This window comes from Marmota monax, unplaced genomic scaffold (genome assembly GCF_021218885.2).
Source record: "Marmota monax isolate L192 unplaced genomic scaffold, Marmota_monax_Labrador192_F-V1.1 WCK01_AAM20220418_F8-fsc00068, whole genome shotgun sequence".
NCBI lineage: Eukaryota > Metazoa > Chordata > Mammalia > Rodentia > Sciuridae > Marmota > Marmota monax.
The window spans coordinates 1,926,639-1,998,727 of record NW_026692352.1 but is presented as its reverse complement, the minus strand read 5'-3'; the positions used below and the strand labels follow the sequence as shown (position 1 = coordinate 1,998,727).

General features: G+C 38.4%; 2 protein-coding genes and 4 pseudogenes across 2 annotated transcripts; all 6 read left to right on the top strand.

The window, feature by feature from the left end:
• The first annotated feature begins 13,925 nt into the window (after window positions 1-13,925).
• Window positions 13,926-18,685, top strand: LOC124091163 (TBC1 domain family member 20-like; annotated as a pseudogene).
• A 15,045-nt stretch (window positions 18,686-33,730) lies between these two features.
• LOC124091161 (olfactory receptor 52I2-like) lies at window positions 33,731-34,662 on the top strand (annotated as a pseudogene).
• Window positions 34,663-45,597: 10,935 nt separating this feature from the next.
• On the top strand, window positions 45,598-46,644 carry LOC124091160 (keratin, type I cytoskeletal 18-like; annotated as a pseudogene).
• Window positions 46,645-50,492: 3,848 nt separating this feature from the next.
• Window positions 50,493-51,494, top strand: LOC124091159 (olfactory receptor 52I1-like). Its single transcript, XM_046442129.1, has one exon. The coding sequence runs from the start codon at window positions 50,493-50,495 to the stop codon at window positions 51,492-51,494; it is 1,002 nt and encodes a 333-aa protein (XP_046298085.1).
• A 13,584-nt stretch (window positions 51,495-65,078) lies between these two features.
• Window positions 65,079-66,074, top strand: LOC124091158 (olfactory receptor 52I2-like). The gene has a single exon (XM_046442128.1). It carries the CDS (start codon window positions 65,100-65,102, stop codon window positions 66,072-66,074), a length of 975 nt encoding a protein of 324 aa, XP_046298084.1. The 5' UTR covers window positions 65,079-65,099.
• A 2,446-nt stretch (window positions 66,075-68,520) lies between these two features.
• On the top strand, window positions 68,521-69,662 carry LOC124091157 (keratin, type I cytoskeletal 18-like; annotated as a pseudogene).
• The last annotated feature ends 2,427 nt before the right edge of the window (window positions 69,663-72,089 follow it).

The window sequence follows — 72,089 nt, the reverse complement described above, 5'->3', positions numbered from 1 at the left end:
TAAAGTACACATCATATCTGCAGACAGTGAGTTTGACTTTCATATTTGTATCCCTTTTATTTCCTTCTCTTGCCCAGTTATTCTGGCCAAGCTGTCAAGTACTATATTGACTAGGAATGGTGACAGTGAACATTCTTGGCTTATTCCCAGATTAGAGGAAAGGCTTTGCTTTTCCCCCTTTAAGGGGGATGTTGGATTTGGGTTTGTCACATGCTGTGTTTGAAAAAAAAGTTAAAAATTCCTTTCTCCATTAGTTTCTGCAGTTTTTAGTAAAAAGTTTTATTAAAGCCTTTTCTGTGCCTATTGAGATCACAATTTGTTCTTAATTCTATTTGTTTTGTTTAAATTTAAAAACATGCTTCACAATTATGTTTATTGTATTAACATTCATAGTTTTACATTGTTCTGGTAGAAATTTTGCTCAAGTATTCAATGCAATGCAAATAGAGAATGAAAATTATAGTCTAGTTACTTTACAATCCTAAGAAACTAGATAAGCACTGATAAAATACAAGTTCAAGTAGTTGTCCAAAAGACAACTATTTAGTACTTTATTCAATTCTAAAAAGTACCTTACGCATGAGTCAGTTTCCATTGGAACAGTCAGTGATCAGTCACGTTTCTCAAGTAGGAAACATGGGGCTGTAATAAGCAACATAGGAAACCAATGAGTTAGGTTTTTACATTTTGGAAAAACTGTTAGTACTATAAAGGTTGAAAGTTATTCAGAAAAATATTAACAATTGTTTACATGTATTTTAGTCAGCTTTTTCACCCCTGTGACCAAAAAGACTTGTCAAGAACAATTAGAGGAAAAAAGGTTTATTTGGGGCTCACAATTTCAAAAGTCTCAAGCCATAGATGGGTGGCTCCACTCTTTGGAGTTTGAGGCAAGACTGATCATGGTGGAGGAAATGTGGAAGTGGCTTAAGACATCACACCAGGAAACAGACTAAGCTTGGCTCACAATATAAAATATCCCAAAAGCAGGCCCACAACGACCCACATCCTAGGGTCAGTTAATCTAATCGGTTGCACATGATTGGATTAGGGCTCTCAAACATCATTTCACCTCTAAATCTGTGCATGTCTCACACATGAGCTTTTGGGGGAATGCCACATATCTAACCATAACAATGATCCTAGCAAATTGATTGCAATAAGTAACATGCCCAAGTAGAAAGCTTGTTAAGGACCTAGTTGTGATACAAATGGAAACTGATATGTCTTTTAACACTGAAGCATAAGAGCTTTTCATATCAAAGTAACATTGTTATTTGAAAATCTTAGTGGCAAAGATTAAGGGATTGTTAATATCCAGTTCTTATATTGTATCAGCCATAACCATGAGTATGATGGTAGTACTGCAAGTCCTAGAGACTTGCAAGTCTGCAAGTGGTCTTGGACTTCTGAACATCCAGCTGCTATCAGTATAGCATAGTATGGACATACTAGTTGTCAGTATGATAGTCTTGTGGAATGCTCTAATCACAATTTGTTTGTCACATGTTTTCCCTAGTAGAAAAGTTGCCTATTTAATAGCTGGATTAGCACATTTGTTTAGCCCAAATTTTTGCCAGATTCTTTGTTTCCTTGGGGAGTCTTTGGATAATTTTTGTAATGTGATAAGCACCTCTGAATGGAGAATCTAAAATCATTTACTAAGGCAATGTTTAGTCTTTGTTGTATCTTCAAGTTTATAATGCATGTTTTTATTGTGTGTCTGAGGTAGTTCAAAGCATTTTATAGGAAAACTAAGTTTGACTCAATGGAAAGCAAGGACACTAAGTGAACTTAAAAATCAAAAACATTTTCCCTTTAATTGGCTTTAAGCATACAAGTATAAAGGTCCAAGTTTTACTAAGAAAGTACCAAGTAGAGGCAAAAAATTGGCTCTAATTTTTTTCAGTTCTTTATTACACATGACAGTGATCTTGACATATACCCCATTTGATTCAAGTGCATAATTCTCATTTTTCTGTGTACAGGTTGCAGAATCACATTGCTCATACAGTCATGTATATACATAGAGCAATAGTAGTGTCTATCAAGTGCTTGATACTTCACTGGAAGTAGAGCCAGTGAGAAGGGGGAAACACTTAACATGGAGACTTAGGGTTCAGATAAAGATTTGTTAGAGTTTTGTAATTTACCTCAGTGTTTCCAAAGCCCTGTCATTTGACTATTAATGCTCAGGGTCCAACTCTTTATAGTTAAAGACCCTAAGGTCTGCAGGAAGCCATCCGTAAAATGAAAGAGGAACTTTTTTCATCATTGGAGCCAGTGAGGGGGTAGGTCTAGTACTGGAACTTCCCGCGGCAGTCCCACTGGGTAAGATCACCCAAATACAAGTGAACTCCCCCTCAGCTCTGCTAATGGTCTCATGCAGCACTGGATATCTGCTAGGAACCCAGAAGCTTACCTGCCCCCACCTCTATCCTGGTGAAGAACTTTCCATAGAATTTCTTTGATGCATTCTGGTATAAATAAGGCAAGCATGGGCTACCTTTTGTTTCAGAGCTGGGGGATGGGGCATCATCTATGTGTTCTGTCTTTATTTCATGGTATCTGTTACCCCATCCCCATCCCTCTGTGGGGGGGGGACCCATTCCCCTCACCTTGGTTAAGATTAGTCAGTTACCTGCTACAGATTTAAGCCTAGAAAAATCTAGGACTAGTGGGTAATATACCTCATCTTATAAAGAGAAGGCTCATGGAATGATAGCCTCAAAGATCTAGATTCCTGCTATAATACTTGAATTTGTGAAAAATTTTACTTCAGAATCACGTTGGAATTTCCTTGTACCTAGGATTACCATAGTTCAAGAACTGACAAATTGCTTTTGAGGCCCAAGCTGTTTTCAGTTAAGGCTGTCATTTTAAACACTTTCACATATAGTTTTACTGACAATCTTTACTGATAATCATGGTTGATTAAATGATTATAGGGAAGTATAATATGAAGAGCAGGAGTCAAGAATTGTGATTAAGGACTAGACAGTATGTGGCTTCATTTTTTCCACAGGTATACATGCAGAAGGTGAAGTTGTTAGCTGTGGGAGAGATCTTTAAAACAAACCCCATTGATTTAAGAGTCCACACTATTAGTGTTGTTTTGGAGAATGTTATCAGATACTTAATCTTGAAGAGGAACATGAATTATGTTTATCTCAATGGAAAAAGGACAGTCCGTTCTGAAAGCCTACTTCATGATAGTATCTACAGAAGACTTGAATGAAGATCAGTAATGGGATTGTTCCATGATGAATATGCAGTGTGAAATACCCAGAGGTCCAAGATGCATACTATAAAAGACATTTCTATGTCTGCAGAAGTTTACATATTTCTTCAGGGACAATTCTCTTAGGAGATAGGACTCCAGGAGGGCAGTCCTCAAGGTAGATGCTTATCTTGAAGGGTGGCTATAAGCGAGCGTGTTGATGTGTGAAGGAGGGATAACTATGGAGATTCATTTGACAGGATGCTTCCATAGCTTTCCCTGTGACCACATCTCCAGTTCCTGAAGGATTCTTTCCTAAACATGACACTGCCACTTGAATATACATTAGTCAGTATTAAATATCAAATAGCTTCAAATACACCTGGATTCTGCAATTGGATAATAGCTTTCCTAGCTCAACTCAATATTAGTCCATTTTAGACTAGTTGACATCCTTGTGACAGATTTAAATTTGGCTGCATTTCAGGAGGGAAACATTTTGTGTTTCTAATATCTGGCTGAGAAATTTTCGACCCAGAAGATGCGAGATGGCCGATTCTCCGGCATGTTAAAATAAGGACTCAACCTGAGGATTTACATATTGTCACGTTAGCTCACGAGGCAGATGTTTGCTTGCCAACATTTCCATTAAAGAAATCAAGTCAACAGGTTCAGGGTGCCTAGATAATAGGTAAGTCACAAGTATCAGCCGAGTCTTCAGGTAAATTAAGTAATCATGAGTAAAAATGTTAAAGAATCTTTAAGGAAAGCTAGCAGTAGGTCCAGGAAAGACTAAGACAGGTACCGAGTTTATTTTTCCAGAAGCTTCAGGTATGGTTAATGCTATCAATGGACACAAGATGATGCCTGTCAGACTGGCTAAGAAGAGCCTTGAGGTGATGGGGAGGTTTTTTTTGGATTTTGAAAAAGCTCGTCTTATCCCCATTCCTCTCACCTAACCCATGGTCCATATTGATAGTATTGGGACAACCTGTCACATAGCCATTTCTTTGATCTGAGAAGATTGAGAGGAAGGGTAGGGAAGGAGGAACTATTTATGGAGAATGAAATAAGGGGCTAACCACAGGCCAAGGAGATTCTTTTTGTGGTATTGGGGAATTGAACCCAGGGGCACTGTCACTGAGATGCTACCTCGTCCCCTTCTCCCTTTGAAGAATTGAGAGTCTCATCAAGTTGCCCAGTATGGCCTCAAACTAGCAATCCTGCCTCAGCCTTTTGGATACCAGGAATTAGGTCTTATCTGCAGTAGGACAAGCATGCGAGTTTGCTGCAGTTCATATTAGGTTTTTTTTTTTGAAAGACTTTGAACAGCCCCATACTAAGACCAGGAGCCAACCCACTGGCTTGAACATTTACTTTTTACTTATAGGATCTTATGGAATCCTTTCCAACCAGGTATGGATTGCTTAATCAGTGAGTTACAGTTAGAATTCTGAAAGTGAGGTTTTTAAGTTGAAACTGGACAGGGGTCCAAGAAGGTCAATCCAAATAGAAGATAAACATGAAGAGCCAGCCTGGGCCGAGTTGAGGTTACCTTGAAGAGAAATTTCAGGATGTGTCAGAAGGCACTGCACTAGAGAAAAGTTTAGCCTAAAGACAAGTGAGTGCACAAAAGGCAGAGTGTGGATACCCAAAGCAAGTGGGATGCATGTTAACTGAAAGTACAAGCATAGACTTATAAGTTTAGTAAGAAAAAGAATGTGGGGCCCATCGTGGCCTAGTTGTACCAGAACTTTGTCTGGACAAAGACAATATTTCAGATTTTCCTTTCTATATGCACCAGTAGTTAAGTTACTTCTCTACAGGCACCTAGTAGTTGTCTTTAAAGGTTCATGTGTTTTAGGTTTAAAGTTCTGTGGTAAATAAGTGAATGGAAGACTTCATAGGTTATCAATTTTATAAATTTACATTTAAAACTTGGAATTGGCTAGACTCTAGAAACCCAGAAAGTGAAGTTCAAAATTAGTGATTTTCACTTGTTTCTTTACCAGGTGTAGTGATACTATTGTGTCAATTTGGACTTTGATGGACTTTTGCCCTAACTTAGGTCAGGCTTCAGTTATTAGCTTCTTCAGTGATCATCTCAAGTTAAGGTCACATTCTAGAGAAGTCCATGGGTAATGGCTGATCAACATGGGATTAGAAAAACATGATTAATGTGAGCCAAGTCGGGGTAGTAGCTATTCAAAAACCAGAGCTCCTGGTACATTTGGCCAAGGCCATCACTGCTTGACTTTGCCTACTTTTGCTTCTTTCTACAGGACGTTCCTTAATGATCATAATGCACAAGGGACTTAACATCCTGCACAACAGTTACTGTGAGAGCTTGGAGAGCACACATTAAGTTCTAACACCTTCTGACCATTTGATAAGAACCTCATCCCTGGTGGTAGAGAACCCCTAGTAGCAGTTCCATATAAGCTTAGACGTCACTTTTTTGTATTGGGATACGGTATTGAAGGAAGTGATTGTGTTAGTATAATAGCCATTTGTAGAATACAAAATGATACAAACGATGTAAAGATAAGGTTAATGGAATTGCCAAGTGGTTTTTCCATTAAATATTCATAATCCTAGGTCCAGGTGTTCACACTTGGGACACATGAATGTGTTTTGAGGAAGTACCTGGCAAAGCCTAGTGATGAAAGCCTATTAATGATTCATCCAGTCTTTCCCAAGGATACCTATGGCCATTTGTTTTCTGGCATATAATTACCTGAACATTTGAGGAGTGTTTGTTCTGAGTCTCAGATAGCATTGACATCCAGAAATCTAAAGATTCATTATGGCTTCCAGTGGGGGAAGAGAACCAGGTAGTTAGTGAATTTTAAGCTCATAGGGGGATATAGTGTATAGTCAGTTCATGATTGATCCTTTGGTGCCGAGATGCATCATGTCCACATTCTGCTTCCCTGAATCTATGATCAGTAGATATACGACTACAGGAAGCCATCCAGATGCATGGGACCTTCTCTTGGCATGGAAGCCAGGGAAGAATAGGCCTGGCATTGGGAACTTTCTGTGGTCTCCCATGGCAATAAATTGCCCAGTGCATGCGACTTTTCTCACTGCTCTGCTAGGAAGGTTCCTCATAGTAACAGAGGAGCATAACCCATTAGGAACTGAACAGCCCACCTTTAACTTTTAGAAAGAGATGTTCTATACAATCTTTGATATAGAGCAGGAATGGGCTCCATTGTCAGAAGCTTAGTCTGGTCAGCTTTATCATGCCCCCGCATTTAGAAAAACTATTCTGTTTTCTCCTGCCGCTCTGGTTTTCTCAGCTTTTATTTCCCAGCCCATTCCACTGGGGGGAACCCCATTCCCACTGCCCATGTGGGATGTAGGTGGTAGGGTGGGGAGGGAAGGCCAAGAGGAAGGCTGAAGTTTAACCAACCTGTCCTGGAAAGGGAAAGTTTTGAAGGGGATGAAGTTGGTGATACTTAAAATGACTTTGAGGATGCAGAGATGTTGTTCCCATCATGAACAATTCCTATGTGGAACCTGGAAAAGCTAGATGGATCTTGAGTTAAGGTTGAAACTACCAAGTTTGGCCAGTTAGCAGCCCCAATTAAGCCGTTTGCTCTGATGTCGATTAGAGCAAACAGCATCATGTGGTATACATCTGTTTAGCAAGTGCTTTGTCTTCTATAGACTCAGAAGGGTGTCTACAAACCTTTTCCCTTCAGATGAGGTAAAGAGTTTTGCCCCAGGGAAAACACTTTGCAACAAGGTAGTATGAGTAGTACAGAGCAGAACACATCAGGAGATGAAGATGGCTAACAAGTGCCCACTAGACAACTGAGCATCGAAATGTAACGAGTTGATGTCATTGAGGCTCATACTCTAGAGCATGGGAATATACACTAGTGCCCAAGTTTGGTTGGAAGATGGATCTACTTGGGGTACAAGCAAGCACGAAGTGATATTAACTGCAGAACAACCCTGTTTAAGGATAAGCTTGAAAGACATTTGGGTATTGATTCGGGTAGAGAATGTGGTTGTTAGTTGTGTGATGAAAACTCATTTGTTAGTATATATACTAACAGGCAGTGGAAAGTGGCTTGGCTGGTCAGTGGCCTGAAGTGGAAAAATTGATGACCTGTGACAAGTTGATGTGAAGTAGATGCACGTGGATGGCTGTGTGGAAGTAAACTACCATGGTACATGGTAACACTTATCTCCCAGGAAAGATGCACTAAACCAAGTAGATGCTATGTTAATATCCTGGCAGTGTTCAGCTGTTTGAAATAGCCCTCCCATTTCCCATCTTTAAATAGTCAAAAGAACAGTGTGGCCAGAATGATTAAGATGACTACCAGTTACTAAATGTGGATTTAAGTCTATCGATGGCCATGGTATTGCCATTGTGCTCATAAAGGTTGAGGTAGCGAGAAGTCTGTTGAAGACTCAGCTAGGAGCCATAGGTGCCAGGTATTCCCTATACATATGAAAAAGAGCCTAATATGTAGTAGCTATGTCTGAACACAAGACATTGGCCAGAGAACATGGTAGAATTTTTTAAAATTTTTTATTGTTGGTTGTTCAAAACATTACATAGTTCTTGATATATCATATTTCACACTTTGATTCAAGTGTGTTATGAGCTCCCATTTTTACCCCATATACAGATTGCAGAATCACATCAGTTACACATCCATTGATTTACATATTGCCGTACTAGTGTCTGTTGTGTTCTGCTGCCTTTCCTATCCTCTACTATCCCCCCTCCCCTCCCCTCCCCTCTTCTCTCTCTACCCCCTCTTCTGTCATTCATTTCTCCCCCTTGTATTATTTTTCCCTTTCCCCTCACTTCCTCTTGTATGTAATTTTGTATAACCCTGAGGGTCTCCTTCCATTTCCATGCAACTTCCCTTCTCTCCCTTTCCCTCCCACCTCTCATCCCTGTTTAATGTTAATCTTCTCATGCTCTTCGTCCCTACTCTGTTCTTAGTTACTCTCCCATGGTAGAAATTTGATAAGTCAAGTAGAAGCTGGGATTGCGCTGCTCTCCAGATGAGCTCAGATTCAGGATGTAAATAGATTCCACTAGACATGTGCTAAGGATAGCAAGGACTTGGGGTACTAGAGCAGTGCTTAAACGAAGCTTTACAGCTTCAGGAAGTGGGACATGAAAAAAATGGCATAAAAAACAAATCCAACTCGCCATAACTCAGCTTCTTATCTTTGTATATTTGTTGAGCCTCTCAGGGACACCTAACCCTGTCGTGAGACTCATTGGTACCTGAGGTACGAGATGCCTGCTAGAACCTATCCCCTCATGTTCAGAAAGTCATTTTTACATGTTAAATCCTGTTGCACGTAGGATACCATTTCACAACTATTGGGTAAAGACAACTAGTGGTGTCTGACATCTCCAGATTTATCTAGGAGCACCAATTTAGTATTCTGCTCTCTACCTGGGTCTAAAGAGTTGAGTGGAGCTCCATCTGGGAGTTATATACTGAAGCTGCCAAAGAGTATTGTCCTGAAGCTTTAGGTCAGTACTTCAAGATAACATGATATTCTCCAGTTCATCCATTACCAGCAAATGCCATCATATCACTCTATGATGCTAAGTAAAATAAACCAGACCCCCCCTTCCCCCCCAAAAAAAAAGGTGAGATTCTTTCATATGGTAAAGGGAGAAGAAAGTTTGCAGAGGGAGAAGAGATTGTTCTTTGGTTTTAAACCTTCTGGCTTTTGGATTAGAGAGTGTACCTGGCTCCCCATCCTTCATACTTGGGCGGGGACTACAACATGAGCTGTCCTGGCTCTTCAGCTCGATATCTGCAGTTCTGAGGTCTTAGCCTCCATAGTTATGGGAGCCATTTCCTTGTAATAGGTCTTTATATAGGCATCCCATTGTTTATCTGAAAAAACTGATAAAGAAACAGCATGTAACTCCTTTCACTGCATGTCCACAGAGTCCTGTTTTTCAAATCCCTTTCCTAGATTTCTTAATCAAGGTTCTATAACCCAGAATTCCCTACCAATTTGTGGTCTTAGCAACTTGATTTCCTTTTCTTTCTTCAAAGAGACCACATGTTTGGTGGCAAGGGAAGGGAGAGACTTTTTTCTAAGTAACTGAGTAACGTAACAGGCATGAGGTTTATGGCATCTACATGCTATGGTCAGAACATCTGTATGTCAGGATATCCGTCAGCATTAAGTTCAGTAGTTTGAGCAGCTTGTTCTAGGTGGTGACACATTTGAGGTGATTGGCAGAGCCCTCATGACTGGTAGTAGTCACCTTGTAGAAGGTGCCCCAGAGAATCTTTCTCTAAGGAAGTATCCTATGAACAAAAAGATGCCATCTAAGCCAGAAATTGGGCTCTCACAATCTCATCTGCCTTGATATTAGGTTTCCCATCCTCCAGAAGAAATAAGTTTGCCATTTATAAGCTATCCTGTTTGATTCCAGCAGTCTAAATGAAGTGACACATACCTGCTCTGGAAATATCATTCCCATGTAGTGTTTCCTCTCAAGTTTTCATTTCTCCCTTTGAGCCTGTGACTAGACTTAACCCCCCACGTTGAGTTCAAGTACCATAGTCCGAGTTTCCTGCCAAGGTGCTTTGACATGGACTTCTTACAATTGGGACATTACTCATCAAGTAGTTCAACACAAGCCTGACAAGACATAGGGTCTCCAAAGTAGGTATCTGTAGTGTTGAGAAGTTCTTTAGGCCTGTTAAATGTAGAGCTTATTGAGGCAGAGAGCCCAGAGTTTTTCGGATCAGGAAGCTCAACGATACTATGTTCTGAAGTCTCCAGCTAACAATAAGATCAGTATTTATAGACTAGAATAGAAAACCTAGTTTGCTATAACTTAGTACACTGGTTATAAAGCTAGGTTACAGCTGAAGTCAGTTAACTGGCTACAGACTTTTCTGCTGTAATAGCAGAGTCACCGATTAAGTTGTGGTTAAACTGTTGATTTGGTTTATTTGGCTTGGTGCAGTTCATGGCCTCCCAGGTTTAATAAGAGTGTTCCCACAATATCTTTAGACAAGTGAATGGATAAAATTGCAGCCGAATGGTAAAACACATGAGCAACACTATCTAGATGACTCTTAAATGCCTTTGCTCATAGCTGGGCTTTCTGAAGGGATTTAGAGATTGGTACACATCCTAAGGATACACGTGTGTGACCATGTAATTCCAAATTGGAAGATATCCCTGGTCTATAATTTGGGCTGATATCCTGGGGTCATCCCCCAAAGCTAGACATAGAATGTGATCAAGTATAGCATTATGATCATGACAAATTTTGAAGGGCTGTAATTAAGGTATAACCAAGGGACCAGTTACTCTCCAACCTTTCAGGAGAAAGGATAATCTGGGAGAAGTCTGGCATCAGAAACCCTTCTAGGTCTTAGACTTGGTGGGAAGCCACATTTCCCCAGGGCTTTGAGGCCCACGTGGAAAACAGTTTAGGAACTTCAGAGGCTTAAGAATTGACAGATGGCAGTAATTTTTTTGCCAACAGATCTTAGGTTGCCTTGGACTGGTTTAAGAGTATGTAGTAGAGACCTAAAGCCACTATCTGCCTATTTTCAATCCAAGGCGATACTGGACTAAGCAGATGTTAGCTAGCTTCATGGAAGAACATCAGCCGCTTCCCCTCTGTAGGCTATGATCCTTTGGCCCCAGAATTAAAGATCCCTTTGTAGAAAAATATTGGCTTTTACCCTTTAATACAGAGGAATCAATATGCATCCCTTTAAGGGCAGTAAGATGAAGGACTGAAGCGTTTCTTCCCATACTGCTCTCTACAGGGGAGTAGACATGTCTATTCACAATAACAGGGAAATCATGAAGCATTCATCAAGCAGTAGAAGCGAGCAGGAATAGAGCTCGCCTACTGTTTCTGGATTCAGAACTGGAGGGCAATAATCATGATTTCGGGTTCAAAAAAGGGTTTTAAAAGGAACCCAATTCAATCCTAAAAATTTTTTGGACCAAGATGAGGTAGCATTCTGAAACATTAGGCAGCCAATGACGGGGTGGGTGACTTTACAAGAGGTCCTTTGTTAGTGACATGTTTAAAGTTGTCAAGTCAGGTAGTGATTTAAAACGAACAGTTGGTCATCATTATAGACAAGATCATAAGATTTTCTGAGAAAATAGTCTAAACCACACAGCATCTGGAAGACTAGTGGACAGCTTTCACAAGCCATCCACTGTTCCCCCACCCTGCCCCACTAACAGACCTATTGGATTTTACCATCTCCATAAAGAGCTTGGGATAAGGCAGCTAGTAGTAAGTCTGCTTAGAACAAGTACAAAGGGTAATATTCCTGTTTTAGTTCAGTGTAGCCTGAAACCAAGCATATTGGAAAGCAGGCTAGAAATGAATTCATTAGAGCTCGCACTGTAGTCGTTAGTCCGGACTATGGGAGTTATGTATCACCATGGATAAGCCTTCAATATAGTATATATGTGCAGCAAGTCCAGACTTCCCCTATTCCTAGAAGGGACTGCTTCCACTCAGGAGGAGTGATTCTTGATTCTCAAGTCTCCAGGAATTAGTATGTTTTAGGATCTTCAGTGATAGAAGAGAAGAGTGAGATCTAGAGTTAAATTGCCATGCTCTTAGGAGCCAGAGCCCCAACCTGGGCAACTTCTGCAAACCCAAATAGCACAAGTAGAGGTCTGCTTCCAAACATGCAGAACTCACCTTAGCTGAAAGGTGAGCCATTGTAGAAGAACTTTGAAAGGGACCTTCACCCAATCTGAGTAATTAGCTGGAAAGAATCATTAAGGAATGCAGATCTGGCGAGTTACCAGTTCCTCTGGGATAAACTATCCTAAAATAAGACCAAAGTAATATTAATAAAAGAAGCTAGAAGCCTTCCACTGGAATTTAGTGTCGTACATCAGCTGCTTGAAGTACTTTGAGACAGCTGTTCCCGTTTCTTAGCTAGATCCCTGAGGGACATCCTTGTAGCTACAGACACCTGTGGCACTCCAGTGTAAGTTTTACTGAGCCTGGAAGGCCTTTCTTCGTTTTCCCTGCTGTAAGTCTTTCCTCAGCTTATGATCCAGGTTTTGACTACCTTTCCACAAAGGGTATGGTTGCTACTGCTTGTCACCACATGACCCAGTGCTACCAGTGAGTGGTTCATCAGGTAAAACCTTCTCATCTAAGTTAAAGCCTGCGTTAAAAACCCGATAAGGGCATCTTCGATTGTTTCCTCACAAGATAACCTAAAAAGTCATCTTCACACTGGATCAAAATAAACTTGTCAGAAGTAGGCACAGGTGGAGCAGTTTCATTAGTGATGAGAAGCATCTGTGATCTTCTGAATTAACATAGCTCATCCCTTCATCAGGCAGAGGGAAGAAAAATTTGAAATCCTTAGATAGGAAAATTGTATGGGAAATGTACTTAGAGCTCACTCACCAAGTGTCTCAATACATTTTATAGCTTCTACTACCTGCATCATTCCATAGCAGGAGTAGCACAGAGAATTTCTAAAGTTGGCGTCAGCCTATTGGCTCAATTCCATCCCCTAGTCTATATACACTTCAGGGATCTTGTTGCTTAGACGTTAGGAAGTTAACCAAGGACCTCTTAGCTGTAGGCTGAGGAATATTAGTAGAAAACCTTGTTACAAGATGGGTAATGAAGTATATTGAAGGCAATGTCTGCAGGTTGCACATAAATATGAAAAGGAACTTATGGGTCTAGGGTTCCACACGGAAACCGTTACTTGGTTTCAAAGCTAGGTTATAATGGTTGTATAGAATTTCAGAGACAGTAAATGTACCCCCAAACAAGCAACTGAGTCAGAAGAGTCTCAGGACTGGAAAGGTTAGGGGCTGAGAAAGTATAGGCTAAAGGGGTCATATAGGCATATTCTGAGAGAAAAACAACTGTTTGAAATGCAAAGGAGGGACAGCAACGGTGGATATGAGGAATACAAGGGCATTAGGGATAATATACTTCCATTCCCCAGTAACTTCTTTGGGGCCTGCCTCAGATGTTTGACTTAGGAACTTGAGAACAAAAAGAGATAGCAGCCCACCATCCTCCCTTGTAAAAGGCATTCAGGATAGCTTTTAAAAGGGTAAGCCAGCTACACAAGCTTCTTTTGGATCATTCCATTAGAATGAAGGACAAGAATTAGAAACACCCTTCCTAATGAGAGGAGAGTTAACCCGCCATCCCAGCCCTTTGGTGAGGCCACCTTTAAGTACTGAGGTTTCAAGTCTGGGTTTTCTAGCAGCCCCAGGAAAGAGTGGGGACAGAAGGAACGAGCTTCGCTTAAGTTATACCTTCCACGATTTCATTAGCCCAAAGTTTGTTTCCCCCAGCGCCCTGGTTCCGCACCAAGTTTCATCTTTGTTAGCCAAAGAATGTTGAGCCTGTTGCCCAAGTCTCCGAATTCTTAAGCACATCCTGTGATTGAGGGGGAGGAAAGAATACAAGACTAATCCTAGGTGGTTATTTTCTTGCCTTTCTTCCAGCTAAACAGCAGGAAATTTGTTCTTTGAATGAATAGAAACAGAAAAGTGGAGAGGGTGCGGGGAAGAGCCCACAGAAAACAGAAACTTTGAGAAACCCCAACTGCCCGGCTCCAGGCCCCACCCAAAGTCCTCAGCTCCAATCCTCCCTCAGCCACCAGTTTAAAGACTGGATGGGGGCCTGAGGCTGACTTAAGTAGAAGGCGGGAGAATGCGATTGGTCAGAGTTGAAGTCCCAATTGGGTGGAGCCACTGCACCTCCTGAATCCAATCAAATCTGGAAAAGTCACAGCTGAGGGATGGTGCTGAAAGTTAAATTGAGAGACCCTGAGTGTGTCCACCTGTAACTTGTAGCGAGATATATTAATTCACTCTCCAACATTTAAAATCAGGATTCACCAGGAAAAAAAAAGTTGCAACTATCAGAAATGGGTTAGAATCTTAAATGACAGTAAAGAAAATGAACTCTATAAGTTGTGAAATGTATATCACTCCATGTGAAAAATAAGCTTTTCCTCTATATTTTTAAAAGAAGGAAATGCTAAGTCATATCACTTTCCATGTGAACAGAAACCATTGACGGCTCCCTCTTTTTCAGGCTCTCTTTTACCAATCCCAATCCTCTCCTTCCAGAATCATGTCAGGGCAAAACAAGATAGTGGAACTAGAACTATTTAGTTACTTCGTGTTCTCAAATGTTCCACTGGTTGGCCACACTTGATATCGATACCTGTTTGTCATGTCTTAGAATTTTTCTCAATCTATCCTTACTCTTGGCTTTGAGCTTAGAAAGAAAAGATGAAATCTCTAATTGATACAATCATTGTTTTTCCCTTGGTGAAACAACCTTAGGAAAAGAATGCATATGCTGCCAGGAGAATATTCATGTTTATGAATCATCTTTCCAGCCTCTGTGCTGGCAGCATCATCTTAAATATGTTAGAAATGCAAATAATTATTAGGCTCCACTAAAGAACTTTTGAACCACAAACTCTTACGACAGGGTTCAGATTTAGCAATTTACCCATGATTTAGCAAGCCTTCAGGTGATTGTATTGCATGCTAAAGTTGGCACACTGTATTCCAATTAACTCAGAATATTTGGGGCTGTACTGTTTTTGTAGACATCAGATGTTGCTTTTGTAAAAGTCTCAATTCACAGCCAAGGTTGGGAACAACTCCCTTATTTAGTCACAGGTTCAGTTGTCATCTCTGCAAACTGAAGGTGATTCTCAAATCTTTACTACAGGCCTCTCTCATCACTCTCAGGCCACTACAGCCTACTGACTTTGGGAAACCTCACAGTCAATATTTTTAGAGAACTAATTACAGCGATGGCAAAGGATCAACAATTTGACATCCTTGTGTGATCCCTCTTTGAAGTAGCTGTTTTTATAACCCTTCTACAGGCAAAGAACTGAGGATTTGCTCAAAATTAGGCACTAATAAGTGGCAAAGCCCAGATTCAGATCAATTTAGAAACTTCTAAAAACAACAGAAAGATAGGTTTCACACAAGGCACAGAAAATCTTGAAAGGAGGGTATCACAGAGCAGGGGAGAAATTCTATATTTCAGGGAACAAGGTAGAGATGCTTCTCTGATGTATCAAGAAAAGTCCTCTTCTGTGAACCTCCATTTTCCCAGTATATGATAAGGCTTTTAAACTCTATCAAACTTAAGTTTACTGCTACAAGCATTCTTTTCTTTCTTTCAAGATTCTAGTGACAAAAGGAGCAGGCAAGCAATTTCAGCATTACTAGTTCAATGAATTATTTATTCAATAAATGATAAGTGGGCACTCAAGTATCTCATGTGTATCAAAAATAGGTACAGACAAAAAGTTTATTGAGAATGAAGTCCTTGCTATAGAAAAATCCAGATGCTAGTGAAAAACAAGTATGGCTCCTGATGAGTAATTAATTACCCATCTGTAACCCCTCCACGCATACTTACCTTGTAGATCTGTGTTCTTGGTATCATTGCTATTCTGTCTACTCACCTGAGCCCTTTTTTTACCAAGTGTCTTCTCCCCAGCTGTGATGAGTCAGGGGTTAAAAAGGGAATGAGCTTTGGAAACCCTTTTCTCATTACTTTCTATAAGTGGTGCCTCCAGATGAGACTCCTGGGTTTTTCAGAATTCTGTTTCTGCAGTACAGATTTCCTCTTTGCATCGGTGCTGCTGTCTTCTTTGCCCTCTTTTTTTGGTTACATTTTAAAATTTGTTCTTTTTAGTTATACATGACAGTCGAATGTATTTTGACATATTATACATAAACAGCTTCACCCTCTTCTCTGACACCCTCTCATGGGGTCTGAAGGTCGTGAAGCTGAGCCTAGTAGAAGTTCTTGCTTTAGTCTCTCAGACTGAGTTTTGGACCTAGAGAAAACCACAGAGGTGCAGGACTGGTGGACTGGTTGTCACAACTGCCCCCTCAGGGGTCTGTGAGTCTTTCCCCATGATAGCTGCTGTTATTTGAATGTCTATGTTCCTATCCAAATTCACATGGAAACGTGATTCCCAGTGTGACAGTATTAAGAGGTAGGGTTGTAAGGAGGCTATGAGTTCGTGAAGACTCTGCCTCTGTGAATGGATTAAGCCAGTGTCAAAGGGCTGGAGGGCACTCTCGAGGCCCTATTTGCCCTTTTCTCCCTCTACCCTTTGAGGACACAGCATTCAAGGTGTGATCTTAGAAGCAGAGGCCAGGCCCTTGCCAGATACTGAACCTACTGGTCCTTTTATCTTGGACTTCTCAGACTTCCAAACTATAACAAATAAATTTCTGTCCTTAAAAATTGGGTGCAGTGGCACATACCCATAATCCTGGCAATTCAGGAGGCTGAGGCAAGAGGTTCACAAGTTCAAGGTCAGCTTCAGCAACTTAGTAAGATATTGTCTCAAAATTAAATAAAAAAGGACTAGGGATATAACTCAGTGGAAAGGCACCCCTGGGTTTAATCCCCATTACAAAAAAAAAAAATTCTGTCATGTATAATTTTATCCTACTTTCAGGTATTTTATTATGGCAGCACAGGTGGACTAAGATAACATCTTAAAAGCTTCTTACTGCCTGAGCCACATTTGCACCCTATCTTTTTATCCTTAACCTATTGTTCTCGTCTTACCTTTCCCTGGGATTATTTTTACTAGTTTACACTCTGAGATTCTCCTCTCTACTATGAGGAAATTGAGTTTTCCTCTCAAGAAAGATATGTTATCAAACTGACAAGTTAGTAATACCTACATCATAGTAAGACAGGTATAAGTATTCCATATAGCAATTGAACTCCTGGGTATTTGTATGAGAGAAATGAAAACATATCCATTCAATGATTTCATAAAAAATGATCATGATTTTACCATAATTGCCAAAAACTGAAGTAACCCACTGTGGCCTTAATGGCTGAGTGGATAAGAAAATTGTGATGATAATCTTACTGACATTATATTGAGGAAAAGAAATCAGATACAAAAATTACTTATGATTTTGTTTAGATGAATTTTAAAAACAAGTAAAATTATTTATGGGGATGGTTGCCTTTTCAGGGATCTGAGTATAAAATGGGACAAATAAATTTTCTTTGATAGAAATATTCTGCATTTTCATTGGGATGGTAGTAATTGGCTATAAACCCTATTAAACCTCCTTAACCTGAACAGCTAATATCTGCACATTTCAATATATGTCAAATGTCTATTTTAAGAAAAAATTTACAATATTTAATGCTAACAAACACTGTGGGTGCAGCATCCTGTAGCCAGTCTGTCTCTGTAGGCTCCACCACCAGCCCAAGCTCAGGCTGGGGGCCCTGCCCCCAGGGCATGACCCTTGGCTGGGCAGGGGTACAGCCCCAACTCCAGTCGCTGGATCTGTGGCACCCAGAAGGCAGATTTTAATGACAAAAGGAAAAAGTGCCAGAGATATATCAGGCTCTGAATGGTGATCGCACTGATGTGGCTGCCCTCAGACACATGGTTATTAGCGAAGGAGGTCTCCAAACTGATGAGATCAGTGTGGCCCAAGCTCCTCAATGTCAATATGAATGACACCTCTTATATCAGGGAAGAACCTAGGGCAGATAAGTAAGAACTACCAACAAGTGCTGTTGGCCATCAGGCAGTCTTTATGGCAGTCCCCTCCTGGCATGCCAGATGAACAGAGAGAGAGGCTCCAGGAAGAACTCATTGACATCCTCCTCCTCACTGGAGTACAACCCTCAGCTGCACAACTACCAGGGCTACCATGACATTGTGATCGTGTTTCTGCTGGTGGTAGGCTGGCAAAATCCCTGGTAGAAAAATTGTCTACCCATCACCTCAGGGATTTCATGGATCCCATAATGGACAACACCAGGCCCATTGTAAACTACCTGATGCCCATCCTAGACCAGGTGAACCCAGAGCTCCATGACTTCATGCAGAGTGCTGTGGTGGGGACCGTCTTTGTCCTTTGCAGGCTCATCACCTGCTTTGGGCACGTTCTGTCTGACTTCAGGCATGTCCTGTGGTTATTTCTTCCTGGTCTGCCATCTGCTGATGCCCATTTACTTTTCAGCTGTGATTGTGTTGTATCGTGAGCAGGAAGTTCTGGAATGTGACTGTGACACGGCCTCACGGACCTCAGATCCCTCAGGACCTGTCCTATGGGACTCTAATCAGTAGAACAGAGGACCTCTTTGTTCACTTTCCCCCTTCTGAACTTGCCCAGCAGCAGGTCTAGAGAAGGAAGCATCTACCTTCAAAGACTTTCAGCTGGTATCAGCCCAACAGAGGACGATATGGTGCTGCCACAGTGGTTTTGGGGACTTCTGGACCTGAGACTTGAACAAAGATGTCTGACCAAACCAAGGACCAACCGCTCTGTGAAACTGGTAGTGATGGGGCTGATGGTGGCCCTAGGAGCAGCACACTAGTGGTGGTGAAAAGTGCCCTGGAGTGGTCCCCAAAGTTTCAGCTGCAGTTGTTCCCCTGAAGCCCCAGAGCCACTTTCTCTCACGGTGCACATGGTCTTGCCCTTTTCCCAGAAGGATTGGGATGGTGGAGTTTCCTTGCCTTAAAAGGGTTTCTGTTAAAAAAAAAAATGTTAACAAGCATAAAAATAGTAGTAAGGAAAGGGTGATAAGATATAAACAAAAGTGTAAATGAAAAAAAAATGATCATCAGTTTCTAATTTTTGAAGCTGAAGTTGGGCAACGAGTAGATGACGGTCCTTACACACTACTGTTTTTATGTGTCAACATATGACATGTTAGTATGTCCTATATTTTATCTGCTGAAAAGTTTCATAATTAAAAGGAAGATAAGTAATATAAACAGTTTCACAGTTTCAAAAAAAGGTAATGAAGTGAAAAGGTGAGGAAAATGAATTTGGATTAAAAAACTGAAAGTGACATAATTAAGTGGAATAGGTGAAACTTGAATAACTCTTAGTTCAAAAAAGTAAAGCAAATATTAAATAAGTCCCTAGGACAACTAGAAAAACTTAAATATGAAGTGAGTACTGTGGTTATGTAGAAAAGTGTACTTATACGGTAGATTCATGTTGGAATATTTAGAGGTAAAGCCTCATCATGTATGTATTGTGTATATGTAGTGAATACACACGGTCATATGTACATGTCCATTTGTATATTGAAAACAAACTGCCAAATGTTAGTAATGTATTTAGGTAGTGGGTATGTAGGTATTCAATATACTATTTTGACTTCTCTGCATATTTAGATTTTTCAAAGGATTGAAAAATTCTCTTGCCACTTAGATTTGTTTTCATGTTTGTTTTTCTGAAATGAATGACACTCTAGAGACAGAAATGATTGAAGTCAACTTTTAAGGAAATCCAGTAACATGACACTATTATCCCATCCCTGAAGTCATATTTACATATGGTTACAAACATGCAATTTTTCACCCAGTCTGGAAGGTTGATACTCTTAAACTTGATATGGCAAAGCCCATGTTTGCAAGCCAGGACATAATATATGATAGGAAGCAGCTACCTTCTGTATTAGTTCACTGCCATATAACAAATCACTCCATTTAAATTTAATGCAGCCCCTTTTGTCTAGGCAATTCTTGCAAAGACAAGATCCCAGCTGCTGAGCAAAAGAGTGCTTGTGTTCTGAAGGGGGAAGTGTTGGGCTGCATAGCCTGCTACTGAGGAAAGTGCATGCCTACTTAGTCATCTGTGGTGACTTGGGGGTGAAGGAGTTAACCCTCAAAGTTTTCCTGACTCTACCAGATCTTAAACTATACTACAGAGCAATCAACTGTAACAAAAACAGCATGGTATTGGCACCAAAACAGACTGGTAGACCAATGGTACAGAATAGAGGACACAGAGACTAACCCACAAAATTACAATTATCTTATATTAGATAAAGGCATCAAAAACATGCATTGGAGAAAAGATAGCCTCCTCAACCAACGGTGCTAGGAAAACTGGAAATCCATATGCAATGCAATGAAATTAAACCTCTCTCTCTCACCATGCCAAAACTCAACTCAAAATGGATCAAGAAATTAGGAATACAACCAGAGACCTTGTGTCTAACAGAAGAAAAAGTAGGCCCTAGTCTCCATCATGTGGGATTAGGCTCTAACTTCCTTAATAAGACTCCTGTGGCACAAGAATTAAAATCAAGAATCAATAAATGGGATGGACTCAAACTAAAAAGTTTCTTCTCAGCAAAAGAAACAATCTGTGAGGTGAATAGAGACCCTACATCTTGGGAGAAATCTTTACCCCCACACATCAGATAGAGCACTAAACTCTAGGGTGTATAAAGAACTCCAAAAGCTAAACACCAAAAAAAAAAAAAAGCCCAATCAATAAATGGGCCAAGGACCTGAACAGACACTTCTCAGAAGATGATGTACAATCAACAAATACATGAAAAAATGTTCATTATCACTAGCAATTAGAGAAATGCAAATTAAAACCATGCTAACATTTCATCTCAATACAGTCAGAATGGCAGCTAACTGGTGCAGCCAATATGGAAAGCAGTATAGAGATTTCTTGGAAAATTGGAAATGGAAACACCATTTGATCCAGCTCTCTCCTCGGTCTATACTCAAAGGACTTAAAAACAGTATATTACAGGGACACAACCACATCAATGTTTATAGCAGCACAATTCAAAATAGTTAAACTGTGGAACCAACCTAGATGCCCCTCAGTAGATGAAAGGATTAAAAAATGTGGCATATATATACACAATGGAATATTACTCAGCAATAAAAGAGAATAAAATCGTGGCATTTGCAGGTAAATGGATGGAGTTAGAGAAGATAATGCTAAGTGAAGTTAGCCAATCCCAAAAAACCAAATGCCAAATGGTTTCTTTGATATAAGGAGACTGATTCATAGTGGGATAGGGAGTGGGAGCATGGGAGAAATAGATGAATTCTAGATAGGCAGAGGGGTTGGAGGGTAAGGGAAGGGGCATGGGGTTAGAAATGATGGTGGAACATTGATGATCATTATTTTCCAAAGTACATGTATGAAAACTCGAATTGGTGTGAATATACTTTGTATACAACCAGAGATATGAAAAATTGTGCTCTATATGTGTAGTAAGAATTGTAATACATTCCACTGTCATAAACAAACAAACAAACAAACAAAAAAGTTTTTCTGGCTCTAGAATGGATAATCCCACTGTCATTCCATACTTGTTATCAAAGTTTCTCTTTGTTGAGGTCATAAAACAGATACAATGAAATTGAATTTAATTATAAACTACAATCAAGATAATTTTTTTTTAAAAAACAATGAGATACAAAGTAAGCAGACATAGCAAAAATACATTTACCTTAAATTTGATTATTTTCTATTCCATTCTCTTATTTCATAATAAGAGACAAAATTATTAGAATAAAACTGTGAAACAGATAAATTGGGAAAATTAAATTAAACACTTAAAAATGTATTTGTTTATTGGTTAACTTTCTAGCAATGGGGACCTTGAGGAAGGATGACATAGGGAGCCCAGAGACAGATTCTTCTGGTAGAGGTCCAAAGGCATTGAGTATTTGATGTATCTATAGCTGAACACAAGCCTCAAGAGACTTGTTAAACTAATATGACCCTAAGGAGAAGTATTACACTGTTTGGAAAATTCTACTCTATAATAAAGAGATACATTTGAGAAGAAGTAACTAGAATCTTGTGGACATTTTTACCAGGTGGCATTATGGGTGACTCTTGATGGCACAAAATGAAATTCCTCCCTTGGAAAATACTATAGGGTTCTAGGGAAAATTAGCTCAATCAAATAGTTCTCTGAGATCAAAATGGAACTCATATGTTCATAGCAGCTCAATTCATAATAGCTAAACTGTGGAATCAATCTAGGTGCCCTTAAACAGATGAATGAATAAAGAAAGAAACCGTGGTATATATACACAATGGAATATTACTCAGCATGAAAAGGGAATAAAATCATGGCATTTGCAGGTAAATGGATGAAGCTGGAGAATATAATGCTAAGTGAAGTAAGCCAATCCCCCCAAACCAAGGCCAAATGTTCTCTCTGATAAGTGGATGCTGATCCATCATCATTTTGAATGAGCAAAGGGGAATGAGGGAAGAGGATGGGGCATTGGGGCAGAAAGATGTTGGAATGAGATTACCCTAGGTACATGTATGACTGCACATGTGGTGCGACACTACATAGTATACAATAAGAGAACTGAAAAATTTTGCTCCATTTGTGTACAATGAATTGGAATGCATTCTGTTGTCATGTATAACTGCTTAGAACTAATAAAAGAAATGGAACTTATATATCAAATTATTCAGGTAATTTGCCTGGTTTGTTCATACACAAACACACCTGCATGCATAAGCCTAATATTGTCTTTATGCCAAGGTGTCATATCCAAATAAAGATTTGGCTTGGTGAATGGTAGATAAGCCCATCAACATTACTTCTGAGGTTGCAATGCTTGCAGGTATTTGAAGACTTCCACTAATCCTCCATTCTTACTTTCATGCTATACTTTCTTAAGCTGTTCAATGTATACCCTAGGCAATTTTATGTGGCATATTTCAATTTATAAAAACACCATAAAATTAATCCGAGTCAGAGTCATTAGACTTACTGAATATAGACCTACATGTAACCTTATTAGCTAGAGTCAGCCTCTAACTATCCTTGGCTCTACTCTGGGCCTTACTACAATATTCCTGATGCCTGAGGCAGTGATTTTTTTTTTTTTTAATCATGGCTTAGAATAGTGCTTCTCATATGTTAATATGTATGAAAACCACTTGGAAAGTCTTGTTAAAATGCACTAATTAAGTATGTTAGGGGCAAAAGACAAAATTTTGCATTTTAATAAGGTCTCGGGTGATATACTACTTTTCTAAGCACCATACCTTGAGTAATAACGATTTAAAAGACCCTGGTTATTTCTGAAACTCGACTGAAATCTCACCTTCAACACTTACAAAGACTATTCCACTTATGAAAAGTATTTTAATTGGTGACCATAGCAATAAACGCTTATTAAGAAATTAACTTTGTGCTAGGCAATATGATAAACTGCACAGGTACTATTAACTCATTTATTTTTTAAAATGAAGTAGTAAATAATGTGCTGTTCTGGATCTCCAAATTACAAATGAGGAAATTCAGATAGAAAGAAGTTAAATGATCTGGTTAGAAGGTAATACATTTTTTTTTGTTTAAATGACAGGTTGATAGACTTCACTTTCTAAAAACTCAGAGAGGGTATATCAACCCAATATGTCTGGCAAGTGGGGACTAGGTTAAATGCTCAGTCTAGGAGACATTTGTTTTTATATTTATTTTAACTGATACATAAAAACAAAATTGTACATGGTGAAGGGTACACACAATATTTTGAAAAATGAATATATTGTATAATGTTTAAATCAGGTTAAACATAGATATTTCCTCAAACATTGGAAATCAAGTAGCCTGGCTACCATTAGAAATGGAAGCCCTTCTATGGACATTGAAAAAATACATATGTATGCTTGAACACACAAATATGTGGTTTACATACATATATATGATTGACAATTTAAGCACAATGGGTTTGTTTTCTGTAGTTTCATTAAAATCTTCATAGAAATGAATAACACTTGAATATTTCATTTGCAAATCAAAGTACTTAAGAACTAATATGAACTTTTAATTGTTTATCTATTTTTTGTCATTGTCATGATTCAGCACATCACCTGAAATACTAGACAATGTATGGCCATTGGTAATATCTAACAGAATCAATTCTATTTTGTAAAGGAGCAAAACCTCAGTTACCAAAATTTTCCCTGTTGTTTGTACATGGGTCATTTTGCTTAGCTTTTGAATTAGAAAATGTAACATTCCTTAGTTCATAAAACAACAAAGGGAATGATATGATAATGCATGTTCACTTGTGTGATATGCTTAAGTTAACTGTGGTTGGGCATGGTGGAGAATGAAATATGAGAGCACTGAATCACACAAGTGCAGGATGCAGGGGTCTTTTCAAATCAATCAAAAGTCGCTTCCACTCTCCAGAAGTAGCTTGCCTCTGTCTGTTTGTACTGGTATAATAGAATATCTGAAACTGGTAATTTATAAAGAAAAGAAATTTATTTCTTGCAATTCTGGAGGCTGACAAGTCCAACATGAAGGTGCTAGCTGTGGTAGGAGATCTGATGGTGCATCATCCCATAGTAGGAGGGGACGAAAGGAGAGAGAGTGGGGGCAATGGAAAGGGATGTGGGGAGAACATAATTGCACTAGCTATTTTGGAGTGAGCATTATTACTTCTATGGTTTAAATGTGTTGCCCAAAGTTCATATGTTGGAAACTTATTCTGCAATGTAATAGTGTTGGGAATTGGGGCCCAGTGGGAGTAGGGGCTCAAGTTATGAGGGTTTTACCACTATGAATAGATTAATGCCAATTATGAAGGGGCTTGAAGGAATGAGGTTGATGTCTTGTATTGATCCAAAAATACTAAAGAAAATGTCAGCAAACAGAGTCCAATTGTGTTAAGAAAATAATGTCATATCAAGTGGGATTTGTTCCATGAATGTAAATATGGTTCAATATTAGGAAATCTTTTGATACAAATAATATTAAAAGATCTAAAGCAAAAGATAATACAGTTTTCTCAAAAGATGTACAAAAGGCCCTTTAACACCCATTACTCATACAATATTCCATAAAATAAAAAAGCAATTATAATTTCTATGTATACCTCTTCCTCTTACTTAAGGAACAAATAGTAAATCATTCTAAGAGTAGGAAAGATTAGAAAAATGGCATGAATACACACTGATGTAGTGTGTTTTCTTAGAAGCAGATCCTGAATCAATTATTTGAATGCAAGTATTTTATTTTAGAAGTCACCCTAGGAAGCAAAGGTAGGATAGTTGGGAGTGATATATAGGTAAAGAAATAAGGTCATTACAAGGCTGTGTAATGAGTAGGTTCTACTTTGGCTCATTGGGTGAGAAAGGGTCATTCCTGATGAAGACTTTTGAGAAATTATGTAGTACATGCCTCAGATATTGCACAGGAGGGGGTGAGGAGGCCAAGGTATTAACTAGAAACTCCATCTATCAGCTGTTGAAGTTCCCTTGGATGTGTTAATACACTTCTGAATTTTTGTGCCTGAAAATTCCCATATCCTCATATCCCCACCAATCCATGGGGTTATCCAACTTTCTGTCTTTTCTCAGTTATTGGCAAATTCTATTATTGTAGTTTCCTCACTGTTAGTTTTTATATCTTGACATGTTTTAGCTATTAAAGGTACCCTTTCTGTAGCTTGACTTATTTTCTATCAGAATAATATTTTATTCTATGTTTTTTCCTTCTATTTGTTCTTGTATTTATAGTATTCCAGAAGTTCTTTTAGGCTCTGTTAACTCCTTATCTGTTTTAGATACTGACAGTATTTTCCACTGGAAATGTGGCAGAAATAGATATCCCCAAAATAGTCTGCTTGATGCTTTCAGAGTGCGGCTAAGAGCTTCAGACAGCTAATGCCTCCCAAGAGGAACAGGAACAATATATACTTCCCTTTTTATTCCTTTGTGCTGAGTCCTTTCCTCAGTATGGAAAGTATATCTTCCTTCTTCCCTTCATCCCATTTCCCTTCTGCATTCACACAGGATGAGAGGTGATTTAGGTGAACAACCTGGAGGCTATTGATTACATGTGTCCCCTGTCCATCCTGTGGGTTATACATGGGTTCCAGGCATAGAACATTGTAAGAAAACTCTTGACATAAGAAACGTTGCCTTGAGATCTGTCTCTCAATTTTTAGTGGAACAGCATTATCAGATAGTTAACAGTTAGGAAACAGGGTTGTCTTACTTAGAGATTTTCATATAATTTTAAGAGTCAGAAGCTCCAGAACATTCATAATCAGGTTAATTATCCCCAATAGCAAAAGTGACCAGCAACTGGTGGCATCAATTTTTATTACTGTTGTTAAAGTGAAACTGTAGGCAAGTGGTTAGCTATCGAATAATTACTTTGTTTTCTAATAAATTGCTTCAAAATTTAGCAGCTTCAAAAAATACACAAACAAAAAACCAAAAAAGTATCTCATAGTTGATGGGATCCAGGAATCCAGGTGCTAATTGCCTTTGGCTCAAAGTCTTTCATAGGTTACCATCAAGGGGTTGGCTAGGGCTACAGTCATTCTAAAGGCTTAATTAAAGAGATTAACATCTGGGTCAACACATTTGGGTGTTAGGAGCCTCATAGGGTACACTGTTATGTTCTCTCACATTACTGTTGTTAAACATTAGGTTCTTTTTTACAGTTAGTCAAAGACATACTTTCCTTACCATATCCACCTCTCCACAGTAGCTCATAATACGGCAGATGCCTTACCCCAGGATTAAAAGAAAGACAGACAGTATTAGCAAGATGTAAAGCACAGTCTGTTTGTAAATTAATCTAGACTGTGAAGTACCATTAGTTCTGCAGCATCATATTCATTACAAGTGGGTCCTGATGTCCAGCCCACACTCAGGATGAGGGAATTTCACATGGGCATGAATACCAGAGGAGACCATTTGGTACCATCTGTTGCTACCTACTGAAGGGGCCTCCTGGGAAATCTTGGCAGGAAAGCATCAGAAATAAATAACAAGTTGTATATTCTCTTTTGGAGAACATTTCCCTTTTTATTCCTTTGTGCTGAGTCCTTTCCTCAGTATGGAAGTATATCTTCCTTCTTCCCTTCATCCCATTTCCCTTCTGCATTCACACAGGATTTTACACAGAGTGTCATGTGAAATATTAAATCTGTAGAGCCTACTGTGCGTCCTCAGGAAGAAAGAGGAACAATAAAGTGCAGTTTGAGAGCTTAAGTACACTATCAGTGTGAATAGTTGTACAAAAAAAGTGATATGCACTACAATGCTAGAATTTGAACCTTGATTCTCCAACTTACTAGCTTTGTGACCTAAGTGCTTCACATTGATCTATGAAATGTACATGTCATGATGGAGCTACATCAAAGGGATGTGAAAAGTGAATGAGATAATTCTTGAAATATGTTTATCAGTGTGTCTGGCACATAGCAGCCTTTCACAGATTTACTGTAACTTAGAACTTTTGTTTTCCTATCAGGATGCACCTTACATAAATAGTGTAGCATTCAGTTTCCCCTGAAGACTTGAAGAAACAAATCCCTTCAGTTCCTAGGCATCTGCTTCCTCCTGAAATCTGGAAAGCTCCAGGGGGCCACAGCTCAGAAAAACTAGTCTCTGGAGAAATTACAATTTTCATTTCCAGGTAGGAGTAAAGGGAATTTTTCATGTCTGGGGAAATGGCAGGATAATAAAGTATCTAACTGGGAAGGAGGACTCACCATAGGTAGTCTTTGAAAAGCACAGCAGTCACTTTGACTCTACATTATCTTTGTGATTGTTACTACTCCTCTTCAAGGATCCTGTATCAATCCCCTGTCTTTTGAGTGAAAGAAATGTGGACTACCAGGCATAAATCACTAGATGAATAGAGAAACTCCAAGGATGTGGGTAACTGACCTGGATATCAAGGATTGGGATGGTAGGACTCAAGGCCAGAATCATTTAAGAAAGGAAGATTCAAGTCCTCAACACAACTATAAAGGGCTGGCCAGATCTAGAGGATCCTCTTGAAACCAAGAACTTTTAAAGTAAGGGGAGGGTAAGGATGTAGGAGAGGGAACAGGAATATGGGACTACTTTGGTTCAAAGCAGAGAAAAGAAGGGAAAATAAGTTCAACAGTAGGATGGTGCAGAGACAATTCTTAGGGGACAAGCAGAGTTATAAAAAAAGACCAAGACCAAGTAGTAAGGCAAATTGGGGAGAGTGTTTGGATGGAGAGGAGAAATACCAGGATAGAGGCACAGGCTTACCATGAACAGAAAAGCTCCATTCAAATTGAGTACTTTTACCTTTAAGAAAAATTTGAGTTATGAATTTCCAATCCTTTAAATAGGAATGAAAACCTCACACATCCTGTGAGTTGGTTACTCCTGTGAAGTGATTCGTCTAAGCTAGTTTTCAGTGATAGATCCTCTGGGTCTGCATGTAAGGCAGAGGTGGGAGCAGGCCTACAAATGTGATTTAGGAGATGTTGGCTGAAGCTCTCTGGAAATAGAGGCCTCAGCAACCAGGGAGAAATTGTCTTGAGTCTTGACCTGGGTAGTGGCTATATGGGTGTGTTTATTTGTTCACATTATAAAGTTCATCATACTGTATATCTTCAACTTCAGAATCTTACAGTATGTATGCCATACTTCAATCAAAGAGGATGGGGCAGGGAATTAACTGAGGCTACTCTCAAAAGAAAAGTGTCTCTACATGGCAGCCAGGAGGGGGATGTCATGGATGAGAAGTAACTGGGGCAATAGGCATTCTGAATTTTTTAAAATTGTTTAGGCAGTGATGCTCAACCCTAAGTTTTTGGCATTGAGAACCTATGTAGCAGTCCAGAAATTTTCGGAAATTTTTAGTTCTTTACTAGCATTTTATTTTGAAAGATTTCCCAGTCCTCTTCAATTTGTCATTGAAGATATGATCCCAATTGCTATTATGATAAGGTTCTTATGATGTGGAGCTGTCTACTTTCTTCTTCTGTCCCAATATATAGCATTTCTTATGTTTAGGGGTTGTGTCTTCATGGTTGGCTTGTTTCAATAAAGTATGAAAAATCTGACTTTTAGGAAATCTCCTGAGGACTCTGCAGGTACCTGAGTATGGAATCAATCACTGACTCTCCAGAAGGCAAATGGGAGGGCAAGTGTATGCCTCATGGTTGGGATGGAGAATCAGGGACTGTTTGTCTAGTGCCTGGCTAACAAAGAAAATGTCAATGGCAGCAGGTGAGAATATGAGCCCAGAATTCATTGGATATGATCTATCCAATTTGTGCAGGAAGGATCCAGGCCCCTGATAAGGAGTTTAAAAAGGGTAAGTAGAGACAATGTCCAAGGGTAAGGACATGGCAGTTTCATCAGCCTGGAAATGCTTTATTTAATGTATTTATTTATTTATTTATATTTTAAAAATACATGACAGCGGAATGAATTACATATTCCGCTTATTACACATAAAGAGCACAATTTTTCATCTTTGTATATAAAGTATGTTCATGCCAATTCATGTCTTTATACATGAATTTTGTTTCTTTTGCATTATAATTCTTATTACACATATATACCACAATTTTTCATATCTCTGTATATAAAGTAGGTTGACACCTAATTCATGTCTTCATACATGTACTTTAGATAATGATGTCCATTACATTCCACCATCCTTGATAATCCCCTGCCTTATCCCTTTCCCTCCCTCTCCTCTTCCCTATCTAAAATTCATCAATTTCTCCCATGGTCACCCTCCCTACCCCACTATGAATCAACCTCCGTATATTAGAGAAAACATTTGGCATTTGTTTTATTGGGGATTGGCTAACTTCACTTAGCATTATCTTCTCCAACGCCATCCATTTACCTGCAAATGCCATGATTTTATTCTTTTATTGCCGAGTTAAATTCCATTGAGTTTATATACCACATTTTTTAATCCATTCATCCACTGAAGGACATCTAGGTTGGCTCCACAGTTTAGCTATTGTGAATTGTGCTGCTATAAACATTGATGTGGCTGTGACCCTGTAGTATGCTGTTTTTAAGTCCTTTGGGTATAGACCGAGGAGAGGGATAGCTGGGTCAAATGGTGGTTCCATTCCCAGATTTCCAAGGAATCTCCATACTGCTTTCCATATTGGCTGCACCAATTTGCAGTCCCACCAGCAATGTATGAGTGTAACTTTTTCCCCACATCCTCACCAACACTTATTGTTGTTTGTCTTCATAATAGCTGCCATTGAATGAGATGATATCTTAGAGTAGTTTTGATTTGCATTTTCTGATTGCTACAGATGATGAACATTTTTTCATATATTTGTTGATTTATTGTATATCCTCTTCTGAGAAGTTTCTGTTTAGGTCCTTGGCCCATTTGTTGATTGGGTTATTTGTTTTTTGGTGCTTAGCTTTTGGAGTTCTTTATATACCGTAGAGATTAGTGCTCTATCTGATGTGTGAGGGGTAAAGATTTGCTCCCAGGATGTGGGCACTCTGTTCACCTCATTGATTGTTTCTTTTGCTGAGAGAAAAAAAAACTTTCTAGTTTGAGTCCATCTTATTTATTGATTCTTGGTTTTATTTCTTGTGCTATAGGAGTCTTATTAAGGAAGTTGGGGCCTAATCCCATATGATGAAGATTAGGGCCTACTTTTTCTTCTATTAGACGCAGAGTCTCTGGTTTAATTCCTAGGTCCTTGATTCATTTTGAGTTTAAGTTTTATGCATGGTGAGAGATAGAGGTTTAAGCATATGTATTTCCAGTTTTCCCAGCACCATTTGTTGAAGAGGCTATCTTTTCTCCTGTGCATGTTTTTTGCACCTTTGTCTAACATAAGATAATTGTAATTTTGTGGGTTAGTCTCTGTGTCCTCTATTCTGTACCATTGGTCTACAAGTCTATTTTGGTGCCAATATCATGCTGTTTTTGTTACTATTGCTCTGTAGTATAGTTTAAGGTCTGATATAGTGATGCTGCCTGCTTCGCTCTTCCTGCTAATGATTTTTCCAGATGAATTTCATGATTGCTTTTTCTATGAGGAATGCCATTGGGATTTTGATCGGAATTGCATTAAATCTGTATAGTGCTTTTGGTAGTATGTTCATTTTGATAATAGTTCTGCCTATCCAAGAGCAAGGTAGATCTCTGGAAATGCTTTATTGAGGGGAGGCACAGGAAGTGATAACTAAAGTCAGGCTAGTCTTGAGTCTTGGCAAATAAGCCTCCTTCATCAAAGCTTGCCTGGAAACTTAGGAAACAGTCTTGGGTTATATATGACTACTGTTAAATTGGCACAATTTGGGTATTGACTCGCTGGGCTGAAGCCTTGAGAGATGCAATAATAGGGCAATGAGAGTTTGAAGGAGGAGTTCAGTGGCTTAATATGGTCTGGTCCACATTTAGACTCTTGAGTCCACAAGTCTGGGACCAAACCACATGTACATTTCTTTAGGAAGTGGAATGATCTGAGAGTAGGAAAAAAAATGTCAAAGCAGTAATTTAGCCTGGATCAAGCATGCCTGTCATACCCACTTCTACTCCATCTTTAATCTGATTTCATTTTGGCATTCCTGTTAAATGGTCAGTGTGAAGTCAACTACTCAGAGTTTATTATTAGAGATGGGGTGTAGATATATGTAAGAGAGACCTTTTTACTGAAATGATGATAAAAATAATTAAACAAAACAAAACCCCATTTCTTGAGAAATGTCCTATAAGGAACAGAGAGTCAGATCCTCATGGTGGGTTAGGAGATCCTTACTATGCATAGGCACTGTGGGAGACATCTTCAGTGGTACATCAGGGGAAGACAAGAACAAAGGTTCAAACAACGCAGAGGGGGCAGTGTGTGTGTGTGTGTGTGTGCGCGTGCGTGTGTGTGCACGCACGCACTGGCCTCCAGGTGATACCTACCCACTTCAGAATGCTATTTAGAATAATTTGGGACTCTATGATTAAACAGTGAAATAGTCTCATTCTTTTGAACACCTATTGCCAAGCATCATGCTAAGCACTTTTATATGGCTTATCATTTGAAATTCTAAACATCAACTTAATGGAGTAAATATTATTTCCAACTTGCAAATGAGGAAATAAAAGCTTGGATTTTTAGAATAATATGATCAAGGTAAAATAACTAGGTAGTGGAAGAGTAAGTATTTCATTTTAAAGAATATGACTTTAGAAGCTATGCATTTAGCCAGTTTATTTTCCTGCTTCTTGATGCTGTAGGACCAATAACACATTTTAAGTGGGTCATTACAAGTGTGCCGGATTTTAATGCTGTATTCAAAGAAAAACTAGTCTTCCTAGAAGATCAATCACATTTCCTAGGCTAAATGATACCCAGAATAAAGATGGGTCTCTTATAAGGAGTCTTCTCAGAGTGCTGCAAGTTTGTACACATGCCTAACCACCATATGAATTCATGAAGTTCAATCACACTAAAAGAAAAGAACTAAAGGAATATCACCTGAGAATGGAATGGTGATTAATGCTGATCCCTTATATTCAGCTTTACTCCACCAGGTCATAAGACATTATATAAATAGCAACACATGTGTGAGGCAGAAGTAAGGCGAAGGCAATAATAAACAGAAATTTTCCAAGTGTTGGGTCAGTATCTGGTTGTGCAGGGTGCCTGTTGATACTGGCCAAATGAAGTTGCAACACTTTTTTCTTAGGTATGTATAGCTGATTTCTTATAGTTGATTTTTTTTAAATGTTGAGTTGGAAATGCATGGGAGTCATACCTGGAAGACCTGGACCTGTATTTCCAATTTACTACATATTTGTGATGTGATACTGGAGGAAATATTTTATGTCATTTAAATTATATTGACAGTTCCAGATGGATGTTTGTTTTATACTATAAAAGAAGAAATATCTTTCAGAAATTCTATACTTTGGGTACTAACATATAGTATCTTCTTTAAAATATGCTTTAAGTTCTAAAGCATAAAACTTATTATCTGTAATGTTTTGGTGGTCCAACATAAAAAAGTGGTTAGCTCTAATGAACAAACATAAAACTAATTGAAGGATGAAACTATGAGTTAGTCTCAAGAGTTTTTTATGTAGTTAGTCTCAAGAGTTTATTATGTAGTTAATCTATCAATTGAACCTAGCTCAATAGGAAATCCAGAAGGAAATGCAGAGAAGTTAAGGATTATAAATATTTCCAGGCAGTTTATTATCTCCTATGGAAAATAATAGTGTTGTTTTCTAATGCCCTTATTTTCATAAACCCACTAATTAACTTCACTTGCCATAGGGATGATTTATTTAGGTCTTGTTTAGGTACTACCCCAAGGATACCAAACATGACATGATTGATCTCCAGAAATTCATTGCTTCTTTTAACAGTGATTATTGATAACTAAGAGAAAAAGGACAATTTCTTCTACTTTATTATTCACTCTGTGATAATTATAAACTGAATATATATGAATATATATATTCTTATATTGCATGAGAGATCACATACTAGGTACAAGGCACAAACAAGAGATACACACTTGAGTGCATATAATAAAGTCATAGAGTATTGGAATTATCAATTTAGGTTCTCTTGGGTCAGTTTGGGATATTTCATGGGAACTGAAAAAGAAAAAAGAAAGGTACCTAAATTCACATGATCATGGAAAAGGAAAAGAGACCAGAGATGACTTTTCAAAGGAGGTAACCTAAGAGCTGATTTTGAACAAGGATGGAAGGTGAAGCAGAATAACATTCTCATATGTCAGTTTTCTGATCCTAAGATTACCAACCAACTGTCAATACTACAAGGTTTACCAACACCAGACAGGTACAATTTTTACAGGACTACATATTTTCTTATCCTAATTTCTATATTAACAGGAAAACATTCTCACCTGTGATGCTGGGGGCCACACTACAACCACACAGTGGAAACCCCTGCCACCTTCTTCCTTGTGGGCATTCCAGGCTTGCAGTCTTCTCACCTTTGGCTGGCTGTCTCACTGAGTGCCATGTACACCACAGCCCTGGTAGGAAACAGCATCATCATGATGGTAATTTGCATGGATTCCACTCTACGAGAGCCCATGTTTTGCTTCCTATGTGTTCTGGCTGCTGTGGACATCGTCATGGCCTCCTCTGTGGTCCCTAAGATGGTGAGCATCTTCTCCTCAGGACATAGCTCCATCAGCTTCCAGGCCTGTTTCACTCAGATGTACTTTGTCCATGCAGCCACAGCTGTGGAGACAGGGCTGCTGCTGGCTATGGCTTTTGACTGCTATGTAGCTATCTGCAAGCCCCTACACTACAAGAGCATTCTCACACCAGAGTGATGCTGGGGATGAGTGTGACCATCACCATCAGGGCTGTCATATTCATGACCCCATTGAGTTGGATGATTAGTCATCTACCTTTTTGTGGCTCCCATGTGGTTCCCCATTCCCACTGTGAGCACATGGCTGTGGCCAAGTTATCATGTGCTGACTCCATGCCCAGCTGTCTCTACAGTTTAATTGGTTCCTCCATTATTGTAGGCTCTGATGTAGTTTTAATTTCTGCCTCTTATACCCTGATTCTCAGGGCAGTATTTGGTCTCTCCTCAAAGAATGCTCAGTGGAAGGCATTAAGCACATGTGGCTCCCATGTGGGGGTTATGGCTTTGTACTACCTACCTGGGATGGTATCCATTTATGTAGCCTGGTTAGGACAGAACTCAGTCCCTCTGCACACTCAGGTGTTGTTAGCTGACTTGTATTTGGTCATTCCTCCCACTTTGAACCCTATTATCTATGGCCTGAGAACCAAACAAATGCGCAAACTGTTGTCTGTTGGAACACACTTGTAAGTGTTCATGAATATTAAATTCTTCAGACCGTGAACATTCCAGCCAACTTCAAAGGTATCTTAGTCATCTATGGAGATAGATTTTTTTTTAACCTACACCTCAGGAATTCTAAGATGAAGCCATAAAGAGCATCCTTTCAAAGCTTTCAATTTCTAATAATAGTGCTAATGGAGTAATTCTGATTGTCTGACAACATTTTTATTAGTATTTAATAGGAACCAATTTGCACATAGAAAATATATTTTTGATTTTTCTTTCTTTAGCTTCTGACCTGTATTTTTAACCTAATATCTCAAGAGTTCCTTTGCTGAAGGAAAAAATTATTTAAAACTCTTTCCCCAATCCTCCTCTGATTTTCTCAGAATTTTTTCTCCCCCATGTAATTACATGGAGGAAGCTCTTACTATGTGACTCTTTCCTTTGGTGCATTAACAATCCACTCATTTGGGTTATGTGCTCACATCTAGACCAGTGTCTTCCAACCACAGTGGATTCCAGTTTATCCGAGGACATACAAACTTGAGATCAAAGATGGTGGCAATTTTTCAACACTTGAACTTGAAAAGAGGAAAAAGAATCATAGCAAGAGAAGCCAATTATCAATATATGATGATGATAACATTTTTCTGCTGTCTAGCTCTATTTCACCTCTGACACCAAGATAGATCCCTGTTCTGCTCTTTGTCACTCAACTTTAAGACATAGAAAAGAGGGACCAAATATAACTTAGGTGTTTCTTCCTGTGGGTACATCTCAGGATCTTTCTGGGATGAAAAGTTTACTTCACAACAATATAGAAATAGACATTGAAATATCACCATTCTTTTGTAGGTCCCTGCATACTTACATGGGTTTTGTTTTACATATTTTTCTTTCAGAAAGTCTTAAACCTAGTTATCAACACTGTGAAAGAAAAAAGATCTCATACATAGGAGACATATATATATATATTTGATTAGGGTACATTTGAATATCAATTTAAATATAAATTCTTAATAGTGCTAAAATTGACAGTATAAGAAGAAACCATTGATAGTGTGTTGTTATATCTGTCTTAAGGGTTGTTTTCACGGAAAGTAGAAACAATGTTAACTTATTAAGATTCCAAGAAATAATGAATGGAAAAAATTATATAACATTTGACACATTTTATGTACTTAAAATTACACAAGTGTTAAGACAAATTTTAACAGATAGTGCTAGGATTGGAACTTAGTCCTGTGTAAATTAATACTAATATGATACTCTTTCAAAGTAATTTGCTGACTAAAACTCATAATCCATAAATTTTGCTAGCATTGGACTTCTTTACTAACCAAGAAGTTTTCTACTTGGGTGCCAACAAAGTAGGAGGAAGCCTTACAAAAATCTGGTAATAATGAAAATGATAGTACAACATGAATTTATTTGTCTTAAATATTTGTAGTTTACAAAGTTTTTCACATAAAAAACTTAGATCTTGAAGAAAAATGAATAAGAATCAGGAATTTTAAAAAAAGCATGATCGATCTTGGGAATGTAGTTTTAAAGGAGACAAAATCATATCCAGGAATTAATTATATTTTGGTAAAAGAAAAAAAAAGATTGAAATTAAAATTTCATTAGGAACATTGAAGATAGAATATTAGAACACTTGGACAAGAAAACAGAATAAGGAGATGACTGGGATCAAATAGAAAATAACAGACATAAGAAAACAAAGAAGTGTAATGAATATGTGTTAGATTTTTATGTCCATGGAATCCCTCAAGAGGATTTAAGAATTAAAGGAATCTAAAGATTATTTTTATATGTATTTTCAAAGAACTCACCTGGAAATATTTATCTGAAATTGTCAACTCTTTGAATAATATTTTTGAGTTTGTCAAATATTTAAAATAATAAAAATTGCCTTTGGCCTTCAGACAAAACAAAAACAGAAAGTAAATAAACAAAACGCCCCAAACCTAAGTCATGTTCAAGGAAAGTAAAACCAGGCTTAAACTGCTTTTTAAAAAAAATTTTATTTTATTGGTTCTTCTTAGTTGTACATGACAGTAGAATCTACTTTGATAAAATCATTCAAGCATAGGATATAACTTGTTCTGATTCGGGCCCCATTCTTGTGGTTGGGCATTTCTTGACAGCAGCATGTAAATCCAATAAGAGTAGAGTAATACTTTTAAACCAAGAAACAGAAACCCCTCATGAACAGAAATTATGAACTAAAATATTTTTTCTTAATGGTTTATTTTAATTTATTATAATTTTAATTGTACATTTTTATGAGATATAGTGTGATAATTCATTACTTGTCATGATAAGTATAATGAGTAGTCATTAAATTCAGTGTATTGAGCATTTCTACCTACTTAAACATTTTTTGAATTTTGATTAACATAAAATTGTTCATATTTATGAGGTACAGTGTGATATTTTAATACATACCTATAAGATGCAGTGATCAAATCAGAATAATTAATATTGTCAGCTTCTTATCATCATTTTGTGTGTGGAATCTTTGAGCTCCTCCCTTCTCATTATTCATAAAATATAGAATAGATTTTAGATGAAAGGGATGTTGAATAAAATGCTTTTTCTCCATCTATTGAAAGGATCATGATTTTTGTCCTTTGATTGTTGATGTGGGGTATTATGCTTATTGTTTGTATTTAACCATAATTGCATATCTGGAATGTCATTTGATTCAGATGACTGATCTTTTTGATAAGCTCTTGTATTGATTTATTATTATTTTATTGAGTACTTTTGTATGTTCACTAAAGGTGTTGGTCTTAAAAGTGTGTGTGTGTGTGTGTGTGTGTATTTCCATATCATGGTAAGGTTGGATTTGTTGATTGAATTTGGAACAATTATTTCCCTTTCAATGTTTTAGAATAGTGTGATAGGAATTGGTATTTATTCATCCTTGAAAGTTTGGTAGAATTTAGAAGTGAGGCCATCTAGTCCTGGGCTTTCCCTTGTTCTGAGACTTTTTATTACTCATTCAATTTCATTAATCGTTATTGATATGTGCAGGTTTTTCATGCCTTCGCAGTTCACTTTTGGTAGGTTGTATGTACCCAGGAATTTATCCATTTCTTCTAGGTTTTCCAATTTATAGTAAATAATTTAGTTGTTTGTAACAGTCCCTGGTGATATTTATATTTTTTGTATTATCAGTTGTAATATCTCATTTTTTTCTCTAATCTTATTTGGTTTGTCTCTTTTTTTTCCTTGATTAGTCTACATAAAGTTTTGTTGATTTGTTTATCTTTACAAAGAACCCACTCTTTGTTTCACTGATTTTTTGAATTCAATTTTTTAGTCACTATTTTATTTCTTTCTGTTCTGATCTTCATTACGTCTTTCCTGCTTTTTGATTTTGGGCTTGATCTTCTCTTGCTTTCATTAGGTTGTTTATTTGAAATTTTTATATGTTGTTTTCATGTATGCATTTGTTGCTATAAACTTCCTTCTTGTTACTGCTTTTGCTATATCCCATAAGTTTTCATATGTTCTGTTTCCATTTTCATTTGCTTTTTAAAATTTCTTAATTTCTTTAGTGACTCATTGTGCATTGATAGTGTGTTATTTAGTCTCCATGAATTTGTGTAATTTCTAAAGTTTCTATTGCTGTTCATTTCTAGTTTTGTTGCATTGCAGTCTGAAAATATACATGAGATGGTTTGATATTTTTAATTTGAGACTTGTTTTGTTGCCTAATGTATGGTCTGTTCCAGAGAACAATGTGTATTCTGTAGCTGTTGAATGAGCTATTCTATAAAGTTTATTAGTTCCAGTTAGTTTATAGTACAGTTTATTTCTGATTTTTTTCTGCTAATTGTTTTGACAGAATGATTTGTTCATCAAGGCAAGTTGGGTGTTGAAGTCTTCTACCATTATTGAGTTGGAGATTTCCCTTTTTGATCTACTAGTGTGGGTTTATAAAATCAGCTTCTCTAGTATTAAGTGAATGTATATTTATAATTGTTATATCTTACTGAATTGATCTTCTCATTATTATGTAGTATAGCAACCTTCTTTATTTCTTTTTGTAGGTTTTTGTATTTTGCTATCAATCATTTTTTTCTTATTTTTTTGGATACTGGATACCAGGGATTGAACTATGGGGCACTCGACAACTGATCCACATCTCTAGCTCTATTTTGTATTTTATTTAGAGATAGGGTCTCACTGAGTTGTTTAGTGCCTCACTGTTGCTGAGGCCAGCTTTGAACTCATAATTTTCCTGCCTCATCCTCTAGAGCCTCTGGGATTAGAGGTGTGTGCCAGTGTGCCCTCTGTCAATCATTTTTACTGAGAGAACAAAGCTCTGATGAAAGAGATCAGACAACTACTGATAGTTCTCCGATAGTTCTTCAGAGACAGGGAAATATGGAGTGAAAGTAGAAATTTCATCTGTCATTTAGTTCATGAAATTGATTAAGACATGAGCTGGCTTTTTTTTTTCTCTCTTCAACTTTACTGAAATTCAATACAGATCAAGGGAATCAAATAAAAGGCAGCAGTTTTTCCTAGAGATCAATGTATCATTTACAAATGAATTATGAGTTGTTACACAAATCTTTCTTGGTACAATTCACTAAAGATAAATATAGTACTTAAGGAGACAGCTATGTGTCAACAAATGAACCATTTTGACCCAGTCTGGTGAACCAAGACAGCACCCCATAGTTTTAAATGATCCAAGATTAGAAATAGAACCATAACCTTTGACTATTGATATATTATTATAATCTCTTTTTCTTTTTTTTGTTTCATAATGTTATGTATAACTAAAAAGATTCATTTTGACACAATTTTTTAAAGAATGGAATATAATTTGCTCTAATTCACTCCCCAGTACTTCCTCTAACCCTCCCCTCTCTCCTGTTTCCACCCCTCTACTCTACTGATCTATCTTTCTGCTATTTACTTATAGGGTGTGTGCACGTGCATGTGTGTGCACATGGGGTGTGTGTGTGTGTGTTTTAAAGTGTCTCGACCACCCCGTCTGACCAGTGCACTACTTCGAGAGCCAAGATTCAGCCCAGACAGCTCACAAGAGCCCATGCAGTATCCAGGATTTCAGTAGGCCCGGTTCACCCCTCCCCTGGTGGCGCAGACACTGCCAGAGCCTAGCCTTTGGCATAGGACCACCCCTTCCTATCAGCAGACTACTGCAGGGTTCAAGCCCAGTGGCCCAGATCCACCCACTCCAACTTAAGCGGGTCCCAGACACAGGATGCGGTAGCATCCATTGAGGGATACCAGCAGGGTCTAGAAGCCCAACATCAAGGTGAGGTACAGACACAGGTACTAAAAGAATATAGAGAAGAAATTAATATCACAGATCCATGTAGCAAGAAAGGAAGACACATAGACAATATGAAAAAACAAGGGAAGAAAGTACCCCAAAGAAACCAGGACACTATAATACCAGAACCCACAGGCAGCAAAGTTGATGAAATGTCAGAGAAGGAGTTCAGATGGTTCATAATTAAAATGATCTGTGAATTAAAGAATGACCTAAATGAGCAAATACATGCAAAAATTGACCACTCCAACAATGAAATAAGAGAGCAAATGCAGATAGCAAAAATATTACTTCGAGAGAGATAGATCCTGAAAAAAAAACAGTCAGAAATCCTTGAAATGAAGGATACAATAAATCAAATAAAAAACTCAATAGAAAGCATAACCAACAGACTAGACCATTTGGAAGAAAGAACATCAGATAATGAAGACAAAATATACAATCTGGAAAATAAAGTTGAATACACAGTGAAGATAGTAAGAAACCATGAACAGAAGAGCCAAGAATTATGGGATAGCATCAAAAGACCAAATAAGGGGAGGGGAGGGGGGATAGTAGAGGATAGGAAAGGCAGCAGAACACAACAGACACTAGTATGGCAATATGTAAATCAATGGATGTGTAACTGATGTGATTCTGCAATCTGTATATGGGGTAAAAATGGGAGTTCATAACCCACGTGAATCAAAGTGTGAAATATGATATATCAAGAACTATGTAATGTTCTGAACAACCAACAATAAAAAATTAAAAAAAGAAAAATATTATTTATGTTATTAAAATAATAGCATGGTAAAGAGCCACAATGTGATATAGTAATTGTATTAAAAATTGTGTTTGGTATTTTAAAATTTATCACAAATATAGATATTAGAAAATGTATGAAGAAAAACTTTAGAACAGTATATAAATAGAATAAAGATCATTTGTTTTCAAAAAAAAAAACAAATATAAGAGTTATTGGGAATAGAAGAAGGCACAGAATTTCAAACCAAAGGAATGCACAATCTTTTCAATGAGATAATATCAGAAAATTTCCCAAGCATAAAGAATGAATTGGAAAACCAAATACAAGAGGCTTACAGGACATCAAATGTACAGAATTATAACAGATCTACACCAAGGCACATTATAGTGAAAATGCCCAGCATACAACAAAATAAGGATAGAATCTTAAAAGCCGCAAGAGAGAGGAATCAGATCGCATATAGGGGAATACCATTTCATATCTCAGCAGATTTTTCAACCTAGACCCTCAAAGCCAGGAGATCATGGAACAACATATACCAAGCTCTGAAAGAAAATGGATGCGGGAGATCCAACATGGCGGTGGGCGCGGAGAGATCAAGTCTCTGACCTCTTCAGCTTTGCGGATATAGGGAGCCGTAAACCATCTAAATGCCGTTTGCTCAGGATCACTAGGCAATGCTGAGCTGATGTGGATCTGGGGCGAATAGTCTGGGCCTCTCAGAACACACACTGAGCCCGGATCAGCTGAATTCAAGCTCCCGTTCTCCTGCGTCTCGCAGACAAACCGCTGTGACTCGGCACTAAACGATCCTGCTGAAACAACTGGTTGGCTCTTCTGATCCTACGGAGGTTAATGCCAACCCAGCCTTCATAGTCAGTGGCCACAGGATTGAAACGGGGCTTGGGAGAGATAGTCAGGACCCACCCATTGCATTGGTCACCCGGCAAAGGGAACGAACTGTCACCATTTGCATGGGATACCACCATGGCAGAGAACTGACGTCACCAGAATGCGGTGGAGGAGATAACTTCATTGAAACCAGCGGCGACAGGTGTGTAATCCCCTAGCCTTCCTTCTCCACACAGTGGGGAAACCTTAAGAGCCCCTCCCAGCTCTCTCTTGAGCGCAATAGCCAGATCTAGGGAATCAGGAGTGGTGTGGGACCCGCGGCGCGGAACTCCCGGCTACCGCTCCCACCAGTGCTGACAACTGAGGTCTCTTGCACCAGCTACTGGGGGCGTGGCTACCGGAGGGCAAGCAAAATTCGCTGAGGGTTCTCAGCCCCAAGCTCTACAAACTTAGGGTCTGAGGGAATGGCAAACAGGGAGAGTGTGCCCAGTCGTTCATGAAAACAGGGCTCCCAGGAGCAGCAGACCTGGCGTGTAGCCAGTATTGTGGTGAGCGTCACCGATGAGCGGGGCCTGGCTTGAGGAAAAGTGAGGAAGTGACTAGACACAAGAGAAGGCCCTAGGCACTCAGGACTGGAGACCCGCCCAGTCTGGGAGGAGGAGCTGCTGCACAGTGATTGGTTCCCACGTATTGAGAGGAGAAGCTTGGCCCGGTGGGCACAGCTCCACCTACTGGAAGAGAAGTTAATCAAACTCTAAGACTGCATTTATTAATTTTTTTTTTTTTTAATTTGGGTTTTTTTTGGTTTTCATTTTGTTGTTGTTGTTTTTTAATTTTTTTTAAATTTAAATTTTAATTTTTTTATTATTTTTTTAAATTTTTTTTTCTTTTTTTCTTTTCTATATTTTTTCTTTTGTCTTTTCATTTCTTTTCAATTTTCTTATTCCACATTCCTTGAATTCTACCTGCTTACTCTCATTCTCTTTAGTGACTTCTTCCCTTCCCTTCTAATACCTTTCTTCCCAAGCATGAAAAAAATTTATAGGAGTAAACAGTAACTCAGCAGTCAAACAGAACAAGAAGTAACATGAGCAGCATGAAAAAGCAAGGAAGAAAAGGAGTACAAACAATGCAGGACAGCCTAAATATTCAGGAGGACCTAGAGTCATCAGAAAAATGGTCAAATAAAGAACTCAAGGAATACCTTAGACAGATGGAATGGAACCTTAAAGAGGATATGAGACGGCAAATTCAAACAGTGAAAGAACTCATTGAAAATGAATTACATAAATATGCTTAACTTCTTCTTTTATCTGTTTATCAGGAGATAGAGAATATAAAAAAATCAAACAATAATTCTAGAAATGAAGGAAACTATAAACCAAATTAAAAACTCAAATGAGAATATCAGTAACAGAGTGGAGCAAGTAGAAGCCAGAACATCAGATAATGAAGACAAAATATATCATCTTGAGAAGAGTCTAGCCAACTCAGAAAGGCTGGAAAAAAATCACGAGAAAAACATCCAAGAGATATGGGATAACATAAAAAAACCAAACTTAAGAGTCATCGGGATAGAGGAAGGTATAGAGATTCAAACCAAGGGAATGAGTAACCTGCTGAATGAAATAATTACAGAAAACTTTCCAGAAATAAAAAAGGAAACGGATATACAAATTGTGGATGCATACAGGACACCGAGCATACAAAATCAGAGTAGACCAACGCCAAGACACATTATTATGAAGATATCCAATATACAGAACAAAGAGAAAATATTAAAAGCTACAAGAGAAAGGAGGCAGATTACATTCAGGGGTAAACCAATAATGAAAGCGAGAAGATCCTGGAACAACGTATTTCAAACACTGAAAGACAATGGATGCCAGCCAAGAATTTTGTATCCAGCAAAATTAAGCTTCAGGTACGACAATGAAATAAAAATCTTTCATGATAAAAAAAAGTTAAAAGAATTTGCAGCCAGAAAACCAGCATTGCAAAGCATCTTGAGCAAAACACTACACGAGGAAGAAATGAAAAACAATAACAAAAACCATCAGTGGGAAGTGCCTCAGTAAAGACAGAGGGCGGGGGGAAAGCTAATCATGGAGAAACAAACTAAATTAAAAAAAAGATAAATAATCAAACATGGCTGGAAGTACAAACCATATATCAATAGTAACTCTAAACATTAATGGCTTAAACTCTCCAATAAAGCGACATAGGCTGGTAACATGGATTAAAAAAACAAATCCAACAATATGCTGCCTCCAGGAGACACATCTGGTTGGAAAAGACATACACAGGCTGAAGGTGAAAGGTTGGGAAAAAATATACCACGCACACGGTCCTCGTAAGCAAGCAGGGGTGGCCATCCTCATATCGAATAAAATCGACTTCAAGACTAAGTTAATCAAAAGGGATAAGGAAGGACATTATATACTGTTAAAAGGAACCATTCACCAACAAGACATAACAATTACAAATATTTATGCACCAAATAATGGTGCTGCGACGTTCATAAAACAAATTCTCCTCAAGTTCAAGAATCAAATAGACCACAATACAATAATTATGGGTGACTTCAACACACCTATCACACCATTGGACAGATCTTCCAAACAAAAGTTGAATAAAGAAACTATAGAACTCAATATCACAATCAATAACCTAGACTTAACAGACATATATAAATATATCAACCATCATCAAGTGGATATACTTTTTTCTCAGCAGCACATGGATCCTTCTCAAAAATAGACCATATATTATTCCATAGGGCAACCCTCAGTAAATATAAAGGGGTGGAGATAATACCATGCATTTTATCTGATCATAATGGAATGAAACTGGAAATCAATGATAAAAGAAGGAAGGAAAAATCCTACATCACATGGAAAATGAACAATATGTTACTGAATGATCAATGGGTTACAGAAGACATAAAGGAGGAAATCAAAAAATTCTTAGAGATAAATGAAAATACAGACACAACATATTGCAATCTATGGGACACAATGAAAGCAGTTTTAAGAGGGAAAATCATTGCCTGGAGGCCATTCCTCAAAAAAAGGAAAAACCAACAAATAAATGAGCTCACACTTCATCTCAAAGCCCTAGAAAAGGAAGAGCAAAACAACAGCAAATGTAGCAGAAGGCAAGAAATAATTAAAATCAACGAAATTGAAACAAAAGAAACTATAGAAAAAATTAACAAAACTAAAAGTTGGTTCTTCGAGAAAATAAATAAGATCGACAGACCCTTAGCCATGCTAACGAAGAGAAGAAGAGAGAGAACTCAAATTACTAACATACGGGATGAAAAAGGCAATATCACAACAGATGCTACAGAAATACAGAAGACAATTAGAAATTATTTTGAAAACCTATATTCCAATAAAATAGAAGATAGTGAAGACATTGATAAATTTCTTAAGTCATATGATTTGCCCAGACTGAGTCAGGAGGATACACACAATTTGAACAGACCAATATCAATGGATGAAATAGAAGAAGCAATCAAAAGCCTACCAACCAAGAAAAGCCCAGGACCGGATGGGTATACAGCGGAGTTTTACAAAACCTTTAAAGAAGAATTAATACCAATACTTTTCAAGTTACTTCAGGAAATAGAAAAGGAGGGAGCTCTTCCAAATTCATTCTATGAGGCCAACATCACCCTGATTCCGAAACCAGACAAAGACACCTCAAAGAAAGAAAACTACAGACCAATATCTCTAACGAACCTAGATGCAAAAATCCTCAATAAAATTCTGGCGAATCGGATACAAAAACACATCAAAAAAATTGTGCACCATGATCAAGTAGGATTCATCCCTGGGATGCAAGGCTGGTTCAATATACGGAAATCAATAAATGTTATTCACCACATCAATAGACTCAAAGATAAGAACCATATGATCATCTCGATAGACGCAGAAAAAGCATTCGACAAAGTACAGCATCCCTTTATGTTCAAAACATTAGAAAAACTAGGGATAACAGGAACTTGTTATCCAATTTCCTTGTGGTGGGGATGACCAAGGGTTTGGCAGAAATGGGAAGCATTCAGAGTATGGAGACCATGCAAGACCTGCCCTCCTACCTGGATAGAGTGAGGATCCTAGAAAGCAAACTCTGGGAACATCTGGAGAAGGGACCCCAAATAAAAGACTGGGTGCATTACTACAAGATCATCAAGAGCTTTAGGCTCAGATCTTGGCAAATTTTGTGGTCAAATACCTGAATTACTCTGCAGATTTGCAACTTTCATCTTGCTGTTGAGAACATTAGAGTTAATTATGAGACGGAGATGGCCATGTGCCAGTGGATAGACAGTGACATCCATGGGCTCCTCAAGGTCATTGATGACACTAGTATCACTTGACTTCAACTAGAGGAAACTGAGGCTCTAAAGGAGGAGGAGTTGTTCATGAAGAAGAACCACGAGGAGGCATGGTCTTCAAGGTTACATTGCCAGCTGTGGATTGACCACAAGGTGAATGCCCCCAGATCTTAGGACCTTAGCAAGATCATGACAGACATCCAGGCCCAGTATGATGAACTGGTTCAGAAGAACTGAGAGGAGCTGAACAAGTACTGGTTCCAGGAGATCAAGGAGAGCACCACAGTGGTCACTTTGCAGTGTGCTGAGATTGGAGCTGGTGAAATAATGCTCACAGAGCTGAGATGCCTAGCCCAGTCCTTGGAGATCCACCTGGATGCCATGAGAAATCTGAAGTCCAGTTCAGAGAACAGTCTGAGGGGCATGAAAACTTCCTACACCTTCTGTATAGAATAACGTAATGGGGTCTTGCTGCATCTGGAACCAGAGCTGGCATAGATACAGGCAAAAAGGCAGACCAGACCCAGGACATACAAAACTCTGCTGAACATCAAGGTTAGTCTGGAGGCTGATGTTGCCCCTTCCCACTGCTTGCTGGAAGTCAGGAAGGACTTCAGTATCAATGATGGCCTACACAGCAGCAACTCTATGCGAAATATTAAAAGGACTGCCACCTGTGGGATTTTAGACCCCACAATGGTGTCTGAGACCAATGATACCAAAGTACTGTGTCACTGAGGAAGCAAAAGCAGGGAACCCTTGGGGAATAGGAAACAAACAAAAAATGGTCAGAGATCACCAGAGAAAACAGTAAAAACTGTAGGCAAAGATATAAATAAATTGTATAGTGTCATACAGATATAATATGGTGCCACCACTGGTAAAGAATGTGAAGGTTCCTCAAAAAATAAAAAAAATTAGAACTACAATATGACGCATGAATCTTACTTATGGATATACATTCAAAGGATTCGATCAGGATCTTCAAGACATACTCATTTTCACAGTAGCAATTAAGTACGAGAGTTGTACAAAACAGTGAAATTTGTCATGATAGAATGTGAATCTTGATTCTCTGCCTTGCTAGCTATGTGACCTTCTATGTACCTCACATTCACCTATGAAATGTAGATGTACTGATGGCTCACATCAGAGGACTGTGAAAACTGAATGAGAACAATCTATGAGAAGCATATAGCAGACTTTAACAAACATAACCAACGTTGGACCTTTTATTTTCCTTTCAGGATGCACTGTTTATCATTACTCTGATATTTAGTTATTCTCTGAAGACTTGAAGAGACAAAGACACTTTATTCACTAAGCATCTTCTACAACCTATATTTTAGAAAGCCCCAGAGGCAGGGTGCAGGGATGAACTAGTCTCAGGAGTCAGTGTTTGGCTGCTCAGCTGAGATAAAGGAAAAATGGTTATGGAGGGAATAGGTGGAATAACAGAGTATCTAGCAGGGAAAGAAGGTTCCCAGGGGGAGGTAGTAAAGGACAATAGTCATCATGACTCTATATTGTCATCTTTGATCTCCTTGGCTTGCTCTTCTCCTTCTGAAGAGGCCTTGTATAAATCCTCCCTCTATTGGGTGTCAGAAATGTGGACTACCAGACATAGACGATCAGAGAAAGTTGAATAGAGAAAACTTCCGGGATGCGGATGATTGACCTGGGGATTGAAGGTTGGGTTGATGGAGTCTTAAGGCCAAGGCTACCCTGGAAAGAGGATTCAAGTGGAGAACACAGTTATAGACTACTCTCCAGGTCTGGAAATACTGCCAACACCAAGAGATTCTTTAGGAAATGATGGGAGGATGAAGAATGTGGGAGAGGGGACAGGAACATAGGACAACTTTGGTTGAAAGCAGAGACAATATGAGGTAAGTCTAAACTTGGGATGGTGGACAGATATATTTTAGGTCTCAGGATGAACTATGAGAAAAGCAACCAAGGTTAGGGATAATTGGGAGCTCACTGGGATGAAGAGTAGAGGTTCAGGGTTATATAAACAGAAAGGCTCCATTCAAATGAATTATGCATTAGTATTTCAACTTTAAAGAAAATTTTGAGTCATGAATTTCCCATCCTTAAAATAGGAATGAAAATCTCATATATCCTATGAGTTCCTATTGATTTAAATGACTTCTCTAAGCTAGATTTTAGTGACTGTCTGGGTCTTCATGTATCTCTTTAGGGTTGAAGTCAGAGGTGAGAACAGAGATGGAAATGTGCTTAGGAGACTAAGGTTGGCCAGAGCTTTCTGAAAAGAGAGACCTCAACATCAAGGAAGCATTGTGTCTGAATCTTGACCTGGGTAGTGGCTTTGCAAGTGTGTTCATATGTTTACATTATGATGCTTTATCATGCTGTATACCTTTAATTTCTGCATCTAAATGTATGCATGTCATGCTTCAAAGAGTTAACCAAATTATAAGGGAGCACTCAGTGATGTTATAAGAAATTACTGGACTGGCAACAGATCTTTGATGGAGCTCACTGCTGATCTTAGCATGAGATCTTAGAAAATTTTTAGTGGCAATAGGTTGGGTAAAATAAAAACTTTAAAAGATAAAACTGACCCAACCAAATGCCCTGTTCTTAAGGAGAATTAAGACATTGGTGAACCTCTAGCAGTGCTGATGAAGATCAAAAGTACACAAAGAGGGAACAAAACCTCTCCAAAAATCATAAAAGGAATGTCCACTGGGTAGGGCTGGAGAGAGAAAGGATGGGGTGGGGCATAAACTGTGGCTGCCCTCAGAAGAAAGGTGTGTTTACACAGAGCATCCAGGAGAGGAGGACCTGGATCAGAGGTGGGTGGAGAAGTAGGCATTCTGAATCCTCTGCTCTTCCCCAGCTGTTCAGGCAGTGAGGCTCAGCTCTAAATTTGTGGCATTCATCATTCACATAGCAGTCTTAAGGACATCCAGATATTTTTTTTCTACTTGTCACCAGTATTCTTCTTTCAAAGCTTTCCCCTGTCTTCTGATCTATCACTGAAAGCATCTCATCATGTGGTGGTACACAGCAAATTTCTCATGACCTGCTCTGAAGAGATCATTATTTCATTTAGTCTGCCCTATCATATAGCATTTATTTATTCTTAAGGGTTTTTGTGTTGTTATTTGTTTAAGTGAGGACCATAGTTTGAATTCAGGTCTCAAAACTGGGCTTTTTAGAGAACTCCTGAGGCCGCCCCACAAGGCTCCTGAGGGCATCTGGGCATGGAGTCATCACTGATCAGCCCTCCAGAAGCAAATGGAAAGGGCGAGTGTACACCACATGGTTGGGATGCTGAGTCAGGTGAATGTCTGTCTAGGGCCTGGCTCACAGGGAAAATGTCTACTGAAGCAGAACTGCATCAGCCTGATCTATCCTGCTATTCAGTGAGTGGCCAGGCCCCTGAAGAGAATTAAACTTGAGTGAGTGGATATAGTTAATATCCAAGGGTAATGATGTGGCAACTTCTCAACCTGGAAATCATTTATTACGGGGAGGTACAGGAAGTGACAGCCGAAGTCAGGCTATTATTATTGGCAAATAAGCCTCCATCATTGAAGCTTGCCTGGAAATATAGGAAACAGTTCTTGGATTAGTTCTGACTACTGTAAATCAACACAATTGGTGTGCTGACTCACTGAGCTGAGGCCTTGAGAGTTACAGTATTAGGATAATGAGGGTTTACAACAATAGATCAAGTGGACATAAGATGTTATGATCCACACTTGAGATATTAGGTCTAGTTCTGGGACTGAGATACTTGCCCATTTCTCTGGGGAGTGGAATGATCTGACAGTAACTGGAAAACAGTTGAAGCATCACTTCAGTTTGAATCAAAGATGCTCATATTGCCCACTTCCATTTTATTTTTAATTTCATTTAAAAAATGGCCATAGAGGTGTCAACCACTCTTACCAAGAATTTGTTATTAGAGATAGGTTATAAGTAAATGTAAAATAAATTTTCACAGAATTGACCATTTTTTTAAAAAAAGCAATCAAGCAAGCAAACAAAAAACCTAAGCTTGAAAGCTAGCCTATAGATGAACAGAGAATGAGTTCATGATGTACCTTTTAGGTTTACCCCACCAGGTCATCTCAATTAAATAACATGGCAACACCTGAATGAGGAGATGTAAGACAGATATGGAAATGAACTGAAATTTCCAAGTGTTGGAGCTCAGATTCTGGATGTGCACATGGGTAGCTTTTTCCTTATCAAAACTATCCCAGGTGTACAATGAATCAAAATGCATTTTGCTATTATATATAACTAATTAAAATAAATTAATTAAAAAAAACTGTCCCAGTGAAGCCATAACAATTTTTTGGATACGTATACATAATTATTCACCGGATTATAACTGTATTTACTTAATTCAACGCCTCGAATCACAATTGGAAAGACCTAGACTTTAAAATATCTTAAAATAGCAATTATACAATAAATTTATCTTAGATGAAATAGCTTATGTTTTGTCGACTATGAGGTATGCATGTTCTATGTTATACTTCACTAATACTACAGTATGAAACAAATATTATAAGACAATATCATTTCTTATATCATTTTTTTAGATGAACAAAAGAGCATTCTCACCTGTGATGCTGGGGCCACCCTATAACCACACAGTGGAAACCCCTGCCACCTTCTTCCTTGTGGGCATTCCAGACTTGCAGTCTTCACACCTTTGGCTGGCTGTCTCACTGAGTGCCATGTACACCACAGCCCTGGTAGGAAACAGCATCATCATGATGGTAATTTGCATGGATTCCACTCTACGAGAGCCCATGTTTTGCTTCCTGTGTATTCTGGCTGCTGTGGACATCGTCATGGCCTCCTCTGTGGTCCCTAAGATGGTGAGCATCTTCTCCTCAGGACACAGTTCCATCAGCTTCCAGGCCTGTTTCACTCAAATGTACTTTGTCCATGCAGCCACAGCTGTGGAAACAGGGCTGTTGCTGGCCATGGCTTTTGACCGCTGTGTAGCCATCTGCAAGCCCCTACACTACAAGAGCATTCTCACACCCAGAGTGATGCTGGGGATGAGTGTGACCATCACCATCAGAGCTATTATGTCCATGACCCCATTGAGTTGGATGATTAGTCATCTACCTTTTTGTGGCTCCCATGTGGTTCCCCATTCCTATTGTGAGCACATGGCTGTGGCCAAGTTAGCATGTGCTGACCCCATGCCCAGCTGTTTCTACAGTTTGATTTGTACCTCCATTATTGTTGGCTCTGATGTAATCTTCATTGCTGCCTCCTATAACTTAGTTCTCAGGGCAGTGTTTGGTCTCTCCTCAAAGAATGCTCAGTGGAAGGCATTAAGCACATGTGGCTCCCATGTGGGGGTTATGGCTTTGTTCTACCTACCTGGGATGGTATCCATTTATGTAGCCTGGCTAGGACAGGACTCAGTTCCTCTGCACACTCAGGTGTTGTTAGTTGACTTGTATTTGGTCATTCCACCCACCTTGAACCCCATCATCTATGGCCTGAGGACAAAACAACTACGGAAGAGAATAATGAGTTTGTTGATGTTCTTCCTCTTTCACCATCCCAGTCAAGGTGAATGACACACAACTGTTCACGCCTTGAGCAATTCATCTTCAAAGATGCTTTAGTAATCTATGGAGGTGAATTGTTTGCTTAGCACCTCAAGAATTGTAAGATGAAGCTGTAAAGAGCATCCTTGCATAGATTTAATTTCTAGTAAGAATATCAATGTAATGTTTTGAGCAACTAATAAATTTCTGATGTTTTTTAAAAAAAGAATATCAATGAATTGTGCTGCTATAAACATTGATATGCCTGTATCACTATATTATGCTATGTCAGTTCTTTTGGATAAATACCCAGGAGGGGGATAACTGGGTTGTATGGTGGTTCCATTCCTAGTTTTATGAGGAACCTCCATACAGCTTTCCAGTACTAATTTGCCATTCCACTAACAATGTATGAGTGTATCCTTCCCCCACATCTTTGCCAGTACTTATTATTATACATATCCCCAATGAATACCATTCTAACTGAGTGAGATGAAATTTCAATGTAGTTTTTATTTGCATTTCCATGATTGCTAGAAATGTTGAACTTTTTTTTTTCATTTGTTTGTTGGCTATTTGTATTTCTCCATTTAAGATGTGTCTGTTTAGTCCATTTGCCCATTTCCTTCCCCCGCTTTTTTTGCAGGGGTGGGGTGGGAAGTGGTAATTGAACCCAGGAGCAATTAACCACTGAGCCACATTCTTGGCCCTTTTTATTTTTCATTTTGAGATAAGGTCTCACTTGAATTGCTTAGGGCTCGTTAAATTGCTGAAGATGGATGGCTCTGAACTTGCAATCCTCCTGTTTCGGCATCCTGAATTTCTGGGATCATAGGCATGTATCACCATGCTCCACTATTTTGCTTATTTTTGATTAGATTATTTGCTTCTGGGGAGTTTTTTTTTTTTGAGTTCTTTATATATTTTGGATACTAATCCCCTGTGGGAGGAGCAACTGGCAAAAATCTCCCATTTTTATGCAATCTTTTCATACTTTTTTTCCTTTTCCATACAGCTTTTTAATTTGATGCTGTCCTGCTTATTGCTTCATAGTTTTATTTCTTGCACTTTAAGGGTCTTGTTAAGAAATTCAGGGCATGTGCCAATATGTTGGAGTGTTAAACCTATATTTTCTTCTAGCAGTTGCAAAGTGTTGGTCTAATTCCAGGGTCTTGATCCACTTTGAGTTGATTTATGTGCTGGGTGGGATATGGGGATCTAGTTTCATACTTCTCCTTAGGAATATTCATTTTCCTTTAAAAAGGCTGTCTTTTCTCCAATGTATGGTTTTGACACATTTATCAAGTAGCAGGTCACTGCATCTATGTGGATCTGGCTCTGTGTCTTCTATTCCATAGGTATTCATGTATGTTTTCATACCAATACCATTTCATTTTTGTTTCTATAGCTCTACGGTATAATTTGAGGTATTATTCTGCTTGCTCAGGATTGCTTTGGCTATTTTGGGTCTCTTATTCTTTGAGTTGAATTTTAGGATTGTTTTGTTTTTCTAGTTCTGGGAAGACTGTCATTGAAATCTTGATGGGGATTGCATTGATGTATAATATATAATGCTTTTGGTAGTATGGTCATTTTGACAATATGAATCTGCCTATCCAAGAACATGGGAGGTCTTTCTATTTTCTAAGGTCTTCTTCAATTTCTTTGTTCAGTGTTTTATGTTTTCATTGTAAAGATCTTTCACCTCCTTGGTGAGATTTATTCCAAGTATTTAATTATTTTTAGATCATTGTGAATTCAATATTGCTGATTTATGGATCCAGCCCAGGTTCCAGTCAATAGATGAATGGGATAAAGATAGCATGTGATAGATCCATAATGGAGTTTTACTCAGCCATAAAGAAGAATGAAATTATGGCATTTGCTTGTAAATGGATGAAACTGGAGTATATCTTGCTAAGTGAAATAAGTCAGATTTGGGAAGTCAAAGGTCAAAGGTTTCCTCTTATGTAGAGAAGCTAGACCAAAATGAGGACAAAAATGGGGGATACCATGATCCTCAAAGGTATATAAGAGGATTAGAATAAGGGATACAAAGGGAAGGAAGAGGGAATGATAAGGAAGTACTAGGGACTGAAATGGAGCAAGTCATGTTCCATGCATATATTATTATGTCAAAATGAATCCCAACATATGTATAACTGTAATGTGCTAATAAAAACATAAAAGGAATGACAATAAAATGATTCTTATTTCTGACACCTGTTTAGATAGGGTTATACAGAGAATATAGATTTGGTATTTTTGTTCCTTTATTTCCTGTTCAATATTTCCAACCTAATATCCTGTGAGTCTTTCTGCTGAAGAAAACAACTTTTTGCACTCTTCCATCAACACCTATCTCATTTTCTTTTTCTTTTTTAATAGTATTTAAAATAAAAATGTAATGCATTACAATTCTTATTACATGTATGCAGCACAATTTTTCATATCTCTGGTCATATATAAAGTATGTTGACACCAATTCATGTCTTCATACATGTACTTTGGATGATGATGTCTATCACATTCCACCATCCTTGATAATCCCTTTCCATTTCCCTTTCCCTCATTTGACAAAATATAGCACTCTTTCATGTTCAAAACACTAGAAAAACTAGAATAAGAGGAACATATCTCAACATCATAAAGGCTATCTGTGCTAAGCCTCAGGCCAACATCATTCTAAATGGAGAAAAGTTAAAGGCCTTCCCTCTAAAAACTGGAACAAGACAGGGATGCTCTCTTTCACCACTTTTATTTAACATAGTTCTTGAAACACTGGCCAGAGCAATTAGATAGACGAAAGAAATTAAAGGATATGTATAGGAAAAGAAGAACTTAAATTAGCATTATTTGCTGATGATATGATTCTATACCTAGAAGACCCCCAAACCTGTTTCATTTTCTTAGAATTGTTGCAGCCTTCATGTTATATGGAAGAAGCTGTTACTCTCTGGCCCTAACTTGGGTCATGTGTTCACATGCAGAGAGGAGTCCCTTTCTAGTCTGAGTGAATTCTGGTTTATCTGAGGGTTATAATCTTGAGATAAAAAATGGTGGCAATTCTTCAACATAGAAACTTGGAAAAAGAAATCTGAACCATAGGAAGAACATCCAATTACTAGTATAGGATGCAAAGAATGTTTATTTTGCTGTTCTCTGGTTCCAGTTCACTTTGGACACCAAGGTACACCTCTGTTATTAACTTCTGTAAGAGCTCTACATCCTTTCAGACTTTTGTCAGTACACTGAATTTAGTATGCTGACTTTCAACATTTTGTTCTTAAACAATGGTAGCCATGTCAATGTGATTTTTGGTTTAGGCCATACTTCATTTTTCTTTCTAGTCCTTGTCTGGTTTAAGGACAGAAGAGAGGGATCAAATATAAGCGAGGGCTTTGTTCTGATGGGCACCTCTCAGGATCTTTCTGGGATGAAAAGATTAATTGACATCCATATAGAAAAAGAAACTGAAATGTCACTATTTTCTTTCTAGGTACCTGGATACTTACATTGTTTTTGCTTTTATTTCATTCTATATTCTTCTTTAAGAAAGTCTTAAACTGTGTACTCAATATTAAAAGAAAAAGAGCTTTGATGAATTATGAGTTCTGGGAGTTTTTTGGTGGAGATTTTTGGTCTTCTAAATATAGAATCATACCCTTGCAAACAAAGGTAGTTTGAGTTATTCTTTCCCTATTTGTACCCCTTTAATTTCTTTCTATTGCCTAATTGCTCTGACTAGAGTTTCAAGGACTATGTTGAATAGAAGTGGTGAAAAAGGGCATTCTTGTTTTATTCTTGTTTTAGAGGGAATGTTTTCAGTTTTTCTCCATTTGGAATAATGTTGGCAGTGGGTTTGTCACATAGCTTCTACAATGTTGAGGTATGCTTATTCTATCTCTAGTTATTCCACTGTTCTAAACATGAATGGATGTTGTATTTTGTCAAATGTTTTTTCTGCATCAGTTGAAATAGTCATGTGGTTCCTGTCTTTAAGTGTGTTTATATGATGTTCTACATTTATTCATTTTTATATGTTGAACCAACCATGCATCCCTGGGATGAAACCCACTTGATTGTGGTGCTGTATCTTTTTTTTTTTTTTGGTACTGAATATTGAACCCAGGGGCACTTAACCACTGAGCCACATCCCTAGCTCATTTTTTATATTTTGTTTATGGCCAGGGTTTAGCTGAGTTGCTTAGGCCCTCACTAATTTGATGAGGCTGACTTTAAACTCATGATTTTCCTCCCTCAGCCTCCCAAGCTGCTAGTATTACAGGCATGCACCACCATACCTGGCTGCAGAGTCTTTTTAATGTGTTTTTGTATGCAATTTTAGATAGGGCATTAATTTCCAGGATATACAAAGAACTCAAAAAACTTAACACCTAAAAAAACCCCCAAATAATCCAATCAATAAATGGGCAAAGAATTGAATAGACATTTCTCAAATAAGAAAAATGATAGATCAACAAATATATGAAAAAATGTTCAATACCTCTAGCAATTAGAGAAATGCAAATTAAAACTACATTGAGATTCTATCTCACTCCAGTCAGAATGGCAATTATCAAGAATACAAGTAAGGGCTGGAGTTCTAGCTCAGTGGTAGAGAACTTACCCAGCACAGGTGAGGCACTAGGTTTGATCATCAGCACCACATAGATACAATACCTTTATTTTATTTATGTGTTTTTATCTACAATTAAAAAAAATTCAAAAAGAAAAAAGAAGACATAACAACCAATGTTGGTGAGAATGTGGAGAAAAGGGAACACTCATATTTTGCTGGTGGGACAGCAAATTGATGCAGCCACTCTGGAAAGCAGTATGGAGATTTCTCCCCAAAACTAGGAATGGAACCATCATTTGACCCAGTTATCCCACTCCTTGGCATAAATTAAAAAATTAAAATCGGCCTACTACTGAAGAAGAGCCACACTGATGTCTTATAGCAGCACAATTCCCAATAGCTAAGCTATGGAACCAACCTACATGCCCTATCAACAGATGAATGGATAAAAAAATTGTGGGATATATATATATATAATATACACATACACACAGTGGAATATTACTCAAACATAAAGAAGAATGACTTTGTGACATTTGCCAGTAAATAATTTGGATGATCTGGAGAATATCATTCTAAGCGATATAAGCCAATCCCCCAAAACCAAAGGCCAAATATTTTCACTGATATGTCGAAGTTAAACCACAATAAAGGAGGAACAGGAAGAAGACTATTCTGTAGATGAGACAAAGGGAATGAAAGGAAGGGAGGAGGAGGAGGAAGGGAATAGGAAAGATAGGAAAATTATATTCAACTTATTCTATATACACATGAAACTACCTAAGTGAACCCCACTATCATGCCTGCCTGCACAAGTTGGGTTCTAATTAGAATAAGATATATCCTATGCTTGTATAATTTTATTAAAATGGATTCTACTATCATGTATAACTAAGAAGAATCAATAAAATTAAAAAGAAAAGATCTTATTTGTAAGAGACACATATATTTGATGAGGGTACATTTGAAAAATCTTAATAGAACATAACTTTCTGATAGTGCCCAAATTAAAAGTACAAGGAGAAACTGCATTGCTATGAGTGGTCTCTGAAAGTCTTAAGGGTCGCTTTCCACTGCTGGAAACTGTTAACTCCTAGAGAGTGCTCAAGATTTAATGAGATGATGATGAAAAACAGATAACACAACATCTGACACACTGTATATACATAAAAACATTCCCAACACATTCCTAATTCCATGTTTGAATGATATTTCTAGATCCTGTATAAAGTAGTATTAATATAACTTTGAAATATATCTTCTGATTAACTACTTAGCATCCATACCTTTTGCTAACTTTGAACTTTTTAAAATTCTGTTCCCATTTTTATTAGAAAATAATTGAGCACCAAAATATAAAGAACATTAAAAAAGACTTGTTTATTTACCAAGAATGTTTTCTACTTTTGAATGCCTAGCAGAGTAGGCATCAACCTCTTGAGAACCTGACAAAAGTGAAAATAGCAGCACAAGAGAATGAATTAATAATATGTCTTAAACACTTATAGATAATATTTTCACACAAGAAACTCAAAGCTTCAGAAGTGAAATGGATAAAAAGCATAAGTTATAAAAATAATTGATCAAACTTAATGTAAATTTAATTAGTCAAAATAATATCTTGGGATTACATGATGAATTATATTTTGATAAGTGAGTAATGGAACTTAAAATTTCATAAGGCACATTGAAGATAGTTTTCCAGTGTAGGTGTTTCTAATATTCTAAGAAGTGACAGGAAGAAAAATAGACAAATGGCATTACATAAAGTGTAAGTCATTTTATGTAACAAAGGACACAACAGAGTAAAGGCCACTTACAGAACAGAAGAAAATATTTCCTGATCTTACATTTTATAAGGCTCACCTGTCTAGTAAGTAAAATACTTCTACAACTCAACAAAAGTCTAATACACCAATTAAAATTTGGACAAAGGACTTTACAATTCTCTAAAGGTGGTATGGAAATGACCAACTAACATATGCAAAGAAGCTTTAAACACTGATCAACAGAGAATTCAAAATCAAAACAATATTGAGATAATACTTCATACTCATTAGGGTGACAACTATCAATATCAAAACAAAATAGAGTAATACTGTTGGCCAGGATGTGGAGAAACTAAATTCCTTGTGAATTGTTGATTTTTAGGTGTAAAATTATGCAACCACTGATAAAGAATATGGATTTTCCTCAACACACACACACACACACACACACACACACAACAAAAACAAAACAAAACAAAACAAAAAAACACCCACAATCGAATTAATAAATGGGCTAAGGAGCTGAACAGACACTTCTTAGAAGAATATATACAATTGATCAACAAATATATGAAAAAGTGTTCAACATCTCTAGTAATTAGAGTAGTTTTGATTTGCATTTCTCTAAGATTTCCTCTTGTGCCAGTCAGAATGGCAGTTATCATGAATATAAACATCAGTAAGGGTTGGCGAGGATGTAGGGAAAAAGCACACTCATACATTGCTGGTGGAACTGAAAATTGGTCACAACCACTCTAGAAAGCAGTATGGAGATTCCTTAGAAAACTTGGAATGGAACCATCATTTGACCCAGGTATCCCACCCACCCCTGACTCTATACCCAAAGGACTTAAAATCAGCATACTATAGTAATGCAGCCACATCAATGTTTATAGCAGCTCAGTTCACAACAGCTAAACTGTGGAAGCAACCTAGATGCCCTTCATTAGATGAATGGGTAAAGAAACTGTGGTATATAAACACAATCGACTGTTATTCAACACTAAAAGAATAAAATTATGGTATCAGCAGGTAAATGGATGGAGTTGGAGAATATCATGCTAAGTGAAGTATGTGAATCCCCCAAAACCCAAAGGCCAAAAATTCTTTCTGATAAGTGACTGCTGATCTATAATGGGGTGGGGGGATGAGATAAATGGAGGAACTTTGGGCAAAGGGGAGGGACGGGTGGAGAGGGGGCATGGGGTCAGGAAAGACTGTGGAATGAGATGGACATTACCCTAAGTACATGTATGACTGCACATATGATGCGATGCTACATTGTGTACAAACAGAGAAATGAAAAGTTGTGCTTCATTTGTGTGCCATGAATCAAAGTGCATTCTGTTGTCATATAAATATATGACATTCTGTTGTCATATATACCTAATTTATGTTAATAATAAAACAAGGCACTTTTGTATGATGCTGCTATCTCACTTCAAGGTATATATCCAAGGAATTGATATGAGGTGCTCCTAGACTTATTTTTTTTTGCATACTAATGTTTACAGTAGCAATTAGGAATGTGAGTATACAAAAAAGTGAAATGCATTATGATTGATAGAAGTTCACCATAGCTAATAAGATTCAAACTCTATGTACCTGTATTTGTTAGAACATGCAGATGTATTGACAGCTATATCAGAGGGTTGTGAAAATTGAATGAGATCTTTTGGAAAGCATCTGAAGGGGTTCCTGGTGGGCTTTCACAGATCTAACCAATCTTGGACCTTTTGCTTTCCTTCTGGGAAATTCCTTGTAGAAAACTCTACACACTTAGTGTAATGATTAGATATCCTCTGGAGGCTTGAAAAAAATAAAGACATCTTAGACACTAACAATTTAACTCCTCCTGCATTCTTAAAAACTCCAGGGGCAGAGCAGAGAGAAAATCTAGTCTCTGGAGAAGTTACACAGTTTGACTGCTAGGCAGAAACCAAAGGAAGATGGGTGCCCATGGGAAATGATAGGTGATAAATTGTCTAACAGAGAATGGAGGCTCCCAGCCAGAGGTCTTTGAAAAGGACAATAGTAACCATGTGTATACATTGTTATCTTTGATCCCCTGGGTTCTAACTGCTCCTCCTAAAGGGTCCTGTATAAATCCTCCTGTTGGGTGAAAGGAATGTGGACTCTCAGGCATAGGTCACCAGAGAAAGTTGAATAGAGAAAACTCCAGGGATGTGGATATCTAACCAGTGGACACCAGGGTTGGGTTGATGGAATGTCAAGGCCAGGGTCACCCTGGAAATGAGGATTCATGTCCTCGACACAACCATAGACTACTGTCCAGCCTGGAGGCTGCTGCTGATACCAAGAGATTCTTCTGGAAATGATGGGCAGATGGAGGAGGTGGGATAGGAAACAGGAACATAAGACAACTTTGGTTGAAAGCAGAGAGGAGATGGGGTAAGTTCAAAATTGAGGTGGAAAAGCAACTTTCAGGATCAAGAAGAGTTATGAGAAATGCAATCAAGTTTAAGCCGACTTGGAGCATTTTTTAGTTGGAGAGGAGAGGTACTCTGAGTCCACAGGGCTATCGTAAAAAGAAAGGCTCCTTTCAAATGAGTTATGTAGTATTTTTACCTTTAAGAAATTTTTGAATTATGAGATTCCCATCCTTTAACTGGGAGTGAAAACCTCACATATCCTGTGATTTGGTTGCTTATTGTTGAGTGACTTATTTTGGTTGCTTATGTTGATTAACCCTCTGGGTCTGCATGTGGGTGTCTATGTAGGATTGAAGACACAGGTAGGAGCATGACTGGAAATCTGACTTAGGAGATGTTGTCCAAAGCTTGCTAGAAAGTGTGACCTCAGCAACCCGGAAGCTTGAATCTTGACCTGGGTAGTGGCTATGTGGCTATGTTTGTATGATCACATTATAAAGTTTTTTAAAATCATTTTACTTATGTATTTTGATATCAGGGATTGAACCCAGTGGTGCTTACCCACTGAGGCACATACATCCCCAGCACTTTTTTATGTTTTAATTAGAGACAGGTTCTTGCTAAGTTGCATAGGGCCTCGCTAGATTGCTGAGGCTGGCTTTGAACTTGTGATTCTCTTGCCTTAGCCTCTCAAGCCTCTGAAATCACAGGTATATACCACAAATCCAGTTCACATTATAAAATTTATTATGCTGTTGATCTTTAACTTCTGCATCTTACAATATGTATGGCATACTTCAATCTAAGAGCTAACCAAAATATAAGGGAGCACTTGGGGATGCTAAAAGAAGTCAGTGGATAGGTAACAGATTTTTGTGGAGATCATTGTTGATCTTAGCAAGTAAATTTTCAGGGGCAATACATTGAGTGCAATAAAATTTTTAAAAAAGGAAACTGAACAAACCAATGTCCTGTTCTCTGAAGAGAGCAATATCATATGTAGACCTCTGGAATAGCTGATTAAGAAGAAAAGTAAATGAAGGAAAAAAAAAACCCTATGAAGATCATCAAAGATATGCCCAGTTAGAAGTCTCTAGGGCTGGAGAGAGAATGGATGGGGCACGGAATAAACTGAGGCTGCCATCAGAAGAAAAGTATCTACACAGGGCCTTGGAGGGGATGTCCTGGATCGAAGGTGAATGGAGGAGTAGGCATTCTGAATCCTCTGCTTTCTGAATCCTCTGCTTTTCTCCAGCTGTTCGGGACGTGATGCTCAGCTCTAAACTTGTGTCATCAGGCCATGTGTAGCAGGCTTAGGGATACCCAGACATTTTTCCACTTTTACCTCCTACTTTATAAGCTTTCCCTTGTCTTCTCCTGATTTATCACCAAACACATCTTACCCTATGGTTACCCACAGCAAGGTTCTTATGATCTGTGACACAAGGACCATCATTCCATTGCGTCTGTCCCATTATATATCATTTCTTATGTATAGGCCTTTTCTTTTAGTGGCTGTTTAGTTGTTTGTTTCAGTGAAGACAACAGAGTGGAATCGGTTCTCAGATATTTGTGTACTTAGGGAACTCATGAGGACTCCTCACAGGCTGCTGAGGGCACTTGGGTATGGAGTTGTCACTGATAAGCTCTTTAGGAGGAAAATGAAGGCAAGTATATGCCCTATGGTTAGAATGCAGAACCAGGGGAATGATTGTCTAATGTCTGGTAACAGAGAAAATATCTACTGCAGGAGATGAGAATGTGATCCCAGAATTCCATCCATCTATCTATCTAACTGTTCAGGGAGCGGCCAGGCCCCTGAAGAGAGTATAGGAAGGATTAAGTAGCAACAGGATTCAAGGGTAAGGACATGGCAGTTTCTCAACCTGGAAACCCTTCATTGAGGGAAAGACACAGGAAGTGATAGTTAATGTCAGATTAGTCCTGAGCCTTGGCTAATAAGCCTCCTTCATTGAAGCTTGCCTGGAATCCTAGGAAACAGTTCTTGGGTTGTATGACTACTGATAAGTCAAAACAATTGGTGTGCTGACCCACAGGGCTGAGTCCTTGAGAGATTAATAATAGGGCAATAAAGGTTTGAGGTGGGAGTCCAAAAGTACTTACAATTTGGTCTGGTCCACAATTAGAACCTCAAATCCAAGTCTGTGATCAAATCATGCATCCTTTCCTTAGGAAATAGAATGATCTGAGAACAATAGGAAAAGCCATTTTTACTTCATTTCATTTTATTTTTAGGATCTGAAGATTGAACCCAGGGCCTTGTATATGCTAGGCAAACCATACCCACAGCCAGTAGAAATAGTTACAGTAGCAATTTGCCTGGATAAAGGATGCCTATCATATCCACTTCCACTCCACCTTTAATGAATTCATTTCAGCAATTTTGTTATATGGCAGTAAAGGTGTTAACCACTCAGACTTTATTATTAGAGATGGGTTCTAGGTAAATATAGAAGAAACCTTTTCATTGAAGTAACAATGGAAAGAAAATGCAAACAAACAAAACAAATATCCTAAATTTGAGTAACATTCTCATAATGGAACAGAATGAGCTCCACATAATTGGTATCTAGATCGTAAGAACCTTATTGTATATAACCACTCAGGGGTGAGAGATCTTCAGTGCTAGAGCATGGGAGGACAAGAGAAAAGCTTCAGCCAATTCAGGTGGAGTTGGTTTGCATATGTTTTGTTTTCTTTTTTAATTTGACCCTGAGTCACACTTAGTCATTTATTTATGCTATTTGGAGCGACCCGGACCTATAGGATTATGTAGGGAAAATAATATCAGCTTTATTAGCTACCATCTATTGAACACTTATGTACCAAGCACTTTTACATAGCATCTCCTATAAATCTCAGAACATCTCTTTGATGGAGAAACTAGTCTCTCCAACTTACCAAGGGGCAATCTAAAGGTTGGATTATTTATGTATTTTGACCTAGACAAATGTTTAGCAAATGACAGAGTATGGTTTTCAGTCTGGGGACTATGACTCTAGAAGAATGCTCTAATTCCTTCTCTTTTTCTGGTTCAATCATTCCTTCAAGAATGATGTAGGTACAACAGCACATTATGAGTCGGCCATTAGAAACGTAAATAATTTTTATGCTGCAATCTAAGAGGTAGAATAAGGGTTCCTAGAAGATCAGCCCACATCTCCCAGGACAGAGTGATGCCACTGAGTGAAGAAGAGCCCTTGGAAGGATTGTTCACTTACCATGGTGCTAGCACATAGCATCTTCTGTAAAACATGTCTTACTTTCTTTTATTGGGTATTTTATTTTATTTGTATTGGTTCTACTATCATGTATAAGTAAAAATAATTTTTTGACATAATTATAAAAGAATGCAATATAATTTGTTTTAATTCAGTCCCCAATACTTCCCCTTTTCTTCTCTTCCTCTCACTCCCTGTTCCCTTACTTCTAATTTGCCAATCTTTCTGATATTTACTTATAGGTATTTTTTAAAATTAGTGTCTTGTGGATGTACATAATGGTGAGATTTGCTGTGGTATATTTCATATAGGTATATAGGACATTTGGGTCAGATTCATTCCACTATCTCTCCCAATCCCATACCTTCTATCTTTCCTTTGTTCCCCTTTGTCTATTCTCCACTAATCTTTTTTCTGTTCTCCCCTCTCCCCAGCTTATTTTGGATTAGCTTCCACATATCAGAGAAAACATTCTACCTGTGGCTTTGGGGGACTGGCTTATTTCACTTCGCAGTTCCATCCATTTGTCACAGATCATAGAGTTGTTATTCTTTATGGCTGAGTAATAGTCTATTAAGTATATATATATATATATATATATATATATATATAGATATATATATCACAATTTCTTTATCCAGTCATCTGTTGAAGGGCATCTAGGTAGGTTCCATAGCTTAGCTATTGTGAATTTTGCTGCTATAAACATTGCCTACTCTCTAAAGCATATAGCATCTTGTTGTACAGAATGATTTGGCAGTTCATCATTATCAATTGGTTAATTTATTGAAGAATCAAGAAAACTTATGGGAGGGTTCATCTATGAGTTGGTACTAAGGAATTATTTTTTAGTTTTTTAATCTATTAATTGAAATTACCTTGAAGGTATCCAAGCTAAATTTATGGAAAATAGGGGTTATAAATATTTCCAGACATTTTGTTATCCCCTGTGGAAATTCATGTTTTTCTCTAGTGATCTTATTTTGACTGAATTCATTAATGAATTTCTTCAATCACAAGAATGATTGGTTGAGGTTTTGCCTTGTTTCTATACAGGACACAAAATGTAACATTTGATTTTAAGAAGTTGATCAAGAATGATTATTAGTACCTAAGCGTAAGAGATGAAAGAAAAACTTCTTGGATTTATTAATTCTGAGGAAATGATAAGAATACACACATACTTATAATAGTTTATTTTGTACCACAGCTCAGGGTTACATAGTTGGCATAAGGTAACCAGCAAGACCTACATACTTGAATGCATACATAACCATAGGTAGATAATTGTAGTTGTCAGTTTAGGGAAAATAGGGGTCAGCATGTGAGATTTCAGTAAGGCCCAGAGGAAATGTACCTAAATTCACCTGAACGTGGAATGGAGAGAGAACAGACATGACTTCTCAAGGGTGGTATCCCAAGAGCTGATCTTTGAACAATGAATAGAAATTAGTAGGGGACGAACATTGAGGAGGACAGAAAGTGGAGTAGGATAACATTATCATATGTCAGTTTTCTGATCCTGAGATTACCATCCAGCTGACAATAGTCACAGGGTTTATCATCGCTACAGACAGGTACAAATTTTATAGGTCTACATCTTTTCTTATCCCACTTTCTATATTAACAGGAAAGCATTCTCATCTGTGATGCTGGGGCTACACTACAACCACACAATGGAAACCCCTGCCACCTTCTTCCTTGTGGGCATTCCAGGCTTGCAGTCTTCACACCTTTGGCTGGCTGTCTCACTGAGTGCCATGTACACCACAGCCCTGGTAGGAAACAGCATCATCATGGTGGTAATTTGCATGGATTCCACTCTACGAGAGCCCATGTTTTGCTTCCTATGTGTTCTGGCTGCTGTGGACATCATCATGGCCTCCTCTGTGGTCCCTAAGATGGTGAGCATCTTCTCCTCAGGACACAGCTCCATCAGCTTCCAGGCCTGTTTCACTCAGATGTACTTTGTCCATGCAGCCACAGCTGTGGAGACAGGGCTGCTGCTGGCCATGGCTTTTGACCGCTATGTAGCCATCTGCAAGCCCCTACACTACAAGAGCATTCTCACACCCAGAGTGATGCTGGGGATGAGTGTGACCATCACCATCAGGGCTATTATATCCATGACCCCATTGAGTTGGATGATTAGTCATCTACCTTTTTGTGGCTCCCATGTGGTTCCCCATTCCTATTGTGAGCACATGGCTGTGGCCAAGTCAGCATGTGCTGACCCCATGCCCAGCTGTCTCTACAGTTTAATTGGTTCTTCCATTATTGTAGGCTCTGATGTAGTCTTAATTGCTGCCTCTTATATCCTGATTCTCAGGGCAGTATTTGGTCTCTCTTCAAAGAATGCTCAGTGGAAGGCATTAAGTACATGTGGCTCCCATGTGGTGGTCATGGCTTTGTACTATCTACCTGGGATGGCATCCATTTATGTAGCCTGGTTAGGACAGAACTCAGTCCCTCTGCACACTCAGGTGTTGTTAGCAGACTTGTATTTGGTCATTCCTCCCACTTTGAACCCTATCATCTATGGCCTGAGAACCAAACAAATGCGCAAGAGAATATGGGGTTTGCTGATCTGTTGTGTGTTGGAACACACTTGTGAGTGTTCATGAACACTAAACTCTTCAGATCGTGAACATTCCAGCCAACTTCAAAGGTATCTTAGTGATCTATGAGATAGATTTTTTTTTAACCTATACCCCAGGAATTCTAAGATGAAGCCATAAAGAGCATCCTTTCAAAGCTTTCAATTTCTAATAAGAATGTTAATGGAATAATTCTGATTGTCTGACAACATTTTTATTAGTATTTATTAGGGACCAACTTGAACATAGAAAATATATTTTTGATTTGTTTCTTTAGCTTCTGACCTGTAGTTTTAACCTAATATCTCAAGAGTTCCTTTGCTGAAGGAAAAAAAAAACTATTTAAAAAACTTCCCCCTATCCTCCTCTGATTTTCTAAGAATTGTTTCTTCCCCATATGATTACATGGAGGATGCTCTTACTATGTGACTCTTTCCTTTGGTCCATTAATGATCCACTCATTTGGGTCATGTGCTCACACCTAAACCAGTGTCTTCCAACCCCAATGGATTCCAGTTTATCCGAGGACATACAAACTTGAGATCAAAGATGGTGGCAATTTTTCAACACTTGAACTTGGAAAGAGGAGAAAGAATCATAGCCAATTATCAATATATGATGCAGATAACATTTTTTCTGGCTTTTCACCTCCGACACCAAGATAGATCCTTATTCTGCTCTTTGTCACTCAACTTTAAGACATAGAAAAGAGGGACCAAATATAACTTAGGTGTTTCTTCCTGTGGTACATCTCAGGATCTTTCTTTCACGATATAGAAAAAGACATTGAAATATCACCATTCTTTTGTAGGTCCCTGCATACTTACATGGGTTTTGTTTTATATTTTTCTTTCAGAAAATCTTAAAACTAGTTATAAACTCCATGAAAAGAAAAAAGATCTCATACATAGGAGACATATATTTTTGATTAGGGTACATTTGAATATCAATTTAAATATAAATTCTTAATATTGGTAAAATTGACAATATAAGGAGAAACCATCACATGTTCTCAGATCCAGCAGTGGTGCATGCTCGCCAGGAGCATTTGGCTATGAGGAAAGGCAGTATCAGCACCTGCCTTCATTCCCATCTGGAACAGCTGGCCATGCCTCTTGTTGTAGGAAACAAGTGTCTTCATGTATCAGATCTTGAAAGAATCACCCTTCCCTCATCCAGAGTTGAAACATTTGGTTCTAGGGTTATAGTTGCTCTGCTGGGTGATTCTGGGTTCATGAGGCTTCAGGCCCCTGTGCTGGTTGGTGAAATATCTATGGGGTTCCAAATCTGGGGTTATTCAGATGTTTCTGACCACAGGAAAGTATGAATTATTCCCTTTTCAGGCTGGTGCTGAGTTACAGCATCCTGAGTTATGAGGATTTGAAGGAAGAAAACATTAGTCCCTTCCCCAAAGTAAATCTATTATGAGGACCCCACTTAGCTTCCTTATGTAGGCTATAAGCCTGTGAGGTCATGGAACTCTCGGGTAGCTATGATTGCCAACATACTGATGGAGTTTCTGATGGATCCTTCAATTCACCCTTTTCTCTGCAAACAGTAGCTCCCTAATTATTGTGCTTTGTTCCTTGTTTCTATGCTGCCATTCCAGATATCTGATTCTTATAGGGTTTCAGACTTTCCCTTGCTCAGTTGTAGCATTCTCTGTTGTTCATTAATTTTAATATTGCAATTACACATCTGTTTATTTGGTTATTCTTTGATGTGGAGGAGGTGATCTGTAGGCAACTTTATTCAATTTTCTTGGAATTACTCTAAACTAAAATTTTATAACCAGATAAGTTATTTATAAGATTAATAATACAGAAAATAGTCATTAAACACAGAATATTTTACCTGTTCTCCTGTCATGAGAATTTTTTAGATATGACATCAAAAGCACAGTAAACAAAGGCAAAATATGCATGAAACATAACTGATGGTGTGTAACAAAGTACCCAACCAAGTAAAGAACAAGCTGCAGAATGGAAGAAAATATTTGCATATCATATTTATTAAGGGTGTCCTATTTAGTAATTTTAGAACACCTACAGCTCAACAAAAAATCAAAGACCCCAATAAAAACTGGGCAAAGGGCTTAGTATTTCTGTAAAGATGATATGTAATGGATAAAAGATATTTTATATCATCAATATTAAGGGAAGGAAAATTAGAAGTAGGTATTACCTCATGACCACTAGAATAACACCTATAAAAAAATAAAATAGAGGCGGCCTGAACCTGAATCCTGGTCCCTGGCCTGCTTCCAGTATGAGTTTTGTCACCCACTCCACTCCCTGCTCCACAAATTACTGGTCTCTGGCTCCATCTGGTCACCTCGTCATCAGGTCTGGCCTGGCAGTAGCACAGCCAGAGTCTATGCAGGCTCTGGAGGCTTGCGTTCAGGGATTTTGGCTTGCTTCCCATTCTTCCTAGTTTCCAGGGAGGCTGGGGTTCCAATTTCCTTGTGATGGGGATGACCAAGGGTCTGGCAGAAATGGGAAGCATTCAGAGTATGGAGACCATGCAAGACCTGCCCTCCTACCTGGATAGAGTGAGGATCCTAGAAAGAAAACTCTGGGAACATCTGGAGAAGGGGCCCCAAGTAAAAGACTGGGTGCGTTACTACAAGATCATCAAGGAGCTTCAGGCTCAGATCTTGGCAAACTTTGTGGACAATACCTGAATTACTCTGCAGATTGGCAATTTTCATCTTGCTGTTGAGGACATTAGAGTCAATTATGAGACAGAGATGGCCATGTGCCAGTTGATAGACAGTGACATCCATGGGCTCCTCAAGGTCATTGAAGACACCAGTATCACTTGACTTCAACTAGAGAGGAAACTGAGGCTCTAAAAGAGGAGTTTTTTATGAAGAAGAACCACGAGGGGGCATGGTCTTCAAGGTTACATTGCCAGCTGTGGATTGACCACAAGGTGAATGCCCCCAGATCTTAGGACCTTAGCAAGATCATGACAGACATCCAGGCCCAGTATGATGAACTGGCTCAGAAGAACTGAGAGGAGCTGAACAAGTACTGGTTCCGGCAGATCAAGGAGAGCACCACAGTGGTCACTTTGCAGTGTGCTGAGATTGGAGCTGGTGAAATAATGCTCACAGAGCTGAGATGCCTAGCCCAGTCCTTGGAGATCCACCTGGATGCCATGAGAAATCTGAAGTCCAGTTCAGAGAACAGTCTAAGGGGCATGAAAACTTCCTACACCTTCTGTATAGAATAACGTAATGGGGTCTTGCTGCATCTGGAACCAGAGCTGGCATAGATACAGGCAAAAAGGTAGACCAGACCCAGGACATACAAAACTCTGCTGAACATCAAGGTTAGTCTGGAGGCTGATGTTGCCCCTTCCCACTGCTTGCTGGAAGTCAGGAAGGACTTCAGTATCAATGATGGCCTACACAGCAGCAACTCTATGAGAAATATTAAAAGTACTGCCACCTGTGGGATTTTAGACCCCACAATGGTGTCTGAGACCAATGATTCAAAGTACTGTGTCACTGAGGAAGCAAAAGCACGGAACCCTTGGGGAATAGGAGACAAAACATGGCCAGAGATCACCAGAGAAAACAGTAAAAACTGTAAGCAAAGATATAGATAAATTGAAACCCTTGTATAGTGTCAACACAGATATAATATGGTGTTACCACTGGTAAAGAATGTGAAGGTTCCTCAAAAAATAAAAAAATAGAACTACAAAATGATGCATGAATCTCATTCAAGGATATATATATTCAAAGGATTCGATCAGGATCTTCAAGACATACTCATTTTCACAGTAGCAATTAAGTACGAGAGTTGTACAAAACAGTGAAATTTGTCATGATAGAATGTGAATCTTGATTCTCTGCCTTGCTAGCTATGTGACCTTCTATGTACCTCACATTCATCTATGAAATGTAGATGTACTGATGGCTCACATCAGAGGACTATGAAATCTGAATGAGAACAATCTATGAGAAGCATATAGCAGACTTTAACAAACATAACCAACGTTGGACCTTTTATTTTCCTTTCAGGATGCACTGTATATCATTACTCTGATATTTAATTATTCTCTGAGGACTTGATGAAACAAAGACTCTTCAATCCCTAAGCATCTTCTGCAAGCCCTAGAGGCAGGGTACAGGGATAAACTAGTCTCAGGAGTCAGTGTTTGGTTGCTCAGCGGAGGTAAAGGAAAAATGGGTATAGAGGGAATAGGTGGAATAACCGAGTATCTAGCAGGGAAAGAAGGTTTCCAGGGGAGGGGATCTATAAAGGACAATAATCATCATGACTCTGCATTGTCATCTTTGATCTCCTTGGCTTGCTCTTCCCCTTCTGGAGGCGCCTTGTATAAATCCTCCCTTTATTGGGTGTCAGAAATGTGGACTACCAGACATAGACCACCAGAGAAAGTTGAATAGAGAAAACCTCAGGGATGTGCATGATTGACCTGGGGATTGAAGGTTGGGTTGATGGAGTCTTAAGGCCAAGGTTACCCTAGAAAGGAGGATTCAAGTGGACAACACAATTATAGATTACTCTCCAGGTCTGGAGAATACTTCCAACATCAAGAGATTCTTTTGGAAATGATGAGAGGATGAAGGATGAAGAATGTGGGAGAGGGGACAGGAACATAGGACAACTTTGGTTGAAAGCAGAGACAATATGAGGTAAGTCTAAACTTGGGATGGTGGACAGACATTTTTTAGGACTCAGGATGAACTTTGAGAAAAGCAACCAAGGTTAGGGATAATTGGGAGCTCACTGGGATGAAGAGTAGAGGTTCAGGGTTATATAAACAGAAAGGCTCCATTAAAATGAATTATGCATTAGTATTTCAACTTTAAAGAAAATTTTGAGTCATGAATATCCCATCCTTAAAATAGGAATGAAAATCTCATATATCCTATGAGTTCCTATTGATTTAAATGACTTCTCTAAGCTAGATTTTAATGATCCTCTGGGTCTTCATGTGAGTATCTCTTTAGGGTTGAAGTCAGAGGTGAAAACAGAGCTGGAAATGTGCTTAGGAGACTAAGGTTGGCCAGAGCTTTCTGAAAAGAGAGACCTCAACAACCAGGAAGCATTGTGTCTGAATCTTGATCCGGGCAGTGGCTCGGCAAGTGTGTTCATATGTTTACATTATGATGTTTTATCATGCTGTATACCTTTAATTTCTGCATCTGAAAGTATGCATGCCATGCTTCAAAGAGTTGACCAAATTATAAGGGAGCACTCAGTGATGCTAAAAGAAACTACTAGACTGGCAACAGATCTTTGATGGAGCTCACTGCTGTGAGATCTTATAAGATTTTCAGTGGAAATAGACTGGGTAAAATAAAAGAAATTTACTTTAATTCTTTAAGGAGAATTAAGACATTGGTGAACCTCTAGCAGTGCTGATGAAGATCAAAAGTATACAAAGAGGGGAAAAAAAAACACTCCAAAGATCATAAAAGGAATGTCCACTGGGTAGGGCTGGAGAGAGGAAGGATGGGGTGGGGCATAAACTGTGGCTGCCCTCAGAAGAAAGGTGTGTTTACACAGAGCATCCAGGACAGGAGGACCTGGATCAGAGGTGGGTGGAGAAGTAGGCATTCTGAATCCTCTGCTCTTCCCCAGCTGTTCAGGCAGTGAGGCTCAGCTCTAAATTTGTGGCATTCATCATTCACATAGCAGTCTTAAGGACATCCAGATATTTTTTTTTCTACTTGTCACCAGTATTCTTCTTTCAAAGCTTTCCCCTGTCTTCTGATCTATCACTGAAAGCATCTCATCATGTGGTGGTACACAGCAAGTTTCTCATTACCTTCTCTGAAGAAATCATTATTTCATTTAGTCTGCCCTATCATATAGCATTTATTTATTCTTAAGGGTTTTTGTGTTGTTATTTGTTTAAGTGAGGACCATAGTTTGAATTCAGGTCTCAGACATTGGGCTTTTTTGAGAACTCCTGAGGCCGCCCCACAAGGCTCCTGAGGGCATCTGGGCCTGGAGTCATCACTGATCAGCCCTCCAGAAGCAAATGGAAAGGGCAAGT

Coding starts and splice junctions, on each gene's coding strand:
- LOC124091158 (XM_046442128.1), top strand. CDS start 65,100: ATGCTGGGGCTACACTACAACCACACAATGGAAACCCCTGCCACCTTC.
- LOC124091159 (XM_046442129.1), top strand. CDS start 50,493: ATGAACAAAAGAGCATTCTCACCTGTGATGCTGGGGCCACCCTATAAC.